This window comes from Pelophylax lessonae (assembly GCF_965119305.1).
Source record: "Pelophylax lessonae genome assembly, chromosome: 8".
Lineage (NCBI taxonomy): Eukaryota > Metazoa > Chordata > Amphibia > Anura > Ranidae > Pelophylax > Pelophylax lessonae.
Window position 1 is genome coordinate 7,213,421 of NC_138775.1, and position 72,089 is coordinate 7,285,509.

General features: G+C 45.8%; 1 protein-coding gene across 1 annotated transcript; it reads right to left on the reverse strand.

Moving 5' to 3' along the window:
- Positions 1 to 25,370: 25,370 nt before the first annotated feature.
- LOC309562105 (galectin-1-like) lies at positions 25,371 to 34,538 on the reverse strand (the record flags this gene model as incomplete). The annotated part of the gene is made up of 4 exons (XM_082266237.1): positions 25,371 to 25,514; positions 27,781 to 27,952; positions 30,637 to 30,716; positions 34,527 to 34,538. The coding sequence occupies 4 exons, from the start codon at positions 34,536 to 34,538 to the stop codon at positions 25,371 to 25,373; spliced, it is 408 nt and encodes a 135-aa protein (XP_082122363.1).
- Positions 34,539 to 72,089: the final 37,551 nt, after the last annotated feature.

Consider the following 72,089-nt stretch of genomic DNA (forward strand, 5'->3'; position numbering starts at 1 on the left):
GGTGTGGGAAGTGGTTGGTTTGGTGGTGCAGTGAGTGGGGAGTATAGGGTTGCTGGGTGTGGGAAGTGGTTGGTTTGGTGGTGCAGTGAGTGGGGAGTATAGGGTTGCTGGGTGTGGGAAGTGGTTGGTTTGGTGGTGCAGTGAGTGGGGAGTATAGGGTTGCTGGGTGTGGGAAGTGGTTGGTTTGGTGGTGCAGTGAGTGGGGAGTATAGGGTTGCTGGGTGTGGGAAGTGGTTGGTTTGGTGGTGCAGTGAGTGGGGAGTATAGGGTTGCTGGGTGTGGGAAGTGGTTGGTTTGGTGGTGCAGTGAGTGGGGAGTATAGGGTTGCTGGGTGTGGGAAGTGGTTGGTTTGGTGGTGCAGTGAGTGGGGAGTATAGGGTTGCTGGGTGTGGGAAGTGGTTGGTTTGGTGGTGCAGTGAGTGGGGAGTATAGGGTTGCTGGGTGTGGGAAGTGGTTGGTTTGGTGGTGCAGTGAGTGGGGAGTATAGGGTTGCTGAGTGTGGGAAGTGGTTGGTTTGGTGGTGCAGTGAGTGGGGAGTATAGAGTTGCTGGGTGTGGGAAGTGGTTGGTTTGGGGGTGCAGTGAGTGGGGAGTATAGGGTTGCTGGGTGTGGGAAGTGGTTGGTTTGGTGGTGCAGTGAGTGGGGAGTATAGGGTTGCTGGGTGTGGGAAGTGGTTGGTTTGGTGGTGCAGTGAGTGGGGAGTATAGGGTTGCTGGGTGTGGGAAGTGGTTGGTTTGGTGGTGCAGTGAGTGGGGAGTATAGGGTTGCTGGGTGTGGGAAGTGGTTGGTTTGGTGGTGCAGTGAGTGGGGAGTATAGGGTTGCTGGGTGTGGGAAGTGGTTGGTTTGGTGGTGCAGTGAGTGGGGAGTATAGGGTTGCTGGGTGTGGGAAGTGGTTGGTTTGGTGGTGCAGTGAGTGGGGAGTATAGGGTTGCTGGGTGTGGGAAGTGGTTGGTTTGGTGGTGCAGTGAGTGGGGGAGTATAGGGTTGCTGGGTGTGGGAAGTGGTTGGTTTGGTGGTGCAGTGAGTGGGGGAGTATAGGGTTGCTGGGTGTGGGAAGTGGTTGGTTTGGTGGTGCAGTGAGTGGAGAGTATAGGGTTGCTGGGTGTGGGAAGTGGTTGGTTTGGTGGTGCAGTGAGTGGGGAGTATAGGGTTGCTGGGTGTGGGAAGTGGTTGGTTTGGGGGTGCAGTGAGTGGGGAGTATAGGGTTGCTGGGTGTGGGAAGTGGTTGGTTTGGTGGTGCAGTCAGTGGGGAGTATAGGGTTGCTGGGTGTGGGAAGTGGTTGGTTTGGTGGTGCAGTGAGTGGGGAGTATAGGGTTGCTGAGTGTGGGAAGTGGTTGGTTTGGTGGTGCAGTGAGTGGGCAGTATAGGGTTGCTGGGTGTGGGAAGTGGTTGGTTTGGTGGTGCAGTGAGTGGGGAGTATAGGGTTGCCGGGTGTGGGAAGTGGTTGGTTTGGTGGTGCAGTGAGTGGGCAGTATAGGGTTGCTGGGTGTGGGAAGTGGTTGGTTTGGTGGTGCAGTGAGTGGAGAGTATAGGGTTGCCGGGTGTGGGAAGTGGTTGGTTTGGTGGTGCAGTGAGTAGGGAGTATAGGGTTGCTGGGTGTGGGAAGTGGTGTGTATGGTGCTGTTGGGTTGCCACCTCATCCCTTTAAACCAGGACACATTACATGGGTTCTGAGGCTGATATAAGGCACTCAGTGATTTTAATTACCACCTTAATCAGCCACAGAACCTGTATAATTGTGTCCTGGTTTAAAGGGATGAGGTGGTGTTGGCATGGTTGGTGTTGGCATGGTTGGTGTTGGCATGGTTGGTGTTGGGTGAGGCTGTTAATGTATAGGATTGGTGGCTGAGGGCAGTGGTGCATATAGTGCTGCTGGGTGTGGACAGTGGTGTGTATGTATATTGTTGCTTTGTGTGTGCAGTGGTGGGTATATTGTTGCAGGATGTTGGCATAGAGATTTGTAGGGTTGCTGGATGTATGTCATTTTTTTGTTCATATTAGAGGGTGATGAATGCATTTTGATATCCTGGCACAGAGCTGGGTCTCCCTTCCTGGGTGTTCTTAGTATACGGTATATACTGGTATAGCTCAGACCCTTCTCTCCTCCACACTTGCACTTATTAACCCCCCCTTTTTTTTTTTTTTTTTTCCTTTTTCCCAAGTCTCCCCTTTTTATAGATTTGTGACTTGTATTAACCATTCGCTGTGTGGTTTTATAAATGGTCCTAGTCTGAGATGTGACATTTCCAGTCCATCTGGGTTATTCCATTCTGCCAGATCATTACCTCTTTCCATGCAGGATGGAAGGGGGGTGGGGGGGGATACTCCAGATAGTTCAGATATTTGGTGTACACAGGATGGCAGACTAATAACCTGCTGACCAGAAATCAAATCCTACAGTAGCGCAATCCCACGGACACAGGGACTGGACGCAGAGACACCTGCACTTGTTATATTAGATAACTGTGTGCTGGTAACCAGGGGAGCCCGCAGAGTCAATATTCAGCAGTCCCTGCGGGGGCAGGGCAACACTAAGTACATCATTTATTACTAAACATGAATGCTGGGCAGGCCTTGTGTCGGTCAGTAATTGGCCCCGTCTGGCTGTCTGTAGATAGGACAATAACTTATATAAAGGTCTGGGCAGACAGCATACATGACATGAACATTAGAAGAGAAAATGTATATATTGTCAGTCATTGATCTGTCATTGGAAGACATTTGTGATCTGCTGGGGATGTCTGTGATGTCTGAGCTCCCTCCCCTCCCCCACACAAAGGATCCAACAAAGTGCTGCGATCCGAGAAAATCCCAAATTTATCCTGAGTACAGAAACTGCAATCATGAGACGTCTCTTCTGTCTGTATACAGGGTGTATTACGCAGGGTGTAATTCTCTCCTCTCTCCAATACAGACTCTTCTTATAAATAACTTCGTCTTCAAACCCGGTCACAGTGTGGAGGTGGAGGGCTTCATTCCGAAGGACTGTAAAAGGTAGGTGATGTTAGCCAAGTTTTCTCATTACACGATTGTAACACCCTACAGGTAGGTGCTAGGTAAATGTATATTGGGCCTTGTCTGCCTAACAGCAGGGCTGTGATTTGTTTAGTCAGGGTGTCATGGTTTCCAGATGTGCCTGCTGAGGGGAGAAGTATCCCCATTGGCTCCTGTGAGAGGATTTTCATAGGGCAGTGTGGGAAGCCCAATCAGGGGACACATCCCAGCTTGTAAATGCCCCAGAAGGCAGATTATGCTGCAAAGGATTCTGGGAGTGGGTATAAGTATGGAGGGAAGCATGTGGCACGGTGTCTTTGTCGGAAGGAGAGTGCGGCTGTCTCTCCTATCTGAGGAAGGTGGGTGTCTCGGGGTGTCGCCTGAGTGTCCAGAGAGCTGAGGGCAGGGGCAGACTGGCAACTTTCGGCCCAGGGGGCAAGTACAAATGAGGCCCATGGTGCAGCGACTCTGCCCCTTCCCACTTTCCCTCACTCCCCCCCCCCCCCCCCCACTCTCCCAATCCTCCTCCTGACCCCCATTCCAAGCTGAAGGCCTGCTCCAGATATTCTCTACTTACCGGCTGAATCCGGGTTTCCGACCTGGCCAGCAGGGGGAGGTTGGGGCTGGCTGGTGCAGAACAGTTTCCAGTGGGGCATGGAACTGGCCTCTGCTCAGACAGTTTACACCATCCATGCTGGGGGGGGGGGGGGCTTCGCTCTGTCCCTGTCTTCATCCCGCATTCAGTAGGTCAGCAGTGGGGACTTTTTACTTCTCTTCATCAGGAATCCTTTAGGCATGTCTGTGGCAGAAGCGGTGCAGCCTTTTACGGGCATCAGAGCGGCCCAGGGGGCAATTACTCCCCTGGCTGAGGGGATCCGGTGTGCCGAGAGCCTGCGGAATGAGAGGGGTCCAGTCCCAGGGAAGCCTTCACAGGTCGTGAGTACTGAGGATTGCCCCTGGGGGTCTGCCTGAAGTTGGAGGGGACCACTCCGGGAGAGGTTCTGGGACCCAGTGTCAGCTAGCTGTAAAGGGGGTACATAGTCAGTGGACCCTGAAGAGTTCAAGGTTAAAGGGGGCGCCTGTAGTTGGGCCCTGAAGTGTACAGAGTGTCAGTTAAAGCTACAGCCATACAGGACATACATCATACGACCTCAAGCCAGACAGGGTGGAGGAAAGTAGTATTCATTGACTTGCAGTGCCAGAGGTTCTACAGGTCTCAGTCCTGGATCTTCCGGACTACAAGTCGAGGATTCAGCACTTTTATTGTTCTACAGAGTGTTCTCAGAGTTGGTGAGCATTGGCTGGTGTCAAAGTGCCAACGGGCATTTTTCCAGAAGCAAAGTCCCAAGTTTAATTAGTTGGAGCCTAAAGGAGTATCCCACTCGTTCCCTTCTCCCACTCGTTCCCTTCTCCCACTCGTTCCCTTCTCCCACTCGTTCCCTTCTCCCACTCGTTCCCTTCTCCCACTCGTTCCCTTCTCCCACTCGTTCCCTTCTCCCACTCGTTCCCTTCTCCCACTCGTTCCCTTCTCCCACTCGTTCCCTTCTCCCACTCGTTCCCTTCTCCCACTCGTTCCCTTCTCCCACTCGTTCCCTTCTCCTCAATAAAAACCACAAACCAAGATGCTGGAGTTGTCGCTGCTTCAGTTCTCACACCCAGGATCACAGCTCACATGGGCTGGAGAGGATTCCGGTACTGATGGCAGACCCACATCAGGCCATAGGCCTGGAAAACTTGCTACACAATATACGTCTGCTCTCTGTATAATGCAATCATTTACCAAAAGTAGAAAAGCGTTCTCTGTGTACAATACATCCTGACTCCTCACTGGGAATTTGGGGTGTGGGGTCCCTCGAATAATACCGGACATCAGATTGTTTTGCTCAGAGCAAATTTTATCTCCAACATTTGTGCTTCTACATTGTGACAATGTCATCCTGGATAAAACTTGTCTGACTTATCAGCCATCATCTGAAATATGACAACTGACATTGTCTTCTCTCTCCTAATGGACCCCACTAACCTGTATAGCTGCATGCACTGTGGAGTAATTCTTCTTCATTTCTGGTAGAAAGCTCTTCACCACTACTCCTACCTAGTTATAGGTCCAACACCCCTGGAATGGGGAACAGGGAGTGAAGGGGGCAAAAATGAGTGACTGCTCAGCTCCTCCATCTCCCAGCAGTAACTCAACAGCTCGGCTCACCTTCCCAGCTTTGAAGGAGAAGTTCCTTACTCCAATAATAAATGCACATCCTTTTTTGCAGGTAAAATTTGTTTTGTTGCCTGGAAAACATTGCAGCCACAATCAGCAGATCCTGGGTACTATGCAGGGCTCTTGCAGACTGGGCGGTTTGTCTCTACATTGTACGCCCAAGCAGTTACATACTAGAAGGAAACATCAATGAACTACAACAGCACCATGATGGTTCATTGAGATCTACAAGCCAGCAGCCACAAAGGTTTAGACCTTGTAGTTTCCTGATTCACAGAACATTGTGAATGGATGATGAAGGTGGAGCCCCGCATGGCTGCGTCTTCTACAGATTGTGGCACTTGACAGGAGGGAGAAGATCACCCTCACCCCCCCCCCCTGCTAGTCATCAATATTGGGGTTCAGGGGCAGCTGGTGCATCTAACATGCTACAAAAGGTGAACTTATCCATTAACCCAGGGCCGGTGCAAGGATTTTTGCAGCAGTAGGCAAAATAAAAATTGCCGCCCCCCCCCCCCCATATGCTCTCCCACTCCCCATCCCAAGTTGCTGAAGGGGTTAAAACCCCTTCAGTGACTTACCTCAGCACTGGGTTAGGCTCCAACTACTCTCCTCCCCGTCTGTCAGCCGGCGTGGAAGACCTAATGCGCATGCGCAGCAATGGCTTCGCATGCGTATTAGACCTTTCCATAGAAAAGCAATATTCAGTGCTTGCCTATGGGGATTTTGGTGATGCTAGAGATCCTCACATAGCGTGGCTTGCTGTAGCGCTCATGCGGCACAGCATGAGGAGTGCTGTACCGGCCAGTGGCTGGTCCATTACTGATTCTGGGTGCAGGATGCCGGTGCGCCCCTGCTAAGTTGCGCCCTAGGCGGCTGCCTAGGTCTCCTTACAGGTAGCGCCGGCCCTGCATTAACCTGTTCAGCTCCTCCTCCTAGTGATTCCCTAGTCCAGTTCCCTTCTCACCCAGAGCAGTGAATTGGCGCTGGTTCACATATGTGCGATTAGACCTCTCGTGATTTGCAGCGCACTGCTCTGCAAATCGCATCTGATTTCTTTGCGATGCAAATTCAGCCATACAGATTGTATGGCGGAATTCCCATTGCATTCAGACACCACTCGCACAGGACCCTTTTTTGGGTCCACACCAGAATTGGATCGCATGGGTGTTCAAACCTATGCGATCCAATTCATGTCTGAGCTGACTGTTTGCACTGCGGTATGTGAACTGATCTGGGGGTGTCTAACTTTGTATTGACACCCCCAGCGATTTGTATATGGCAGTGTGAACTGCCTGCAAGTTGAATGCGATGTGGGAGCCCGCAGTGGATTCAAAGGTGTGAACCGGGACTTCGTCTCAACAGCAGCTCAGCTCCCACTCCTTCCAGCAGTTGATGGCTCCCCCTGCTTTTTACCATCAAGAAGTCTGTAGCTCAGATCTCCCTCTCACACTAGTTGGATGGGAGCGCAGAGAGCTGGGACCAGACTTTAATGACTTATGGTTTTTTTTTTTTTTTTTTTTGAACCTTGGAACTTTCAGAATGAATTGTTCCATAGTGGCTGTGGGATTTTCTTAAAGCTTACTGCTTAAGAATGTATTTAATGATGTAAATCGTATATCCATATCCAGGCTTACAGGCTCACTTTGGTATATTTGGTTTGGGGACGTGTATTACCAGGAAAATATTGAAAGACTATCAGCGCAAAATTGTGATAATAAAATACCATAAATCCTTATATCCTAAAAATACTATGTGCCAAAAAATTAGTGATTGGTATCCGGCTGCTCACACCAAAATTGTGCTCACTCTTCACAATCAAAACAAAGTATAAACATAAATCAGAAGTCTTTAGAACAGGGGTGTCCAACTTAATTTATTAGCGGGCCGCTTCAGCATTATGGTTGCCCCCAAAGGGCCGGTTATATCTGTAGGATTAGATGTCAAGAGCACCCCTTGCATGAGATGTCAAGAGCTCCCCTCCATCATAGGTCAAGAGTCACTCACCCTTCCTTACATCACAATGCACCCCTTACCTTGTGCTACCTCCAGGAAGAAGATGCGGGTGGATCTGGGAAGAAAGTGCAAGGTCTGGAGGAGGACCAAAGAAGGGCTGGAGTCAGCTTACAGAGTCTGCTGGATGCTGAGGGCAGAGACGAGGTGTTATGGCTGCACAGGGAGATGCAGTATCTGTAGGAGTTCTGCCCTCCTCTCTGCTGCAGACTGCTGATAAGGGGGGGGGCAAAGATAAGCCTTTCTGCTCAGAAGAACAAGATCTGGCAAAGGAGTTCTGTCCTCTCTGCTGCCGACTACTGAGACAAGGAGGGGGCAGAGACGAGGGGGGTGCTGCAGGAGAGGTGTGAGGGCCACATGAAATGGCCTGGGGGGGGCCGCTTTCGGCCCGCGGGCCTTGTGTTTGACACCTGTGCTTTAGAAGGTGCAAATCATATAATGTGCGAATGAAGTGACAAGGAGACAGTCCATTAAACAAATCCCATAATCCAACTGATATAACACCTCCGTGATCAAGTCAGGGTCCCTTTCACCATCTAGAGTGGCCTCTCACCTCACTTTGACCCGAAAAACACCCCGGGTCTAAGATGGCTTTTTTCCTCACTGAGGAGTTAAGATGTTAATCCACACAGGGGAATATTTCCAGGGTCCCAACTCGGCTCTCGTATGGCTCGGTGTATATAAGGGGGTAAACAGAATAAATCTAGTGCTCTCTGCTTGAATAGTAGGATAATATAGTGTAGCACTAAAACTATAAATAAGTGAAAAATATTGATCCACAAATAATATTAAACGGTTAGTGTCCAGGATAAATTATAGTGAAAGTCCCAGAGAAAAAAACAAATCCAAGTGTAAAAATATTGTGAAGAATGTTCCTTCCAGTGACACTCAGGGAAAGTGTAGGATGGGGACACCACAGTGCACTAATGATCAAAGCAGCTTACCAGAGCGCCACGGCTACTCAAATGAATGAGAGAGCCTCTCCCAGCATGTAGATAAGCAACCATACACCAGTACATCCAAGAAGGTGGGTGATACCTCTTGATCTCTCTTAACCACTTGCCTACTGTGCACTTAAACACCCTTCCCATCCAGACCAATTTTTAGCTTTCAGCGCTCACACTTTGAATGACAATTGCGCGGTCATGCTAAACTGTACCCATATGAAATTTTTATCTTTTTTTTTTTTTTTCCACACAAATAGAGCTTTCTTTTGGTGGTATTTAATCACCTCAGGAGTTTTTATTTACAAAAAGACAGAATTTTGAGAAATTTTTTCTTATTTTCTGTGAGTAAATTTTGAAAATACATTTTTTTTTTCTCCTTCACTGATGTGCGCTGATGAGGCTGCACTGATGAGGAGGTACTAATATGCCCCACTGATGAGCACTGAGAGGTGGCACTGCTGGGCACAGAGGTGGCACTGCTGGGCACTGACGGGCGGCACTGATGGGCACACTCTCAGTACGACCCGATCACGTGGTAAATGGCCGCTGTGATTGGCCATTTGCCACGATCTGTGATTGGCTGTGTCCAAGGGACACGGCCAACACAGATTTTCCCCGATGCGAGCGCGCGGGGAGCCTGTGAAAATGTGGGTCCGCGCTGCAGCCGTCTTTCGGCTATAGCGCTGACCGGAAGTAGTTAATCACTCCGTTTTGTCAGACAAACATATGGAGGGAAATGGAGACAAAGGACCATAGTGTAATCCCGTAAACACCATCAAATATATTTAACTACTCACAATATGAAATACAATTGCAGGCACATAAAGAAAAGGCTGTAGGGTCCAATCGCAGCGTCCCACATGTGTCCAAACAGCATTAAAACAGTAAAAAGGATGCCGGCTCCGTAAGGGGGTGTGTGGACGTTACGTCTGGGTCGCCAACGTTTCGTCATCAAAAGACGTCGACTTAATAGGATAAATATATTGAAAGCAGCTGCACTTGCATTAATCACTTAGCAGTGCGTGGATGTGATCGGTTCCGCATAATCTCAGAAAGAGATGTGATGTCTGATATGCAGGCTCTGCCCCCTATACGCGTTACGTCAGCGCTCTCTCAGCTTTCGATTTCCTCGGTAGGGGTCAACTACAATTCAAGCAGAGAGCACTAGATCTATTCTGTGTTTACCCCCTTATATACACTGAGCCATACAAGATCAGAGTTGGGACCCTGGAAATATTCCCCTGTGTGGATTAATATCTTAACTCCTCAGTGAGGAAAAAAGCTGTCTTAGACCCGGGGTGGTTTTCGGGTCAGAGTGAGGCGAGAGGCCACTCTAGATGGTGAAAGGGACCCTGACACGATCACGGGAGGTGTTACTATAGGAGTTGGATTATGGGATTTGTTTAATGGACTTTCTCCTTGTCACTTCATTCGCACATTATGATTTGCACCTTCTAAAGACTTTTTCTCTGATTCAGAGATTTTTTATTTTTTTTTCACCTACATATATTTATGTATGTATGCGCACTTAATTTTTCTGGAGTAACACTTTTTATGTTTGATACGTGTATTACCAGGACTCCACTTAAGCATTTTTTATTTTTTTTTTTTTCCCCCAAGCAAACCATTGTTTGAAGTCTCCAAAAATATTAGCTAATTTATATACAATTTGCCATTATGAATATTCATTAAATGTGGTGGGAGTACCACTGGCTAATGACTCAAGTACGATATCCAACAATATCAGCTGAAGAGAATTTCTGTTTTCTGTCTTTCTAGGTTTGCCATAAACTTTGGAAAAGATGAAATGAATTTGGTGTTTCACTTTGACGCTCGGTTTGATAGCTTTGGAGACAAGCACAAGATCATCTTAAACTCGAGGGTGGACGGTGTCTGGGGAGAGGAGCAGAGGGAAAGCTTCTTCCCCTTCCAGGAGGAGTCGGACACCACGGTAGGTCTATGCTGGGAGGGGCAGGACAAATGTTGGCTGGGACAACGTGGCATCACTGTTAGACACATAATATCCATCTCCGACAGGTGCAGTAGGCGGTCAGTGATGGCGAACCTTGGCACCCCAGATTTGTTTGAAATTTCCCATGATGCTCATGCACTCTGCAGTGTAGTTGAGCATCATGGGATATGTGGTTTCAAAACATCTGGGGTGCCAAGGTTCGCTATCACTGGCTTAGGTGAAGGGTAGATGGGCTTTGCTATGATGGTCAACCCTTCAGTTCATTCCATGAAGGATGAGAACCTCCCACGTAGGAAGATCCAGTGGATTCCATCATGCTTTCATTGTGTGCTATGATATACCGCCTAGCGAGTGGTTGCTGTTATTCAGATCACTGATTTGCTAGAATTACGGGCTTACAAAATTTTCCATGTAAAATTGAATTCCTATTGTGTATGCATGTGGTGTTAGGTTAGTGAGATGATTATTATAGGAAGAGGGAATAGGTAATCAGAAAATCCCGGACATGGAATGTCACTATACAGTCCCCTGTAAAGGCTCAATCTGGGGAGTAGTGGGGGGGGCTGGTTGGCAACTGAAGCTCACCAGCATAGGGGATAGGTGGCTTGTGGTGTCCTCCATGCCTAATCCTATTTGGTCACCAAGTAAGGGTCACATGAGGCCTACACCAAGGTAGGCTTCTTCTGGGCTACTCTAGGCACTGATAACAGAATGAGGTTTACACATGGGGTACTTTTTTCGCTCTTGTGGCATTTTCCTCAATGCCCTAGGACACAGCTGAGGCTGTTGTGGGGGAATACTAAGCCTTAAAGTGGGCCTCTGCTTTTTAGAGATGAATGTACACTTGCACCATAACTGTTCTCTAGTTATCATTTGGGTCCCTATGACAATGTGTACCCGTTTTCTGCATTTAGGAGGGACACACTGAACTTTGTCCACATCCTGCCCTCCAGCATATCGCTGGCACCTCACTCCCAGTAACCATATGAGGTCCTGCTATTCACCTAGTATGGGACTCCCAAGCATGCATTTCACTTAACCTTTTGTACCTATACAGGCTGGGGACCACCGCAGTGTCCAAGTTGCTATGGGAGATGGACAGGGCCGGCCTTAGGTTTTCAGGAGCCCTGTGCGAGCTAATCTTGTGGCGACTCCTCACCCCTCACCTCCTTGTGCCTCGCCGATCGCACGGGTGAGCCGGTAGAAGCACCAGAGGGTGGTGGGAAGGGGGGGGGGGGGAGACGTCCCCTCCCGGGGGGGGGGGAGACGTCCCCTCCCGCCACCTGTAAAAAGAATCAAGCAGCTGAACTGCTGCTATGATTGTTCTTATGGTGAAGGGAATCGGAAAATATCTGAATGATGCCTTAGGCTGCTGGCATTCAGATATCACCACTCAAAGCCCAGGACGATGCAGGGGCTGTGGGCATGGTGCGGGGGCTGCAGGCATAGTACAGGAGATGCAGGGGTTGCGGGCATGGTTCAGGAGATGCACAGGCTGCGGGCATGATGCAGGGGCTGCGGGTATAGTGCAGGAGATGCAAGTGCTGCAGGCATGGGGCAGCGTCTGCTATGACTTGTCGGATGAGTCTCATCCTGTGAGTAACTGACTGTGGGCTGTGATGGCCGCACGGCACCCCTGTTGCTAATGGCGCCCTGTGCGGCCGCACAGCTCGCAAACTCCAAAGGCTGGCCCTGGAGACGGGACTACTCATGGAGAGTGCCGATCACTCCCTCCTGCAAGAGGTTATCCACCCTATCTCAGACACACACCCAACGACAGGCTGCTTTTAACTTCCCTTACCCTAGGCAACCCTTGTGTCTTCACGCCGTATTACTTTCATACCCCAATTCCCTTAGTGACCTGAACCATGGGATGGTGCTGGGTATTTGCATTACACCCCTTTAGGAACTTCAGACCAGATGGGAACAAGGTTTCAAAACTTTACCTATACCTAAACAGTGTAACCACCTACAAAGTCCATATGCAAGAACCGTAGTTCTTCCTACATCCCCAACCATAATTCAGGCTATGTGCTGCCCCAGCATACATGCAAAGGAAGTTCATCTAAAATAGACCCCATCAGTGGCACTCTCTCTAGGAGCTGGTCTTTGGGACAACATTCTTCTGCTCCTGAGTGCTGTCCTCCATTTCTCTCCCTCTCTCCCTTATGGGCACTGAGCTTCTGTGGGTAAACTCTGAGCTCTAACCAGTCCTTCCTGGTCTTTTTTTTTTTTTTTTTTTTTTTTTTTTTTTCTGGCCTAATGAGCCCTGGACCTCTCTCCTCTGCACCACTGTCCCTCTTATAGCCCTAGATCAGACCCAGAGAAAAACCCACACTGGCAAAATATTAACTTTCTTCCCATCTGGGACAGCACCAGAATGGCCATTTCCAACCCACTTACAAGTGGGCTTGTTATGATTATGGAGAGACCAATGTGAGTGCTGGGGAAGAGATGCCAATGTGTTTGAGTGGGTACAAAGAATGGATATTAATGCTGATGAATGCTCTTCATCTAAAGTCATCTCTAGGGGCAGAGTTCCTCAACTAAGTGACGAGGCTTAATTCTATATGGGGTAGAAGAAAGGAGGGACCCAGAAAAATTTAACATTTTTAGTGTAGATGCTATGTAGCTGGCTTGGTATACAGCAGCCTCTGTCTTTTACCCTGGAGGAACCCTTGGAAAAAAATGTTCAGGTCTCGGGGAACCCTGCTAAAACTAATTGGTAGTCGGTAGAAAAAATGCCCCTTACATTGGTGGCCTGCGGTGAGAATTCCCCGCATACAGTGGTGGTCAAAATTCCACTTCCAGGCAGTGAAAAAGATCATTGGTGTCATGAAGCTGGCCCCACTAAGTGGTGTTTGCCCCGAAAGTAAGCAGACACCATCAAGTGGGAGTTTAATCAGCCACAGCTCAAGGAACTCTAGGGTTCTGTGAAACCCTGGGTGATGACTGGCATACAGGGACCCCAAACTGGCCAATAGCTATCGTTCTCCTGAAGGCTTCAGTCATTGTTCTAGGCGACGGATACACCATCCAAAGACCCTGTTGATAAAAACCTTGCAGAACAAAAGCCCATCCCATTTTTTTTTTTTTTTTCCCCTGCCATTAACTGTTTTCTGTAACACATAATACGTACAATAAGCTACATGCACGAATCTTATGCAAAGATTTTTGTTGAAATGAATGGTTTGGTGGTGGTCTGTCTGTCTATGGTCAACACTCACTGACTTTTTATAATCCAGCAAACTGACACTTTGCCATCTTTTCTTACAGGTTTGCTTCCAGTTTGAGCAAGAGAAGATCACCATACAATTACCTCATCTACAGCCGCTCTCATTTTCAGCCCGCTCTCCCATAGAGGAGATCTCATTCGTGGCTGTGATAAACCTCCAGGCGAAGTCCATCACACTAAAATGAAGAATCCTGCTATAGAGGAGCTACGTGTCCATATCCAGGCTCTGTGAAACGGCCATAGTTATGGAGGAAGAAAATATTCTTTAATCCTGTTTTGTAACACCCCCCCCCCCCCCCCGCCTCCTCCAATCTGTATCCTTGCTGCTCATTTAGACATGCATTGTGCTTTGCTCAGTTCATTTACTAGAAATGTTGTTCACATTTCAAATAAAATTTTCTAATGAGCTCCATTGTGTCAGATCATACCAATCTATTTATTTTTATTATTGGTGCTAAACTGACTTTGCATTGATTGCTGTAGTCGCTGACCAATCCCTGCCTGCTGCATAGCGCCCTCCTGCTGGAGGTTTGTTGCATTACTTTTAAATGACACACAGTAACCAACAGAGGGTGCTAATGCTACATTTTCTGCCTGCGTAGTCTGATTGTCTGGTAACATTTTCTGCCTGCATTAGTCTCTGGTTAAAAGCTTTCTGATCTTTTCTTTGGATCGCTTTCTGTCTACAGACTGAAAGCTGTATACATGTTGCCACCTCCAAGCCAAACCTGAACATTTTGGCAGCGTGCTCAATTGTTTTGTAGCATACAATCCAAATGAGAAACAAAACTTAGGAAAAACTGTAATTTTTTTTTTTTTTTTGATGCACCTACATGCATATTTTGTTACTATGTGGCTTGCTGCCGGTGAATTAACACAAAAGCAAGGGGCATGGTAGTGCCATTAAGACCTAAAGGGTTGTGTTTTTGTGCATAGCAGGAATGCACACATTTCTCAACCCAAAAAATGTCGTCCTAGAACAGGGGAAATTGATATTCAAGGAGGTCCAATTGCTAAAAAAAAGTTTCCAGCGGAGTTCTAAATTGCTCTCTAACGTCACATAAAAGTAGGCCAAACCCATCCATGTAAAAGAAAATGGAACCAGGTTACAAAAGGAGTCCCTCCCTATCTGGTGTCCTCCTTGCATCTGATACCCCCCCCCTTTACATCAGGTGTGCCCTCCAGAGCTCCCCCCCTTTTTTCCTCTGTAATGACTGCAAAGAAGTTCCTCATGTGTCCACTTCATTCCTTGGCAGTGCAGATGAGACAGGTTTTAGTCTCTGCCGGCTCTCTATCGCCCCATACAGGCTGGAGGTATGAGATCACCTAATCCTCTCTCCAGGTGTGAGCCATGGTCCGGTCTGAATGTTTTCAGGCAGGCTGAAAACCGGACACATGTTTTAAAACCCGGACTGTCCAGGTGAATCCTATACAGGTGGCAACCCCTAATACAGAGTTATTCCAAGCTTTAACATTTACAGGCTGAAAAAAATGCAATTTCACAAGGTCCAAACTTCTCATGCAGAAAGCGCAGCTGTAGTTGATTTGCCCAGTACAGGCAGTATGGGCAGTAGTTGTGGCAGTGAATGGACATGGGCTGTGCTGGGGGTAGGAGTTACTGGAGCAGCTTTAGTATCAGTCTAAGGGTAGTAGATTAAGGGTAGGAATAAAAACCAGTGGCGGCTGGTCAATAGGGGGTGCAGGGGTGCTGCCCCCCCCCCCCCCCCAAGGCTAGTCACTGTGTAAAATCAGCATAAAAAAGTGTACCTTTTTAATATGGCAGCGGGGTGCCGGACAAATTGCTGGCTATGGGAGGGGTGGGGCTTTGGCATCACATGCCTCTTTACTTGTAAGGTGATTGGCGGCCTTTTAGAGTGTCCTCGGGGCGCAGAGATGCGCCCAGAACACTCCCACTCTCCGTCTGCCGTCTTGTGATTGGTCCAGCCTGGCAGCATAGCACCAGGCTGGACCGTGAAATGCTGCATCCAGTAGTGTGTAGCCTGCAGGTAGGTTCAAATTTAGCAGATAGTGAGGCTTGTCAGCCGCTCACTGTGTGACATTGTCATGTAATGTAACTGCTTGCAGGGAGAAAGACCCTCTGTCAAAACTCAGCGGACCATAAAGACATGGATGAGTGAGTTTGGGGTGGAGGAACTTGACTGGCCTGCACAGAGTCCTGACCTCAACCCGATTAGAACACCTTTGGGATGAATTGGAGCGAAGACTTGCGAGCCAGGCCTTCTTGTCCAACATCAAGTGCCTGACCTTACTAATATGCTTCTGGAAGAATGGTCAAACATTCCCATAGACACGCTCCTAAACCTTGTGGATAGCCTTCCCAGAAGAGTTGAAGCTGTTATAGCTGCAAAGGGTGGAGCCAACTCAATATTGAACCCTACGGACTAAGACTGGGATGCCATCAACGTTTATGTGCGTGTAAAGGCAGGTGTCCCAATACCTTTAGTAATAGTGTGTGTGTGTGTATATACACACAAGCATGTGTGTTTGAGCTTTGGGGTGCACACCCTAATGAAATAGGCTGTGCATGCCTATGACATTAACCCAATACTGTGTTTATGCCTCGTGGCTCTTCTATGTACTATAGAACATGAGGTGTAATTCAGCACTTTTTGTTCTTTTTAACAGATTTTCAGTCTTTCATTTATTCTGTTGCTGATGGCTTTTGTTTGTGTACATACATGTCAAGATCAGAGCAATATACAAAGAGATATGAAGACATTTTGCTTCAGGTCACTGAGGACTAGAGATGGCCTTGCGGTTCGCGGCGAATTTTGCTTGTTCGCTACCTGCCAATTTTGTGGACACATGGCGTTGTTTGTGGTGGCCATATTAGTTTTACATTGGGGAGAACTTTGACCCATAACACAGCCGTCGGGTGGAATGGGACAGCCAATTGAAACATTTCAGCACATGGACAGTCCCCCTACCTTATAAATAGACCAGAGCAGGCGGCCATTTCACATTCTGCTTTTTGCTAGTGTAGGGAAAGGTCTGCTGTGTTCATGAGGGAGAGATTGCCAGACACAAATAGCTCTGTTAAGATCCATAAAAGTTCTTTTCAGGGCTGGTATTTCGGTATAGGTCTACTACAGTCTCTTTTGAGTTTAGGGACAGGTATCAAGTCTGTGCTTTAGGGACAGTTAGAGATCGGTAGTGACACAAATCGCTCTGTTAATGTCCACAAGTCATTTAAAGGGCTGCAATTTTTTTGGTATTGGTGTGCAGTGCACTATATAGGGGTGTAATCCACGGTATAATATACTTTGTATTATAGAAAGCATGTTATAGTGGATTTGTATTGTGCACTGTGCAGCATTGTGATTGGTGTGGTGACTGCAGCAATACTACAAACAGTGACAAAAGCACTTTTAATGTATTATAACTGGTGTGATAGACCAGTGGCCCCCCAATACCACATATTGAAGTGGGGTGTTATTTGAATATACTTTTACAAGTGTATTTGTGTCCTGCAATAATATTGCCTCTTTTGCTGTGTTAACACTGCTACACACAGTGCCAAACTCCCTGGCCAATATTTTGAACAACTGGTGTGATAGACCAGTGGCCCCCCAATACCACATATTGAAGTGGGGTGTTATTTAACAGTATACTTTTCTAAGAGTGTATTTTAGTCCTGCAAAAATTTGGCCTCTTGCTGTGTTAACTGTGCTACACACAGTGACAACAGTTACTGGCCAATTATTTGTAGAAATGGTGTGATAGACCAGTGGCCCCCCAATACAACAGATTGAAGCGGGGTGTTCTATACCTTGTTTCACATATACTGCGCTTCTCTAGAGACTTTTGTCACAGGGTCATTTAAAAACATGACAGGAAGAGGCAGACACTTACGCAGTGGTGGTAGGGCAGGAGCAGTAGGCCGGAACCAAAGTGTGAAGTTTCAGAAGGTGTGTTCGATTACGTCAAAGGACGCACCAGAATTGGTTGAGTGGCTCACTCAGCCTTCCTCTTCTCCACCCTCCTCATCCTCTCTATCTGCACCCTCTTCACTCTCTGCTGTGTGCACCCCCAAAGACACCACCACATACCCTCCGCTTGAGTCACTGGAATTATTTTCCAAACATCACAAGACTTTTGCGATGCGCAGCCATTGTTGGCATCGGATCAGGAAGAGGAGGTAGCAACAGCCGCCACTCAGCAGTCTGACGACAGTACCCATATCAGCCCAAGGAGGTTGGTACCTGCTATTGCTGCCTACTCTGAGATCTCGAATGTTAGTGGTGGGAAAGTTGACGTGGATGATGACGTGTCTATGGACGTCACGTGGGTGGCCACAATAGAGGAAGAGCAGGGGAGTTCAGAGGGAGAGATGGACCGGCAGATAGGGAGGAGAGGCAGGCAGAACTTGCATTGCACAAGAGGTACAAAGCAGACTGCAAATGTATCAGGAGCGAGCCATCAACCATGTACAGTCACATCTGGTGCTCCCAGGATGTCGGCACATGGCTTCGCAGTGTGGGCTTCGCAGTGTTGCCATCTGCAGCCTTTGCAGTCAACGCATAAGTCGCGGTAAGCCCAACACTCACCTAGGGACAACCGCCTTAAGAAGGCACCTGAACTCCCATCACTGAGCCCAGTGGGAGCAACACCATCAGGACCCACAAAGCCACACTCCAGGCTCTCACCGTCCAGCCTCTTCTTCTCCTTTCTCCTCACATTTGTCCTCCACTCCACCTTCCATGATGCCGTCGTCACGTTGTTCTGGAAAAAGGCAGGCTTCTGTGGTCCAAATGTTGGAGCGGAAAAAAATGATGACGCCGGATAACCCTCTTGCCCAACGTTTGACTGCTGGCTTGTCGGAACTGATAGCCCGCCAACTACTGCCATATCAACTGGTGGACTCTGAGGCCTTTTGGAAATTTGTGGCCATTGGAACACCACAATGGAAGGTCCAAGGCAGGAAATATTTCTCGCAAAAGGGCATTCCAGAGCTGTATGGCCATGTTCAGCGGCAAGTGAATATATCTCTGGCACAGTGTTGATGCCAAGATACATCTGACCACAGACACATGGTCTAGCAAACACTTTCAGGGAAGGTATATCACTTTTACTGCCCACTGGGTGAACCTTCTGATGGCCGTCAAGCATGTAACCCGTGGCACCCATGTAGATTTGGTTGTACCACCACGGATTGCATGCAGGCCTGCCTCTTCTTCTCCTCCTCCTCCATCTCCTCCTCGGCTGACTCCTCCTTTTCTGCTGCTACCGTCTCTTCCGCTTCGCCACCCAAGATCCCCAGAACCTATTCCACATGCCAGGTGAGACGTTGCCATGCTGTGCTGTGTCTGTTGTGCCTGGAAGCCAAGAGCAACACTGGTCCTGCACTCCTTTCAGCTTTACGTTCACAGGCAGATCAGTGGCTGACACCGCTGAATTTGACAGTTGGTTAAGTGGTGTGCGACAACGGTGCCAATCTGCTGAGCGTGCTGAAACAGGGCAAAATAACACACGTGCGATGCATGGCACACGTCCTGAACTTGGTCGTGCAGCGATTCCTTGGCAAATACCCTGGGGTCCAGGACGTCTTGCGGCAGGCCAGGAAAATCTCGGGCCATTTCAGAAGATCTTACACAGCCATGGCTTGCCTTGCTGACATTCAGCGGCCACACAACCTGCCCCTCAGGCGTCTCATTTGTGACTGCCCGACGCAATGAAACTCAACGTTGCATATGCTTGATAGGCTGCTTCAGCAGAAACGTGCAGTTAACGACTACCTGTACGAACTCTGCGGCAGGACAGGTTCTGGGGAGCTTGGGTTTTTTTTCACGTCGCCAGTGGCTGCTCATGCGCGACGCATACAGACTTCTGCAGCCATTCGATGAGATCACCAAACTGGTCAGTCACGGCCAGGGCGCCATCAGTGACATCGTACCTTACGCCTTCTTTCTGGAGTATGCATTGCGTCGTGTCATTGATCAAGCCGTCTTGGAGCAGGAGCAGGAGCAGGAAGATGAGGAAGTCGCAATGTTGGATGAATTCCCAGTGGGTGCTACTCCATCTGAGACAAGTCAACAACAGGAGTCTGAAGAGGAGTCAGAGAAGGATGGTGGCGGGGCAGATGAGGAGCAGCAAGAAGAGCATGCTTTATCCGTGGATGGGGGGAGGAGAACGAGGATGACATTATCCTGAATGATGAGCTGGAAGCAGGCCACTACACCGCTTCCAGTTTAGTGTGAATGGGGGCCTTCATGCTCCAGTGTTTTAAGGGGGACCCCCGTATGAAAAGCATAAAGGCCAAGGACCAGTACTGGGTGGCAACGTACTTAGACCCTCGGTACAAACAAAAAATGGCAGAAATGTTACTACAATTACAGAGGGCGGTCAGAATGCAGTACTTCCGGGCCTTGCTGCGGGAAATGCTGCATTCTGCTTTTGCGTGCGCTGGCACAGGAATTTCCAGTCACAGAGAGACAGTTGCGGGTAGCAATCCAACAGCGCCTGCAAGAAGAGGGCGGTTGGAAGATGTCTTGGTCACTTCAGATATGAGATCCTTTTTTCACCTGAACCATCGACAGCTGTACTCCGGATCCAGCATCAGGGAACACCTAGACCGACAGGTGTCTGACTACATCAGGTTAACGGCCGATGTGGACGCTCTGAGGAGTGATGAACCCCTGGACTACTGGGTGGGCAGGCTTGACCTCTGGCCAGAGCTTGCACAATTTGCAATGGAAATGTTGGCTTGCCCCCTGTCCAGTGTCCTGTCCAAAAGGACATTCAGCGCAGCAGGGAGGATCATGACCGATTAGCGCACTCGCCTAGCTCATGACAGTGTTGACTACCTCACATTTATAAAAATGAATGAGGCATGGATCTCTGAGGAATTTAACACATGTGACCAGTAGACCATGTTTGATTAAAATTCCTCATGACAGGCCACAAATATCCGCCACCATCCATAACAATTCATGGTCCTTGTCTTCGGTAAATACAGTGGCATAAAAGGCATTTAATGTCCATTGAATGCCTAATTTTTGGGGCCTATACAGGCCGACACTTACTTCTGTATCCTGTGTGAATGCCTAATGAACCTTCAGCCACAAAATACTACGTTCTTAGCTTTCAGGTAAACCCATGTGGGCTAATTTTTGGATCCTGTACTGACCGACACTTACTTCTTTATCCTGTGAATGCCAAATTTTTCAGACTGGAATTGAAAATCAATGGGTCTGTAAACATTCTGCCAAATTGTGGAATGGATGGGGACCCATTTTACAGATGTGTGAATGGACCCTATATGTATTTGACATGTATTTACCGGCTGCTGTCAGTTCTGGCTGATTTAGGAAAAAAAAAATAAAACATTTTAGGGCAACTTTTCCAATTGCAATACTTCTGTTATGACATTATCCATGTGCTGGGACTATTTGTGCACAGATAGTAAGTATTTTGTGGCTGCAAATATGACCTAAATGTTTTTAAAGTTCGCCTCCCATTAAAGTCAATGGGGCCCGCCGCGAAATTGCGGTTCGCGGACATTTGAGAAAATTCGCAGCTAACATTCGTGAATAGTCAGGAAGAGAAATTTTTCCTTGACAAGGTGCTTTGGGGTGAGGGGACAGAGCCCCCCCCTGCCCCAAAGCACCCCCCTCATGGTGAGAGCATGTGGCCTAGTATGGGTCAGAAAGGGGGCACTCGCTTGTTCTCTCCCCCCCTTTCCTGACCTGCCCTTCTGCATGCCTAGCTCAGGTATGGCTTACGCTTATTAATTTTTGGCGTGGGGTTCCCCTTTGAATCTATACCAGACCCGAAGGGTCTTTTTTTATTCAGCATCATCGGGGAAACGCATTGACAGCTGATGAGGGTGTTTGGCAGGGTGAACACCCTGCAAATTCGGATGTTCGGTGAGTAGGAAACAGGCAAGTGCTCGGGCCCGAAATGTTCACCCAACACTATTATAATGTAGGAAATACCATGGGAATCAGAATCTTCCTTCTTAACCACTTAAGCCCCAGAAGATTTTACCCCCTTCCTGACCAGGCCCTATTTTTCGATTCGGCACTGCGTTACTTTAACGGACAATTGCGCGGTTGTGCGACGCTGTACTCAAATGAAATTGACGTCCTTTTTTTCCGACAAACAGAGCTTTCTTTTGGTGGTATTTGATCACCTGTGCGATTTTTTGATCATGCGCTATAAACAAAAAAAGAGCGACAATTATGCAAAAATAACAATAAAAAAATGAAAAATCTGATTTTTTTTAACATTTTAGGCCAATTTGTTTTCTGCTACATATGTTTGGTAAAAAAAAATTGCAAAAAGCGTATTTTGATTGGTTTGCGCAAAAGTTATTGCGTTTACTAAGGGAAAGATTGTCATTTTTATTGTTTTTTTTTTTTTTTCAACGAGTAATGGCGGCGATCTGCGATTTTTTTTTTTGCGGGACTGCTACATTGCGGCGGACAGATCAGACCCCTGACTGACATTTTTTACACTTTGGGGGTACCAGTGACATTACTACAGTAATCGGTGCTATACATATGCACTGTTACTGTAAAAATGACACTGGCAGGGAAGGGGTTAACTTTATTGGAGAAGGAGGGGTTAAGTGTGTCCCTAGGGGCGTGATTCTAACTGTAAAGGGATGTGGCTGTGTGTGTAACTACAGAGCTATGCGATCCTACATAGCAGGACCATTTGATCTCTGCACTTACACCAGGGAGAATGACAGGCGGCTTTGTTTACATCAGCCGCCTGCCTTTCTCCCTCTGTACCAAACGATCGCGAGTGACCGGCAGACATCGGGCCCGCCGGTCACACGCGCGGGGAATCACAGTGAACGAGCTGGGGCGGCGCTCGCTCACCCCCTATTGGCTTGCAGGCGAGTGACGTACCCATACGTCACTTTGCCTGCATGGAGCTGACCGCCGCAGTATATGTACTTGCGGCGGTCGGCAAGTGGTTAAGGTATACTAAAACTATTACAAAGTTTCCACTCCCACAAACCGATCACATTGTTTTAGTTACAAGTTTTCTTTTTTTTTTTGCCTTCTGCAGCCTTTATTCAGTACAAGCTGTGTTCCAGCGCCCCCTATGGGTGCCATCTCAATAAGATTTCATGTGTTCGAAAGGAGAAGATTTTTCTCCTTTGGTGTTAAAGCAGAGTTCCGGCCACAAAATCGACATAATCGATTTTGGGCCATCCGCTTGCTCTTGGTCACCTGAAAACCAAATGGATAGTTACGATTTTTTTGCTTACTTACCTTGTAATTGAAGAAAAATATACTCCCCTTTCTTCCTCCCTCTGCGGCCGCGCGCCGTCACTTCCTCTTTGCATTGATTCCTGGGAGCTGAACGTCATCGCTCCCAGGAGTCAATGCGCCTGCACCGGCCCCGCTCGTCACTTCCGGTGCGGCACCTCATTCCCAGAAGCTGTGCAGGGATGACGCACCCGCACCGGAAGTGACGAGCGGGGCCGCTGCACGCGCATTCTGGGAGAAGAGGACGCGCTGGCTTCAGCTGCTCACACCTGAGATGGCAGCGCTGGAGAAGAAATTTTCAAGGTAAGTATTTCTTCTAAAAGGTAAGTGCAACCCAGGACAGTACAGAGGCTATCCATTGTGGAATGTACTAACCCTGACTGTCCCGGGGGTATTGTTAGCTAAATTTCACCCCCGTGGCCGGAACTCCGCTTTAAGTAGAGTTCCACCTAGAAGTGAAACTTCCGCTCATCTGTTTCCTCCCCCTCCAGTGCCACATTTGGCACCTTTTGGAGGGGGGGGGGGGGGGATAGGTACCCTTCCACACTCCGGGACACAGCACCGCCCCTCAGGAAGACGGCCCTTTCCTCTGCTGCCAGGCCAATTAGAAAGCGCAGAGCGCTTTGCACATGCTCTTTTCATCATACAATTATTTTTTAGATGCATGTTATATGTTTTGAATCTCAGGATTTATATTAGGTCATTCTAAATATTGTTTCATTATAGCGCCGCTCCATACTCCTTTATTAATTTATGCGGTGACACTACAAGGATTGGCTGCTATATCCCGTTCTTTATACACAGTTCATATTTTTTTAGTGATTGCCTCTTGGTAGCGCATGTTTTTTTTTTTTTATATATATATATATATATATATATATATATATATATATGGTCATCCCAGCCACAAACTCCTGACACTACCCATACTATGCGGCTACTACTAGTCTCCTACCACCACATCTGCTGGTGTAACTACTACCCCTACCCTTGCTAGGTTAAAACTACTATTCCCATTTTTACAAGTACCTCTACCCTTTCCATGCTGCTACACCGACTACAACTTCCCCTACCTTACCTCTGCCCTTCCTATGCTACTACTACTCCTACTATTGTATTACAACACCAAATGTTACAGGTAATACCACTTTGACTGTTTTACCACACATATACACAATGCTGCTGCTGCTACTACTTTACCACTACTACGTCTAATCTATTGCCCTCTTTTCTGCTGCCCTTACACAGAGATTAACCACTTCTGGACAGGAAGGTTTTACCCCCCCCCCCCCTTAATGACCAGGCCATTTTTTGCACGGTCGTGCAATGCTGTACCCAAATAAAATTGATGTGCTTTATTTCCCACAAAGAGCTCTTTCGGTGGTATTTTATTACCTGTGCGATTTTTATTTTTTGCGCTATAAACAAAAAAAATACATTTTCCATTCTGCTATAAATAAAAATCAAATTTTTTTCATAATTTTAGGCTAATATGTCTGCTACATATTTTTGGTAAAAAAAAAATCCCAGTAAGTATAATGATTGGTTTGCGCAAAAGTGATCACATCTACAAAACTAAAGATTTATTTATTTATTTATTTTTTTATTAGTAATGGCGATCCGCGATTTTTAGTGGGACTACACATTGCAGCGGACAAATCAGACCCCCGACCGGTGGGGGGGTTGGTTGGAGACCAGTGACACTATTACAGTAATCAGTGCTAAAAATATGCACTATTAGTGTACTAATGACTCTGGCAGGGAAGGTGTTTAACACCAGGGGCGGTCAAAGGGTTAAATGTGTCCCTAGGGGGTGCCAACTGTGTGGGGGATGGGCTTGCTAAACGAACATGGAGACCTGTATTCCAAAAAAATAAGAGAAACAGGACAGAATCCCAGTGTTCATTACTGACAGACGGCCATTCTTTCTCCACTGGGAATGATCGCGGGTGCCCAGTGGACATTGTGGCCTCCCTCACTAGCAGCCCCCTGAAAGGACATACAGGTATGTTTTTCATGGTAAGGCACCAACCTGCCACATAAGTACAGCGGCTGTTCAGCAAGAGGTTAAAGCTGCTCCAGCAACTCCTAGCACAGCCCCTGCCCATACTGGGGGTACTACTACATTCACTGCCGCAACTACTACCCATACCCCACCACTGCCCTTTTGCTCCATTATTTTACATAGAGTTTCGGCCTTCTGAAATTGCATTTTCCAGCATGCAATTGGTGTTGAAAAGTTTATGGTTAAAGCTTGAATTGCTATCTGTATACAGCTTTCAGTCTGGAGCCAGAAACGTTTTAAAGATATAAAAGATCAGAAAGATTTCTATTGTTTTACTATCAAAGAAATCAGACTATGCTGGCAGAAAATGTAGCATTAGCACCCTCTGCTGGTTACTGTGTGCTTATTAAGAGTAATGCAACAAACCTCCAGCAAGAGGGCGCTATGTGGTAGGCAGTGATTTGTCATCGACTACAGCAATCAATCCAAAGTCAGTTTAGCACTAAATAATACAATGATTGGTACGATCACACAATAGAGCTCATTAGATTTTATTTGAAATGTGGATGAAAGTAATTTCTAGTAAATGAACTGAGCAAAGCACAATGTATGGCTACATGAGCAGCAAGGAGGGATGGAGTTACAAAAACAGGATACAAGGATTTTCTCTTTCATCCACTATGGCCATTTCCCAGAGCCTGGATATGGACACGTGGGACAGGCAGCTCCTCCATTGTGGGATACTTCAGTTTAGTTTGACGGACTTGAGCTGGAGGTCTACCAAGGACAAGTATGAGATCTCCTCTATGGGAAAACGGAGTGGAAATGAGAGAGGATTGCCGGAAGGTAATTGTATGATGAACTTGTCTTCCTCAAACTTGAAGCAAACCTGTAAGAAGAGGTGGCACAGTGTTAGCTTTCTGGACTATAAAAAGTCAAGATAAGTGTTGGCGGTGGAGACAAAGACCACCAAACTTAATTTCCACAAAAATCTTTCCATAAGATGTGCATGTAGCTTATCTTTTGTATTCTTTATAACTGAAAATTGTTAATGGAAAGGGAAAATGGAAGGGTGCGATTCTTTGTTGCAATGTTTTAGTGACGGGGTCTCTGAGGATGATGTATCTCACCTAGATCAACGACGGGAGCCCTCAGAAGATCAATAGCTGTTGGCCAGTTGGTTTGGAGGACCTCTATTCCAGCCACTCTCCCACGGTTCCTTCAGAGGTTTTAGGGATTCCTTGAGCTGTGGCCGATTAACTTCTTAGTTGATGCACACTTATTTTGGGGGCCCAACACCACTTGTTGGGGCCTGCTTCATGACGCCAATGATTTTTCCCTGCCTGTAATAGTGGCATTTTGACCACCACTACAGGTGGGGCATTCTTACCACCAATGTAAGGTGCATTTTTTCCACTAACTACCAATGAAGGAACTGGTTTTGATAGGGGATCCCCAACACCTGAAAATTTTTTCAAGGGTTCCTCTGTGGCAAGAAGGTTGAGAAAGGCAGCCGTGTGCCAGTAGACAAAGTTCTCAGCGCTACCCTAAATTGTCAGGATGCAAATCCCCAGAAAGAATGTTTATGGAAAAGGTGCTCAGTCCAAATGAATAGTAGGTCCTCAAACTTGAAAAAAGTCAACAATAGTGTCTAAAAGAAAATGTCTAAAAAGTAAAGCTATCTGGTCTCCAGTGGGAGTGAGGCTGCTTGTTCCCGGGTCTGGAAACCCACGCTGTAACAGAAGAGAAAAGGGAGAGAAAGGCGCCAGGCGACCAACAATGTAGCACAGTTTGTGAAGGCACAAAATTAAACAAATGTCTAGTTCCACTCAGAGGGTATCAAAAGTGTGGGGTTGGGGGGGGGGGGGGGTCTAAAACCAGAGAAAGCTCAGATGAATGTCCCAATGAATGTCCCGTCCATTATCGGGCTTGCAATGCTTGACATGGTGGCGGCTCCAGTGGATGGATGAGAGGACACTGGGGAGCGAGCTGTCACAAGCTGAGAACCACTTGTCAACCCCAACCCAAGGAATGGAACAGCCAATCAAAATGCATTTCAGAGGCTAGCCACGCCTCCTTCCTCAGCTGACCATGCCATCTACAGGGTCTACACTACATGCCAGGGCTGCTGTTAGAAATCACGGGGTCCTGTACATCGGGAAAGTATCAAGACAATATTTTCACAAAAAATACACTAAAATCACTCAGCGAACACATCATAACATAAACTTACAAAAATCCTTCCAAATCCAAAAGATAAAATTGTATTAAGTTGATTAATAAAAAAAAAAAAAAAAAAAAAAAAAAGAAGCCCTCTTGGGTCTCTCAGGTCCTAATTGGCAGATGAGTGGATGAACGTGTGCAGCCCCCAAACACTGACTGTTTATTTTGGGTCACTCACCCAAAGCTTCACACCCATCAAATGTAGAATCTGCAGCTGGGTTCATACACCTGCTGCATCCTCCGTAACAGGCATGTAGACCTGTCCTAATAAGGGTCCCATCTGCCACTGTCCCAGCCATGGCTCCAATCCATATATATGTCCTTGGCAGGGGTCCCATCTACTATGACTGACTTAGGGTAAATGAGAATACAATTCTGGGTCAGTTATTTCTTTTCTACCCCATAAAGAATTAAGCCTTGTCAATTGTAGTTTGAGGAATTCTGCCCCAGAGATGAATTTAGATGAACAGAGCATTCACCAGCAGTAGTATCCATTCCCCCCCCCCCCCCCAAAAAAAAAAAAAAAAAAAAAAACCGGTATCCTCCCCCATCTTTTAATTAGTATTCCCTCTGTATACCTCCACCCTGGAACACACACATTGGACCCTTCCCATTATCCTACACCCAGCGCCCACATTGGTCCCTTCACTGCAACCCACCCCCCCCCAGCACACACCTAGGTCCTTCCCTTGTGTCTCTCCTGGCATTTACATTGCTCCCTTCCCTGTATTCACCCCCATCACACACATTGACTCCTCCCTGCATCACGCCCCCCCCCCCCCCGACACACACACTGGTCTCTCCATAACAGTTGTAGCATGATGCTGATGAGCTTCAGTTCACAGAAGGTTATTGTGTCTCCAATATGACCAGTGATGCCACTTTGCCCAATCCAACATTTGTCCCCCCCCCCCCCCCCAGCATAGACATACCGTGGCGTCTGACCCCTCCTTGAAGGGGAAGGAGGATTCCTTTGTTTCCGTTCCATAGACACCGTCCTGCATTGAGTTTAAGATGATCACACGCTTGTCATCTCCAAAGTCAAATCGAGGATTAAAGTGTAGCGCATAATTCTTATCATCTTTTCCCAAGTTTATGGAAGACCTAGAAAAAAAAAAAAAAAAAAAAAAACGCAATTATTCTACTCAGCTGACCTTGTCAGGACTGACTATTTTTGGAAACCTAAAACTAAAACAGTTTTTTTTATATAAATGAGGCCCTGGTAATTCACGTCCCCATACCAAAAAATACCCGAAAGGAACCTGTAGCCTGGATATGGACATACGGTTATTTACAAATTCTTAACATGCAGAAAGTAGGCTTTAAGATAATTCCTCACTGACATTTGTAGTTGCAGCCACTGTGGAAAAATTCATCCTGAAAGTTCACAAAATAAACAGTGAAGTAATTTAAAGTCTGGTCTCTGCTCTCCCATCCTACTAGTGAGAGGGAGGCAGGTGACCTGAGCCGCTGAGTCACTGTTGAACTGATCAACTTCTGGGAAAGGGCGCAGGATGAGTTGAGCTGCAGATATATTGCTGGTAAAAGGAGCAGTGGGCACTGCAGGCATATTGCTGGTAAAAAAAAAAAAGAAGCAGGGGGAGCTGAGCAACTGCTGAGAAAAGGAGCTGAGCTGCTGGGAGAGGGAACACGGTGAGTTGCTGAGTCACTTCCCAGAAAAAGAGCAAGGTAAGCTGAGCTGCTGAGACTGCCAAGTCACTACTGTGGCCAAAGAGGGAACTGGGCTAAGGAGTCACTACTAGAAGGGGGAACTGAACTAGGAACTGAATTAATAAGTTAAGGCTGGGGAGGTGAGCTGAGCTGCAGAGTCACTACTAGGTGATGAGCTAAACTGAGGATTCACTACTACTTTGTGCCCCTTCACTCCCTGTTGCCATTCCAGGGATGTTTGTACCTCTATGTATGTGACAAGTAATGACGTGCTTTCTAATGTAAATATTGAGGATGAATTTCTCCACCGTGCCTATAGCTATACAGGTTAGTATGGGTCCAGGAGAAGAGAAAGACAGAATGCATGTTTAAGCAATTATTTCTATACACAGTGACCTACAAAAATTTTCTGAATGATGTATCTGGTGGAAATAAAGCTAGTTACATAAATGTATTCACTGACAAAGGGATGTTTTTTCATGACTGCTGGCACCTGATGAATGATCCAAGGATACATATTGTATGGATTATGTCCAGGGTCGTTACCCAACAGTCATCTATCTAGTGAGGATTCTAGCCAAACACTTTGGCATTAAATTGAGGCTACTCAATGGTGAGCACATCTGCCTAGCAACAATGGGGTTCTCGCCTCAAGTACTTACTGGCGCACTATCCACATGGAGTTTGCAGGTTTTCCTGCCACACTCTAAAGATGTGCTAGTAGGATATTCTACTGGGATCACCCAAGATATCTGCCCCCAACAGTACATAAAGTGCTTTGAGCAGAGGTGTAACTAGAACCTTCAGGGCCCTGGTGCAAGAAACCATGAAGGGCCCCCCAGACCCCTGGCCTTACCTTCAAGCCTGGGGCTCTTCCCACTGATCCTGGGGCCCTTTACTCTCGTTGCGGGGCCCTTTATTACAGTCCCACAGCAGGACCACTTTACAAATTCTGCAGTGGGCCCCCTTCCTGCCATCTTGGGGCCTCCCCACGGTGGTGGAATGCCAGGGCCCGGTTGTGTGACCTTTGCGATCCTGGAAGTTCACCCACTGGTGTCAGTAGTTTTTATTTTTTGGTATTTTAATTGTATTATTTTTTATCATTTTATTTTATTTTTTTTAAAATGTCACTGACTACGACTGCCCATTCAGAAAAGGAAGGAGCTGGCAAGTTACACATTTACCAACCCCTTCCTGGTTCTCTACTGTGACACATCCCCTGCAGCAGCCGGCAGGAGAGGGGAGGGAGCACAGTGGGAGGGGCAACACAATAGAGGAGGGGGGGGGGGACACCAGGGGAGCACTCAGGGGCCCAGAGACAGCAGAATACAAGTGAACTGGATAGGAGGAGTGGCGGGGCAGCATACAGAGGAACCAATCTCCTCCCATTTTCCTCCTGCAGCTACAGGAGGAAAAAGGAGGACAGTGATTTCTCCAAATGCTGCCCCCACCTCCCCTCCTATCCAGGTGTACAGGGGAGCCGGGCAGACCCCCTGGAGCTTGGGGCCCGGTTGCAATTGCAAGCCCTGCAACCCCTGTATTTACGCCCCTGGCTTTGAGCGAAAAGTGCTAAAGATCAAGAGCCAAGTCATAGTATTTGGAAAAAAAAAAAAAAAAATGATTCTTCTGATTTTAGAGCTGGACATTTTGTTCCCATCACTTCTATATGGTGTCACCATCCTCTGACCGAAAGTCCTGTAAATTCAGCCAACCTGCATGGGGTGTATGTACCATGGCAGAAAAGATGCTGCCGATCAGACTGATGGAGGAATGTAGGACTGGTAGACGAAGAGCGTAGATGGGACTCCATGATTGTCAGTTGTCATATTTCAGATGATGGCTGATAAGTCAGACAAGTTTTATCCAGGACGACATTTTGTCACAATGTAGCAGCACAAATGTTGAAGATAAATTTGCTCTGAGCAAAACAATCTGATGTTTGGTATTATTTGAGGGACCCCACACCCCAAATTCCCAGTGAGGAGGGGTCAGTAGGATGTATTTTACACAGAACGCTTTTCTACTTTTGTAAGTTGTATTTTTGGAAAAGGATTGTATTATACAGAGAGTAGATGTATATTATTTAATAAGTAGCCGAGGCCAGCATCTTCACTTACGTTTTACAGCCCTCCGGAATGAAGACCTCCACATCCACATGGTGACCGGGTTTGAGGCTAAAGTTATACAAGACAACAGCCTGTATGGGAGAACGGAGAGAATTATTACACCCTGTATAATAGAGCGGACTGAGGGTTGATTACTGCACCTTGTATAATAGTGTAGCACCCTCCTAGGTAGGTGCTAGAGTAGCTTTGGATCTTTTCTGCTTACCAGGTAAATCTATATTGTTCTATGCCTACCAGAGAGCAGGATTTGCTAGAGTCTGCTCATTGTGCAGCTCAGTTTGTCTGAAGTGTTTCACACTGGTCCAATAAGGTACCATAGTAGACAGTGGGTGGACAACTGACAAATGAGTACACAGGCATGGAGTACATCCCTGGTAATTGGCAGAGGAAAGTACCTTGGTGCATGCTGGGATACTGTATAAATGTGAAGGGCACATGTGCTCAGGGTCTTTCAGCTGGAGAGCGGGGTCCTGGAGGGAGGGGGCGGTTGCCCCTTCTCTGTAGAAGTTGCCATGTGGCCTCAGGTATTCGACCTGAGGGCCTGAGAGTTAGCGAGGAACCTGGAGGTCCTGCAGAGCTGACTGGGAGACACTGGAAAGAATTGGATTCTGTATACAGCGAGTACAGATCTGTGTCATGGGGCCTGTCCTGAGAGGGACATTCCTTCAGCTAGAAGAGTTAGTAGACGGGTGTCAGTCAAGGGGATGATAGAGTGTCCTGAAGATAATGTAGTCAAGTCTGTTGCTGGAGAGAGAGAGCAAGAAAATGTAACCCTTCCCATACAAGTGGTAGTATGGTTAAAGCAGTGTGACTGCTTCCACAAGTAACCTGGTGAGGCCAAGTGAGAGTTGTCCTCTACTGTGAATAGTTCCAGTTGGAGTATCCCACTATTCCCGTCTCCCATCCAAGTTCCACAATACCAAAAATCAAATCCCCTGGACTGTTTATTGAGTAACGAGCAACTGGGAGGAAGGATGGATGTGTGAACTGTCCCTAAGTGACTGTCTGCAGGTAATCAGAGGAGGCCCAAGACATCATCATACAGCAAGCCCTATGGGGACAATGCTACAATAGAGAGGGGGGTGATTATTACACATTGTATATAGAGAGGAGACGTCTCATGGTTGCAGTTGCTGTACTCAGGATAAATTTGGGATTTTTGTGGGTCGCAGCAGTTTATGGGATCCTTTGTGTGGGAGAGTGGAGGGAGCTCAGACTGATCACAGACATGCCCAGCAGATCACAAATGTCTTCTAATCAGTGGCGGCTGGTGCTCAAAAAGAAAAATGTAATAGGTATTGCTTCGTGTCAAAAAACGCAGTAAAAAACGTGACTTTGAAGTCATGGTACAGGCATGGCACAGGTGATGGTATAGGCATGGCACAGGAGATGGTACATGCCCCCTTTCAATGCAGTGACCAGCGTACGTGCCCCCTTTCAATGCAGTGACCAGCGTACGTGCCCCCTTTCAATGCAACAATGTGCTATGCCCCCTTCAATGCAATAAACACTGTGCTGTGCCCCCACAATGCAGAGTTCAGCGTGCGTGCCCCCTTCAATGCAATGAACACTGTTCCGTGCCCCCATCAATGCAGAGTTCAGCGTGCGTGCCCCCTTCAATGCAATGAACACTGTTCCGTGCCCCCATCAATGCAGAGTTCAGCGTGCGTGCCCCCTTCAATGCAATGAACACTGTTCCGTGCCCCCATCAATGCAGAGTTCAGCTCGCGAGCCCCTTTCAATGCAGAGCGCCACAGCATTGTCCCCAATCACTGCAGAGTGCCCACAGCATTGTACCCCAATGATTGCAGAGTGCCCACAGCATTGTACCCCAATGATTGCAGAGACCAGCGTGCGTGCTCCCTTCAACCCAATGTACTTACCTGGCGGCGGCGGCTTCTCCCCTCCTCGATCCTTCGTCCTCTTCTGCGGCGGCGGGAAGATGAGCGGCTTCTCCCTCGTCCTCTTCTGCGGCGGGAAGTGAGCGGCGGTGATGGTGAGTGACTGACGCACGGGCACCGCCCCCATTCAGCGATCGATGTCCTGGATGATGATGATTGGTCCAGGCTGGAGACTGGACCAATCACAGCCAGGATATCACGAAGGTGGGGGTGGCCAAGCGCCCTTTCCTGCGCCCAGGTTACGCCCCGAGAAGGCAGCCAATCGGCGCCTTTCTGGGTCGTAACCCCCACCCCCCTTTAGCCACCACATAGGCCGGCGAACCATTTTTTTTTTCTATAACGTGTTTTTTTTCCTTTTTTTTTTAAAAGGGGGCGGCGCCCTCTATGCACGGGCCGCCACTGCTTCTAAAGACAGATCAATGACTGACCATATATACATTTTCTATTTCATGCTCTGTATTAGTTATGATGTGCTTGGTGTATACGGTATAAATTGAATTCTGGTCAGCATGTTTTTTTGTTTTCATGTGTATATCAAATATCTGAAATAATCCAAATAACTGGAAGAACTCAAATCTTACCCTACACACAACCTTACATTCACCACTGCCAACACACAACAACCCTATGCCAACATATGCCCACACATGGCAGCCCTATACCAACCACTGCCCATACAGCAACCCTATACCAAACTATGCATACACCAAGAAACCCTATACTCACTATACTGTCAACATACAGCAACACAAAAAACATTGCCTTCACCCAGCATCACTACCCATACCCAGCAACCCTATATTTACCACTTCTCTAACCCACCAACCTTATACCAATCACTGCACTCACCCAGTAACAAATACCAACCACTGGCTTCACCCAGCAAGTCTATGCCCTCTTTCAACAGCATTATATGCACCACTGCCAACACCCATCAACTGTAAGCCAACTTCCCCCTCATCCAGTACTACTATACCAGTGCCCACACAAAATGCACTATATACACACAAACATTCTTCCCACCACTGTCCAAGCTCAGGAACACTATAAGCACCACTGCCCTCAGACATCAACCCTATACATACAAATGCCCTCACCATACCAACCACTGCCCATACCCAACAGCACTATGTGCACCACCACCCACAGCCATTAATCCTAAGCCAACCATTATACCCTCCACTTCCCACACCCAACAGCACTAAATCAACTGCTCCCCACACCCAGCAACACCAAACAAACCACTACCCACACACTTTAACCTTATACACACACACACCACTGCCCACACCCAACAACCCACTAGCAACTACTTCCCTTACCCATCAACTCTAGACCAACCACAGCCCTCACCCAGCAGCCCTATATCCTCCACTGTCCAAACCCAACACTATATGCACAACTGGCCACAACCATCAACCATATGACCACCACTGCCCTTAACCATCAACCCTTTACCAACCAGCAAACTTATATAAACCATTACCCACACCCAACAGCACTATACCCACCACTGCCCACACCCAGCAACACTGTACCCACCACTGCCCACACCCAGCAACACTGTACCCACCACTGCCCACACCCAGCAACACTGTACCCACCACTGCCCACACCCGGCAACACTGTACTCACCACTGCCCACACCCGGCAACACTGTACTCACCACTGCCCACACCTGGCAACACTGTACTCACCACTGCCCACACCCGGCAGCACTGTACTCACCACTGCCCACACCCGGCAACACTGTACTCACCACTGCCCACACCTGGCAACACTGTACTCACCACTGCCCACACCCGGCAGCACTGTACTCACCACTGCCCACACCCGGCAACACTGTACTCACCACTGCCCACACCCAGCAGCACTGTACCCACCACTGCCCACACCCAGCAACACTATACCCACCACTGCCTAATGCACACAGTACCCATTTGCTCAGCTTTTTCAGCTTCCATTGATGCTCACACTTACTTTCTCTGCCATCTTGCTTCCTTATCAGACAAACTTGTGAACAGCTGAGCTTCTACCTCTTCTTATATAGGAGGTCTTCTGAGGGTGGAGCCAGTCAGGAGGGAGGAGTCACCCCAGTCAGGAGGGAGGAGTCACCCTGGACTGAGAATTGTTCCATTTGCGCTGATTACAGAGAATGAATGAAATGTGGATACGGTGTGACTGAGCATGGGGCGTCCATCGTCACTCTGCTGGGATGTCACCACTCACCACAAACAGCAAGGGGGCAAAACATGACAATCCTCAAATCATTTCTACACCACAAAGGGGGAGATTTACTAAAACTGGAGAGTGCAAAATCTGCTGCAGCTGTGCATGGGAGCCAATCAGCTTCTAACTTCAGCTTCTTCAATTAAGCTTTGCCAAAAATCCTGGAAGCTGATTGGTTTCTATGCAGAGCTGCACCACATTCTCTACTCTCCAGTGTTAGTAAACCGACCCCAAAGCAACAATTTCCATTCCCTGCCCCCCCGCACCTCGCACCCCGATACCAACCACTCCACCCCCACCAGCAACACTATACTGATACACATGACATCACATGAGACCAAGTGCTCAATGTTTATTTTACCCCTAAATAATATTGTATTTTTTTCAAAGCAAAATCCATGCAATATCAGCAGTAATGCCTCATACACACATGCAGATTGTCGGCCAAAAAGATTCGGCCGACGACCGATCGGCCGATTGTAGGCTTGTTAGTATGATGCTTCCGACAGCCGACAGCGCACTTTCGGCCGAACAGAATCTGTCGTGCAAGCATTAAAATTTTTGTATGCCGACACCAGAACGGCCGATTGTTCGCCAGTCAGTACAGAATTCGGCCGACAGACAGCAGATTTGCAAGACTGGGCATGCTCAGAAAAGAAAAAACACACGGAAAGTTAACCATCACATGACATCACTTCTGCAGTCGGCTGTTGTTGGCCGACAAAATTCGTGTGCAGTCTTTTGCACTTTTCAACCGACAGGACAGCACCGGACAAAAGACGGCCGATCGTTCGGCCGACGATCGGTACGTGTGTACGAGGCATAAGTGCCGGTTCACACTTGTGCGGTTTGCGAGATCGCATGTAATTCGGAGCGCACTCCTCCTTCATTACATGCGATCGGAGGTGCGGATGCGAGTTCAGCCATACACTTTGTATGGCTGAATTTGCAGCGCATCCACAGCAAACTCGCACATGAGGCTTTTTTTGAGCCGCATCAGAATCGGATCGCACAGTGGTTCACACACACCAGTGCAATAACATTCTGTGCGAACTTGCAGATCGCACTGCCATATGGGATCTCAACTGGGGGTGTCGTTAACTTTTAATTGACACCCCCTGCATATCGCATATGGCAGTGTGATGGTTCACATATATGCGATGCGGGAACCCTGCAAATCCACTACAGGTTCCCGTATCGCATTCAACTCGCAGGCAGTTCACACTGCCATATACAAATCGCTGGGGGGTGTCAATACAAAGTAAACTACACCCCCAGATCAGTTTGCATATCGCAGTGTGAACTGTCAGTTTGGACATGAATCGGATCACACATGCGAATCGATTCTGGTGCTGACCCAAAAAAGGATCCTGTGCGAGTTGTGTACGAATGCGATGCAAATTTAGCCATACAATCTGTATACAATCTGTATGGCTGAATTTGCATTGCACAGACATCGCATGTGATTGCAGAGCAGCGCGCTCCAAATCTCATGCAATGTCTGTCATCGCACATATGTGAACCGGGACTAACAGGGACTTTTCATGGCGCATCTGCATTCTGTTTCCAGTGCTGCTTTATGCATTGACATACTTCAATAGTCCGCCCAGTCTGCCCAGACAGTATAATCACCTGCTGACTTGGCGCCATCCACAGGCAGCTTCATCAATAATTGAATGCGATGCAATTTTAGGAACAGTACAGAGAATGTTTGTCCAGTTGTTTGAAGTGTAAGAAGACAATGACTTCCCTGCTCTCTTCTCTCGGAGAAGAACTAAAACTGACTGAGGGACTATGGTAGAAACAAGGACTGTCTAGCTTGGATTACACTAACTAGCACAAAACAGGAGGGGAGGACACAGGGAGATAGCAAATCACATAAGTAAACAAGTTGTAGTGGCCCTAAACTACCACTAGATGTCAGCATACTACAGAACACTAACCTGATACAGTTTAGTACAACAGAAAAAATAGATATAGGTGAGACAGAACTAAAAACGCACAACACGACGTGATATCAGCATAAATCATTTATTTCAATGGGCCGACATAATGCATGGAAATGTGCAACAATCCATCCTGTCCTGTGTTCTACACTGCAGCGCATAAACATGAAGAAGCCACATGGGGGGGGGATTCATGTTCATGTAGTGGAATGGATCTTCCTGCAGGACGAGTGTGACCGGCCATGAGGAGAGTTGTGGTGATGAAGGAGTTAAGGGATAGAGACTGCAGGAAGGTGATGTACAGTCTGGAGGAAAGAAGGGAAAGGATGGACACCACCAAATCCTTTCTATACATCAGGAGGGGGAATTTGGATCTGGAGGGCGGCATTTTCTATATGAAGCCAAGATGGAGAAGACGGGGAAATGACCTCCAACTCACCGGAGGAAACTTCCAATCCAATCTTAGAAAGGAATATTTTAGTGAAAGAGTAGTTGATGCTTGGAATGGACCTCCAGCAGAGGTGGGGAGTCAGTCAGCAGTAAGTGCTTGGGACACACAGAGATCTATACTCAGACATAGAAGGGACCAACAAATGTTACAAAGTATCAATCTAAATATGGAGCCGACTGGACGGAGCACTGGTTCCTCCGCTGTCACTTATCTTTGTTTTTCTGTTTCTTTTGTGTGTCATGTGATGTAATGTGTATCAGTATAGTGTTGCTGGTGGGGGTGGGGTGGTTGGTATCGGGGTGCGAGGTGCGGGGGGGCAGGGAATGAAAATTGTTACTTTGGGGTCCGTTTACTAAGGCTGGCCATACACTATACAATTTTCTTATTCAATTTCCTTTAGATTTACCTTAAACTACATAGTGCAGGGGCCTGCCTGACTGCATACAAATTGAAAGTGTTTAGGTTTGACCCTATATTACATGGTTTTGGTAAATCTAAAGGAAAGTTGAACAAGAAAATTGTATAGTGTATGGCCAGCCTAACACTGGAGAGTAGAGAATGTGGGGCAGCTCTGCATAGAAACCAATCAGCTTCCAGGATTTTTTTTGGCAAAGCTTAATTGAAGAAGCTGAAGTTAGAAGCTGATTGGCTCCCATGCACAGCTGCAGCAGATTTTGCACTCTCCAGTTTTAGTAAATCTCCCCCTTTGTGGTGTAGAAATGATTTGAGGATTGTCATGTTTTGCCCCCTTGCTGTTTGTGGTGAGTGGTGACATCCCAGCAGAGTGACGATGGACGCCCCATGCTCAGTCACACCGTATCCACATTTCATTCATTCTCTGTAATCAGCGCAAATGGAACAATTCTCAGTCCAGGGTGACTCCTCCCTCCTGACTGGGTGGGGTGACTCCTCCCTCCTGACTGGCTCCACCCTCAGCAGACCTCCTATATAAGAAGAGGTAGAAGCTCAGCTGTTCACAAGTTTGTCTGATGAGGAAGGAAGATGGCAGATCCAGTGAGTATGAGCGCCGATGGAAGCTGCAAATGGTTTCTGTAGGCAGTGATGGGTGTAGAGTTGTTGGGTGGGGGATGTGGTGCGCTTGCTGCTGTTTAATGAGGAGGGCATGGGGGTTGATGGCTGAGGACAGTGGTGGGTATAGGACTGTTGGGTGTGTTTAGTGGTTTCCTTCTGGTTTATGGATGTGGACAGTGGTGCTTATAGTGATGTTGGGACTGCACAGTTGAGGGTAAAAGGTTGCTGGGTGTAGGGCAGGATATTGGTTATTAATTTTCCATTTATTCATATTTTGGGTGTCCTGGATCCTTTTTTGATGGCTGGGTCTTCTTTCCTGGGTGTTCTTAGTATATGGTATATACTGGTATGGCTCAGACCCTCCTTTTGTGATTCATCATTTCATGTCCAGCCCCTCTGGGTTAATCCATTGTTCTAGATCATTACTGCTTTCCATGCAGGAAAGAAGTTGGGGGGTGGGATACTCAACACCTTACAGATATTTGATGTACACGTGACAACACACGAACATGCTGGCCAGAATTCAATCCATTCAGTACATAACTTATTACTAAACATGAACTCCGGGCAGGCCTTGTGCCGGTCAATAATTGGCCCCGTCTGGCATACATGACATGAACATTATAAGACCTAAAACATATTGTCAGTCATTGATCTGTCATGAGAAGATCTATGCTATCTGCTGGGGATGTCTGAGCTCCCTCCACTCTCCCACACAAAGGATCCAACAAAGTGCTGCAGCCCCCTGAAAATCCCAAATTTAGCCTGAGTACAGAAACTGCGACGTCTCTTCTGTCTATATACAATGTGTAGTCCTCCCCCCCCCCCCCCCTGCGTGTCGATTTATAATGGGTGTAGTAATCACCCCTGTCTATTATACTGGTCGTTGTATTCAACCCCCTCTATTATACAAGTTGTAGTAATCCTCAACCCCCATCTATAATACAGGGTGTAGTATTCATTCCCCCCCCCCCCCTCCCCACCTTCTCTATTATGCAGAGTGTAGTAATCATCCTTCTCCATTATACAGGGTGTAGTAATCATTCCTCCCCCCTCTATTATATGGGGGTAGTAATCATCTTCCTCCCCCTCCCCCCCCCCTTCTCTATTGTACAGCGTGTAGTAATCATCCCCTGTGTAAAAGGAGCAGTGCTACTACCCAGATAGCTCACCAACAAACGACCTCCCGGGTGCCCAATCCACAGCCATTTAACTGAGTACATATGTAGGATGATCTGCACACTAGTAGTTGCTCTTAAAAACAATCTTCATCTTTATTCAGAAACCACAGTGTGAACACAACTGCTAAAAAGATCAGTTGATGCGCTACAGCCTATAAGGCCTTAATCATAATTGTTATGACTAAGGACTTTTAGGCTGTAATGCGTCAACTGATCTTTTCAGCAGTTGTGTTCTGCTGTTCCTGAAATGATTTTTTTTAAGAGAAACTACAGGTGTGTGAATCATCTTTCTACATAGTAATCATCCCCCCCCCCCTTTTTTTATTATGGAGGTAGTAATCGTCACTCCACCCTTCTATTATACAGGGTGTAATTTTCATTTTCCCCCATACAGAATTTTTTCTTGTATAACTTCAGCCTCAAACCCGGTCACAGTGTGGAGGTGGAGGGCTTCATTCTGAAGGACTGTAAAAGGTAGGTAACGTTTCTAGCCTTTATTATACAGTACAATGTAATCTGCTTAGAGCAAATTTATCTCAAACATTTGTGCTTCTATGTTGTGACAAATGTGATCTTGGATAAAACTCTTCCCTAACAGCCATCATATGAAATATGACAACTGATCTAAATTGTCTTCTCTCCTCATGGACCCCACTAACCTATGTAGCTGCAGGCACTGTGGAGACATTCATCAAAATTTTACAGTAGAAAAACACTTAATCACATAACTAGTTATAGGTCCTAAACCTATGAATGTGCAACAAGGAGTGAAAATGTCAAAAGTAGCAGTGACTCCTCAGCTCCCGCATCTCCAAGCACTAGCTCAGTTCACTTTCTCAGCTTAACTTAGTTCAGCTTCCCCCCCCCCCTCTACTAGCAGTACTACTTAGCCCAGTTACCCCTTTCCAAAATCCCTGCTGTGGGAGTGAGAAGTGTCTGCTCACCTTGCTCCTTCTCTCAGCTGCAGCCTAACTCTCCCTGCTCCCAGAAGTTGCTCAGGTCACCCTGCTCCCTAAACATTGACTCAGCAGCTCAGATCACCCTTCTCCCTCCAATTAGGATGGGAGAGCTGAGACCCGACTTGAATGGCTTCACTATATAGACAAATTACTGTGTTAGTGGCCCATACCCCTAATAGTATACACCAACCAGGATAGGAAAGATGGGGCTTTCTAGGCCAATTGGGAGGAGGAGGATCATGAACCACACCAATTTATATAAAAATTGGCCTAGAAAGCTCTTTCCTATCCTGGTTTGTGAATGACTTCACTGTTTCTTGTAAATATTCAGGATGAATTGTTCCACAGTGACTGCAACTACAAATCATAAGTGTGCACCGACCTAGTGCATTACCAAAACCTAATTTTATTAAGTGACTACTCTCGATTGTATGTCCTAAAGAGCAGCTCTAAAAAGCTAATGAGATCCACCATAATCTGCCAATGGCAGAGGGACCTCCTAGCATAAAGGAACCATTGACGTGTTTTAAGGTCAATCCCTCTTCCTCAGAGCAAAATGCATTTGTAACTGAATCCCAGCTTAAATACACAAAAAATGTGTTCACAATAATTAGGGTCCCCCTGGGGTGGGGGGGGGGGGGGTGAGGGATGGGAACACTTGAGCATTTTAACCACTTAAGCCCCGGAGGATTTGGCTGCTCAAAGACCAGGCCCTATTTTAGGATTCGGCACTGCGTAACGGACAATTGCACGGTCATGCGACCCTGTACCCCAATGAAATTGATGTTTCCCCCCACAGAGCTTGCTTTTGGTGGTATTTGATCACATGTGTTCTTTGTTTATAGCAAAAAAAAGCGACAATTTTGAAAAATATCTATTTTTCACTTTTTTTTTTATATGAAATTCCCGAAAAAAAAATCAATTTTTTAACGTTTTAGGCGAATTTGTTTTCTGCTACATATTTTTGGTAAAAATCGCAATAAGCGTATTTTGCTTGGTTTGGGCAAAAGTTATTGCGTTTACTAACTACGAGAGATTTTATGTAATTTTTATTGAATGTTCAGCCCTCTGTCTTCCCCTCTGCTGCGGGAGATTGCTAGTGGCCGGCGGACATCGGAGCCGCTGGTCACATGTGCTGGCTCCCCAGGGAATGAGTGGGGGCGGGAGGGCGCTGCTGGCGGCGTGCGCTCGCCACCTACAGGCTTGTGGGCGAGCGACTTAGTACTACGTCACTTTTCCCAATTTCTAATTTTGAGGTGACAACTAGCATGTCACCTCATAAATGTCTCCGGGTTTTAATTGCAAGATGGCGGCACCGCTTCAACCTGGAATGCACGCCGGATGTCAGAAGTGTGGGGGTATGTGAGTTCCACCCTCCACCTCCGGCTGGCAGAAAACCATTTCTGTCTCTATCATCCAGCCACTTCCTGTAGGGAGAACATAATTTCCAGCCCAACCTATTAGTCTTCTCTGGTCCCCCCTAATCATAGAGTTGGATTGGAGGAGTACTGGAGCCAACTGGAATTGAGATTAAGCAAAGCGCCATCTAATGTGGGGGGGGGGGGGTGCTCACATAAGTAAATAAAAAATTACATGTGTATATAGCCTTGAAGGTAAATTGTAACGGCAATAAAAATTAAATGGTTAATAAATATTCCTGGCCCCTCTCCTGCCAAGTGCCCCCAGAGCAAGCAGTTTGTAATGAGGCCACCCAAGCAGGCTCACTGTCGAGCCACGGTTCTGCATGAACATTCTCACCCAGAGCTGTGGCTCCACCCCACCTCCCTCTCCCCCCAATGACTCTCGCTGTGGTCTCTGCCAATGAGGGACCGTCCCCAGAAAGCCTGGACTCTCCTGCCCATCAGTGGATTGAGATGGGAATCTGGTAAGTATTTGGGAGGGCTGCTGCACAGAGGCTTTTAGAACCACTTTAAGGATACCCATTGTCCCTAGAGAACAATACGATGGTCATGCAAGATTAGCCAAGAGGACAGCCTTCCTTTATTTCTGAAGCACCACACCTGAGCACAGAAGGTTATTCTGATACACTAAAGCCCCGTACACACGATCAGATCATCGAACGATCTGTCGTGTTTTTTTTTTTTTTTTTCTTTTGGCATGCTAATCTGATGTGGAAAGTGAAGAGGTTATTTTAATACGAATTTTCCCGTAGGACAGAATTCTACTTCAGAAGTGATGTCATGTGTTGGATTGCTTTCTATGTGTTCTTTCATCTCTGAGCATGCCCAGTCTTGCTCATAAGATTTTTTCCAGTCAATCTGTACTAATGAGACAAAAATCAGACGCTGTGTTGACGGGACAACAAATTTTATAGCCTGCACATCAGGATTTTGTCAGCTGAAAAGTAAGCGTCGGCTGTCGAAAGCACCATACTAACAATCCGAAAATCGGCAGATCGGTCATCGGATGAAATTTCCCTTCAGATTTTCTTATCGTGTGTACAGGCCTTAAAGCGGAGTTCCACCCAGTGAACGTTTTTTTTAATAAAAATACCCCCGGGACAGTCAGGGATAGTACATTCCACAATGGATAGGCTCTGATCTGTCCCGGGTTGCACTTACCTTTTAGAAAATACTTACCTTGAAAATGTATTCTCCAGCACTGCCATCTCAGGTGTGGGCAGCTTGAAGCCAGCGCAATCCTCTTCTGTGTCCTCTTCCGTCTTCTTCAGTCCCACGTTCCGTCTTCTTCAGTCCCATGATGCACTGCACCGGCCCCACCGTCACTTCCGGTGCCTCAGCGTCATCCCTGCACAGCTTCTGGGCATGCCCAGAAGCTGTTTAGCAAGGTATGACGGCGCCTGCACCGGAACCGATGTTGGGGCCGGTGCAGGCGCATTGATTCCTGGGAGTGATGACGTTCAGCTCCCAGGAATCATTGCAAAGCCAGGAAGTGACGAATCGCCGTGGCCACCGAGGGGAGGAAGAGGAAGTAAGGTGAGTATATTTTCTTCTAAACCAGGTAAGTTAAAAAAAAAATTGCGATTATCCATTTGTTTTTCAGGTGACCCGGAGCGAGAAGATGGAGGTAAGTTTAATTTTAGGGTGGAACTCCGCTTTAAGGCTGCAACTACAAATGTCAGTGAGGGATTATCTTAAGGCTTACTTACTGCTTGTTAGGAGTATATAAATGGCCAGGAAGTCCAAATCCAGGCTACAGGTTCTCTTTAGATATTTCTTGCTAGGATCCTGGTTAATGCATATCCCCATATCTGCTTGGACTACAACAGTTTGCTTGAAAAAATGTATGTCTCCAAAATATTAGCGGATTAGATCATTTGCTATTATGAATTATTAAAAGTGGCAAGAGTACCACTGAAACCCATGGGAGTACCACTGGTGAATGACAAGTACTATATAAAGTCAGCTCAGCAGAATTGCTGTTTCTATTTTTTTTTTTTTTTTTTTTTTTTTTTTTTTTTTTTAGGTTTGCCATAAACTTGGGAAAAGATGAAAAGAATTTAGCGCTACACTTTAACCCTCGATTTGAATTCGGAATGGACAAAAGCACAATAGTCTTAAACTCTATGGTGGACGGTGTCTTTGGAGAGGAGCAAAAGGAAAGCTTGTTCCCCTTCCAGGAGGGGGCAGACACCACGGTACGTCTATGTTGGGAGGGGCAGGACAAATGTTGGATGGGGCAAAGTGGCAACACTGTTCACGTTGGAGACCTAATATCCATCTCTGAATGGTGCAGTAGGCAACCAGTGATGGCTTAAGTCAGGAATCCTCAAACTACGACCCTCCAGCTGTTGCAGAACTACACATCCTATGATGCATTGTAAAACTCTGATATTCACAGATATGACTAGGTATGATGGGAATTGTTGTTCCTGAACTGGAGGGCCGTAGTTTGAAGACCTCTGGCTTGGGTGAAGGGTAGATAGGCTCTGCTATGATGGTCTCCCCCTTCAGCTCATTCCATGAAGGATGAGAACCTCCCACATAGGAAGATCCAATGGATTCCATGTTGCAATTGTGTACTATGATACAATTATCAGCTTGCAAAATGTTTTCGTGTAACATTTAATTTCTATTGTGTGTATGCATGTGTTATTAAAAATGTTATGGTTATAGGAAGAGGAGGAAATGGGGATCAGGAAATCTTGGCATAAAGTCCCCTGTAAAGGCTCCATTCTGGGAGTAGTGGGGGGGCTAGCTGGGAGCTCATTCGCATCATGTTTAAATGTTTAATTTTGTGGGGGGGGGGGGGGGGATACAGGGAATGGATATTACTGCTGATGGGATGTATTCTTTTACTCCCCAGTCATAATAGACGGGGACCCCTGTCAAGGACACATATGAATTGGAGCCATGGCTGAGACAGAGGCAGATGGGGCCCTTATCAGGACAGATGTATGTTGGGAGTGGGATCCCTGGAAGGTGGAGATCATTTCAGTTTAGATGCAAGAATTGGATACTTTGCAGACATTGCTTGTTCGTGGTGATTTGCAAATGACAAACAGTATTGAAAATAACTGAGAGGCATAACCTTCCCATTTTTAAACTCTAATCAAATGTTGAGCCCAGTCCCTTTTGACATTAAGCCTTGGATTCCTGGTCAAGTGCCAGAGCCTCGGTGCATAATGGCATCACAGTGCTCTTGCCTTTTTGGCATGTAGAGTAGACTCTATGTAGCTGGCATGGCACACTGCAGCCTTTCTCAACCTTTTCACCCCAGAGGAACTCCTAAAAATTTCCAGCTCTTGGGGAGCCCTGCTTATTGGTAGTCTGTGTGAGAGAAGATGTCCATTGCATTGGTGGTCCATGGTAAATGCCCCACTTGCAGTGGTAGTCAAAATGCTGTTCTTACAGTGAGCAAAAAAGGGCATTGGTGTCACGAAGCTGGCCCCGCTAATTGGTGTTGGGCCCTGAAATAAGCAGGCACCATCAAATGAGAGAATCAGCCCAAGCTCAAGAAACCTCTGAAGGTGAAGAACCCTGGGTGAGAATGGCTGGTGCACAGGGACTCCAAGCTAGGCAACAGCTATTGATCTCCTGATGGTTTTTTTTTAGGTGACAGATGAACCATCCTCAGACCACAAACCACAAAAACTTAGAAGCACATCCTTTCATTTTTTTTCCATTAACAATTTTCTGCAACGTATAAATAAAACAGAAGATAAATGCACATCATATGACGGAAAGATGTTTTTTTTGAAATGACCGGTTTGGGTGGTAGTCTTTGTCTGTGGCCAACACTCATTGACTTTATACAGAGGCGTAACTAGAACCTTCAGGGCCCCGGTGCAAGAAACCATGAAGGGGCCCCCCCCGGACCCCTGGCCGGGGGCCCTTCCCTTCAAACCCCGGGCTCTTCCCACTGATCCTGGGGCCCTTTACTCCGCTTGCGGGGCCCTTTATTGCGGTCCCACAGCGGGTCCCTTTCACAAGTTTTGCAATGGGCCCCCTTCCTGCCATCTTGGGGCCTCCCCACGGTGGTGGAATGCCAGGGCCCGGTTGCAAGTGTGACCTTTGCGATCCTGGAAGTTCACCCACTGGTGTCAGTAGTTTTTATTTTTTGGTATTTTAATTGTATTATTTTTTATCATTTTATTTTTTTACAATGTCACTGACAATGACTCTGTCCATTTAGAGAAGCAAGGAGCTGGTAAATTACATATTTACCGCCCCCTTCCTGGTTCTCTATTGTTACACATCCCCTGCAGCAGCCGGCAGGAAAGGGGAGGGATCACAGTGGGGGGGGGGGACCAGGGGAGCACACAGGGGCCCAGAGACAGCAGAACACAAGTGAACTGGATAGGAGGAGTGGCGGGGGCAGCATACAGAGGATCCAATCTCCTCCATTTTCTTTCTGCAGCTACAGGAGGAAAAAGGAGGACAGTCATTTCTCTACATGCTGACCCCGCCTCCCCTCCTATCCAATTCTGGGCCCCCTGGAGCATTGGGCCCGGTTGCAATCGCAACCCCTGTAGTTACGCCCCTGACTTTATAGTCCAGCAAGCTGACACTGTACCATCTCTTTTCTTACAGGTTTGCTTCCAGTTTGAGGAAGACAAGATCATCATACAATTATCTTCCGGAACCCCGTTCTCATTTCCAGTCCGCTCTCCCATAGAGGAGATCTCCTACTTGTCCTTGGAAAGCCTCCGGCCCAAGTCCATCAGACTAAAATGAAGAATCTGCAATAGGAGCTGCCTGCCCCCACATGTCCATTTCCAGGCTCTGTGAAACTTCATAGTGGGGGGGTTTCCTTTAGTTTTGTAAACCCCTCCCTCCAAACTGCATCCTTGCTGCTCATGTAACCGTACATTGTGATTTGGTCCTTTTACTAGAAATGAAATTTCATCCACATTTCAAATAAAATCCAATGAGCTCTATTGTGTCGGATCATATCAATCATTTTCTTTAGTGCTAGAATATCTTTGGATTGATTGCTGTAGTCTATAGGCAACCTATGCCTGCTGTTTGAGGTTTGTTGCATTACTTTTAAAAGTTACATAGGGGGAGATTTATTAAACCTGGAGAGTAGAGAATGTGGTGGAGCTCTGCATAGAAACCAATCAGCTTCCAGGTTTTATTGTCAAAGCTTAATTGAAGAAGCTGAAGTTAGAAGCTGATTAGCTCTCCATGCACAGCTGCAGCAGATTCTAAAAGTCCTCCAGTTTTACTGAATCTCCCCCTTAGTAAACAAAAGGGTGCTAATGCTTCATTTTCTGCCTGCATAGTCTCATTTCTTGGATTTCCAGTAAAACCGTGAACCTTTTTTTAAATATTTTCTGTGTCCAGACTTAAGGCCCGTACACACGTACCGATCGTCGGCATACAAACGTCGGTGGACGAAGGATCTGCCGATTGTACGCGTGTTAGTATGGTGCCTCCGACAGATGTCTGCGCACAATCCGCGGACAAAAGTCTTTCTTGCAAACATGAAAATATTTGTATGCCGACACCAGAACGGACGATTGTTCGCCTGTCAGTACGCAATTCTGCCGACACACAGCTACAAATCCCAACACGCATGATCAAACCAAATGAGTTCCCGGAAGAATTTTCTCTAGTAAACTCAACATTTTATTCAGAAAGAACTTTCGGCTCGCGGAAGTCCAAGAAATAGGTGAAATGCGGAGCACATGCTCATCTTGATAAATGTGAGAAGAAGGAAGATGCTGCTCATAATGCCATACTTTTCTAATAAAAAGGCATGTGTTCTGTTATGATGAAGATAATGTTTGTCTATTCTATCTGTTCTATCAAATTTTAGAATTAAATAATTTGAACTCTTCACCATTATTTTTGTATTTTCACACCAAAGATCTAACTATTGATATGACCCTTTATTCTTTTATGAATTAATGTCTAAAACATATTTTTCAGGTTATGCACAATATTAAACATGTTAACAAATTCAGATAGGCCATTTTTTATTTTCAATTTTCTTTATTTTTTGGATCTCAGCAAAAAAAAAAAAAAGCAAACATCAATACTTTCCGTATAATAAACTAAACATAAAAAAGGTCCATTTGGACAAAATTAAACTAGAAACTGGCAAACAGGGGTAAAGTAAATAATAGGGGGTTACAAAAATTAAAGTTGGTGATAGCTATAATCAGGTTGCCATGAGGGCAGGTTTGGATCCTGCTGGCCATATTGCCACTGGCCATGTGGCATTTGGCGAGGTGGTGGGTGTTGTGGAGGTGGAGGTGGAGGTGGAGGTGGAGGGCACGGGTGCTCCTGGCATGCATGGCTGTGCTCATTAAGTATGCCGTTTTCAGCGTTTTGCAGCACATCCAGAATAATTTTTCTGGCATACTGACACTGCCTGAGGTCCACCTTATCCAGGATTTTGGCAGTCATATTCCCGAAGGACTCATTTGCCTCCGGTTTCCTACGGAGGGCTATGGTGGCCTCCTGTATGAATTCATCTGTGATGTCGTCTATGTGTTTCCTCTTTTGCCTCCGTTTGGCAGGAGGAGGTGGTGGTGGAAAGAGTTCCGCAGGCTCCTCAGGCTCCACAGGCTCCCCAGGCTCCTGGCTGCAACCTGGCTCCTCCTCAGTGACACTTCCCTGTTGATGAAATGAACAATTGATTAGAATGTTATAGTGTATATAAAAAGTCATGTTTGTTATATTATTGTGAACAAATAGCAGACTTTACATACAGTGGCATATCTAGGGTCTCCAGTGCCCTTGTTGAGGAGCTGTATTTGGCAACAACCCCCCCCCCCCCAAGATCAATGGAAAACTGTAACCCACCCCCCCAAAAAAAAATTAAAGGGCATTAAAAGTTTCTAATTTGCCCCTTGTTTGCCCAGTGTAGAGCTCTCTAGTGGGCAATCATTGTCTCAGGTGTGAAAAAGAAAGAGAGGGTTGAGAGATAGAGAGAGGGAGAGAAAGAGGGGGTGTGAGAGAGAGAGGAGGGGGTTGCAGAGAGAGAGGGGCCTGAACTTGCAGAGGGCTTGATGTAGGGCATTGAGGGTGAAGCAGTGCAGGGAAACATGAATAAGGAAGCCACCTGCCTTGCTGACCCAGAGTGAGAGACCAGAGACATGGAAGCAAGGATGGATGTATCATTTGCAGGAGCTGTTAGTTTTGTATTAAAAAAGGTTGAGCCAGAGGAATGCTGAGGCTACAGCAGTGTTTCTAAGGATCAGAGGTGTGCTGGGGATGCAGCAGTGTTTGTAAGACCGGAGGGGTGCTGGGGATGCAGTGAGAGGCAGTCTCAGTCTCCTGGTCTTTTGGCTCAGCTGCTCTCAATGTTTTACACCTGCATGAAGCAGCTCTCAATGTTTTACACCTGCATGAAGCAGCTCTCAATGTTTTACACCTGCATGAATCCGCCTGCAAACTGGGGGTTCTGGGGTGTGCAGGCTGAGTGGATTGTTAAAATAAACAATAAAACAATGCCAATGTTTTTGTGACCCACCCCCCTTGGCCTGCGCCCCTGGCGGTTGCCTGTCATGCCAACCCCTTGCTATGCCCGTTTACCTAAAGGGTCAATTATGGTTTAGCTTATAATTTTGTTACATGATTACATTTTAGCAGACAATATATTGTGAAATGCCATACCTGAGTAAAACTCTCCTCCAGGAAATCCTCATCCTGGCTTGGATCTACCGACACTGAGCCCTCTGCCGATGTAGAAGGCAGTGTAGAAATTGACGGCCTGGATTCCAAGGTGTCTGCCAGGAACCGCATGTTATCATAGTACCACAGCCGTGGTACATGTACATTCCGTGCCCCTGCTCCAGACTGGGTGGACTCCTCTATTTTTTTTAACTCCCGCCTGTAGGCAGTACGAATACTGTTTATTTTTTTGCGTATATACTCAAAATTTGCCCCAGGATAGACGGGCTTGTAGAAGGCCACCAAATGTTCCATGGCCTGTTTTCGGAGTTTTCGATTTTTATAATCCGCGGACTTCACTTGCCACAAACACGGCAGTTGCCTGAACTCATCAATAAAACTTATTAAAAAGTTGTGGGTGGTGAAATTGTCCACCATATTGCAGGACAGTATATGCCTGCAAGACACAAAACAACACAAAACATATTAAAATAGCATGTATTTTGGCACATAATAAAGATATTCCTAATAAAAGCTGTATAGGGCCCAAAACACACACTTTCTATTAAAAGAGTCGTACCTTTGTTTGTGGGGAAAAGTCGTGATTCGCCGCTCGATCGTGCTCCAACTCTCGATATGTCCGCTAGCGAATCGTCGGCCGAACGATCTGGCGTCCTTTAAATACAGCGCAGGCGTCAACTCCTCCTCCAGTGGCGGGCTTGTGCAGGGGTGTGTACGTGCCGAAGATCAGGCCTACATGCGACACTCACACCTGAGGCAGTGGAATAATAATTGTTTAATTAGGAACCATGTCTCAACAATCTGGGAGCTCAATTAGTGGGGGCCGAAGTGATTGGGCCACCCGAAAATCAAGGGCTACACCCATGTCAAAGCCAGAAATGGTGGAGATGGTCTCCATTTTAGAAAAAATGGATTACGATGGAAAGTTGGCAAATTACGAGCGGCCCAATGCCAGGAAAGATGGCATCATGGACAAGGTGGTGGCCTGTTTGGTCAGAAAATTCGGTGTCGAGCGATCGAAAGATCAGATTAGGAAACGATGGTCTGACCTCAAACACCGTGAGCAGGATCAGCTTTCCCAAATCCATCGGATTTTGAAAAAAAGTAAGTTTTATTTTTTCTTTATTTTTTTAATCATGCAATATGTTTTTTATAATTTTGTGTATGTTGTATTAACATGTCTAGATTATAATGTCTATGTAAAAAGTTAGATTACTCATTTTAGTTGTCATGTCGTGATTTGATCGATCTATTGTTGATGTTTTAGTATATGACATTAAAAGTCAGGAAGCCATAGTGAAAAATATATGTATTGTGTTGCAACGAACGTTCTTTCCCGCACGAATCTTCTCAGCAAACATTCCTATTAATCACAGATTATTATTCAAACCTTTAAATAGGAGAAAAACGTAAACTCCGTGCCAAACAGTGGGAAAGGAGGAGGAGAGGTTTGGCAGCTCCATCTGCAGTGGAGGAAGAAGAGGAGGACATGGGCACAGAAGGTGGCACAGATTCCACTAAAGGTAATTGGTTCCTATGCACTGTCAAACATTAATGTACCATATTTTTCGTAGATAACCATGTACATGTCTTCATATTTGTTACTAAAAGAGCTATCAAGCAGGGCACCATGTCCTAACAAATGTACCTCTTGTGACTTTTATGATATGGCCAATGTTTTGTATTATGTAGATGAAGACATTATGCCGGAAATAATCCTGGTGGAGCCTACAAGTGACCAGACACCAGAGCAACAAGAAGGTTGGTAGTCACAGATTTTTGTGTAGTGGGATCATAGAAATATGTGTATTTGCAATGATTGTTTAACCTTATATTCTTGTATTCCCTTACAAATTTACATTGCAGATGTTGCATCATGCCAGGATGTGGCATCCCCAGCCAGGTCAGAAGCCCGATCTCCTGGCAACGTGCCAAGCAGCATGGAAGCCAGTTCAGAAACTGTGGAGGAACCAGGACCAAGTGTCCAAGAGCCAATTGTGTGCCCACGTAGGTTTTTTCAGAATGATTTTTATCAGTGTTATTTTTAGCCTCCAATTTACAACACTAGTTCCCTATGGGAGCCTCTTTATTTGAATGGAAGTCGCACCGTAAGTCGGATCAGGATGCTCTGACTTGCGGGGCCACTTGCGTTGTGAAGATTTTTGAGGGGGAACTACACCAAAAAATTGAAGAACCCACCGTGGGTGTCCCCCCAAGTTCACAACCAGGCCTTTTGTGTGTGGTATTGAGTTTGAGGGTATGCCCACAACAAAAAGACAGCGTGGGTTACCCCCAAAACCCCTACCAGACCCTTATACAAGCATGCAGCTTGTCAGGCCAGGAAAGAGAACGAGCAAGCGGACCAAACACCCCCTGGACCACAGCAGGACACATGCCCTCAACATGGGGGGGTTTTGTTGCTTTGGGCCAGGGGGCCTCTGCACCGCACACCCAAAAGCACCTTACTCCCATGTAGAGGAGGACAAGAGCCTCATCCCCACAACCCTGTCTGGTGGTTTTGGGGGGTCATGCGGCCAGGGGGTTCCTAGGACTTTGGAAGCAACCTTTAACAAAGGGTGGCCCCCAGATCCCAGACCCCAATCACTATGTGAATGGGTATGGGGTACATAGTACCCCTACACATTAACCACATAAATGGAAGTGTATGTGAATAACGACAGGAGACGTTTATGAAATGTTCTTAAAGATCTTCATCCGGTCTTCTCCACTCTGCTCTTTGGATCTTCTCCTCTCCAGTCTTCTGCTGTCCAATCTTCTGCTCTTATGTTGTCTGCTCTTTTGCCCTAGGCTCTTCTTCTTCCTCCTGTCCTCCTCCAATGCTGTTGCCGTGCATTCTGCCCGTCTCTGGTCTCTGCATCTTAATATATATACATTACAACCATGCCCTCACAATGACGTCATCATGCGTTCACACCCCTAATGAATATATAGTAAGCTCAGGAGACCGGCAGAATCATCAGCAACAGCATTGGAAGAGGTCAGGAGGAAGATGAAGAGCCTAGGGCAAAAGAGCATAAGAACAGGGTAGGTATTAACTCGAGAGGAATTTAAAGATTACCTGCACACCAAATGTTTCTATATTATGACCTCATGTAGGTGATTCACATTGACTCCGTTGTATTTTATTTTCCAGATCATGTATTACACACTTGCACATTGGCCAAATTGACCCGTGAGGCTCTTCAATGCTGCTCAGACCTCGAGCAAATAAAAGAGACTGCAACGGCATTGCAAGGAAAGATGCGTGATTTTGTGGACATGCTTGCCAAATTTTAAAAATAATTATTATAAAATTTTTTACAGTTTGTATTGGGATGTTCCCATTTTTATATAATATTTTAGGCCAGTTTTATGACACTCAGATGTTAAAGAGTGTACCCAAGTTTGGGAAAAGCACTTTCCAACACCCTAACCCTAACCCTAACCCTAACCCTAACCCTAACCCTAACCCTAACCCTAACCCTAACCCTGTGAATGTTTGATACTAAAACATTTTTACATTCAACAATGTGTGTTCAATTCTTTATTAGACTTTCGTTGGGGGGTCGAGGTCTAAAGCTGTGTAAAGAAGCACTAAATGTATGATGGCTGTCCTATTCACATACTTACATGTTAATGAAAGCATTTTGGACACTGCCATATGCAAGTTGCTGGAGGTGTCAATGAAATGTTAAAGATACCCCCAGTTTTAACGCATATCACAGTGCGATCTGACATTTCACACAGGATCGGAGCACACAAGTTTGAACGACTGTGCGATCCTATCCTGATGCGGCTGAATAAATGCATCATGTGCGACTTTTGTGCGAGTGCAGTGCGAATTGAGCCATACAAACTGTATAGCTGATTTTCGCATGAACATCTGATCGCATGTAATAAAGGAGCAGTGCGCTACGATATTACATGCCATCAGATGTGCAGTGTGAATTGAGACATACACTTTGTATGGCTACATTCGCACTGAACACGCATACAAGTCGCACATGACCCTTTATTTCTGATGTATCTGGATTGGATCGCACAGTGCTTAACACTTGTGGAATACAATCCTGTGGAAAAAGTAAGTGGCGGGTCACCCTTATGCAATGCTGGAAGGCTGCAAAGTCGCAGACTTCCCGCATCGCATAAGTGTGACTCAACACTCAAGGTACTAGCAGTCCTAGGATTCAATATGGCATTGATATTGCCAGTAGCAATCAGTGTAGGGAGATCAGTGTAATCTATAGTGTATTGCTTGTTCGTTGCTCTAGTTCACTTTCCATTACCTGTATATATATAACACTTTGAGATGAACAATGATCAAGTTTCACATAACACTGACATATCCTAACATTGGTGGGCAGTGAGAAGGATGTCATAAATGAACACAACATAACAGGTGTAGGTACTTTGTTAATACCCTAATGTATTATCTGAAATATATAGTATGGGCAACTTCTGGACAATGAACACCAATATAAGGTGACATTAGATGAACCTTGGGTGTGACCTAGTTCTCAATGTGACAGGGTTTGTGTACATTTTGTGGGGTGCAGAAGGCCCTTGTATTTACACCACTGGCTAAAAAATAACACATGGCCATCATCACTTTGGATCAGCTGGTGAGAGACTACAGTCAAGAAACACACTGATGAATGTATTAACCCTTCCAAAGTCACACATATATAACACATGATTAACCCAAATAATTGTGTTTGGCATATGTGCCCAAATGATTATAATCCACAATACAGAATCATTGCAATTTTTGTTTAATGTGTTGAAAAATAATATATCTCTGACATTTATCTTGTGTGTCCAATCTTTAACAAGATTAATGTGTTTGTGACAGTGATTGCTGCCAGGACACAGCTCCTCTCCCCACGAAATAGTCCAGATATTCCTGGCGGATCTGACGGGCCCTGTGTGATGCCAATGCTGACCGTCCAACTTCCATTGACGTCATGGACTCCACTTGGTTAGAAGGTTGGGCCTCTCCACTTGTACCTGGCATAGCAGGGTCAGTATCCAGTTGCTGCAAGACATAATTTTGTGCATTCCTGCGTAGGAAGTTGTGCAAAATGCAGCAACACAAGACCACATTATCCACTTTGTACAGTGCCAGGTTTATGGACGTCAGGAATATCCGGAACCGGTTGGCCATTATCCCGAAGGCATTCTCCACAACTCTGCGAGCTCTGGACAACCGGTAGTTGTAAATCCTTTGGTCTGGGGTGAGGTTCCTCTGAGGGTAGGGCTTCATGAGATGCTCCCCAAGCGCAAAAGCCTCATCTGCGATAAACACAAAGCTCATACCCTCAACAGTTTGCTCCCTGGATGGCAGGTTCAGAGTGCCGTTCTTTAGACGACGAGCGAACTCCGTCTGATCAATAACTCCCCCATCCGAATTGCGGCCATTTTTGCCAATATCCAAAAAAATAAACTCATAGTTTGCATTAACTATGGCTAGCATGACTATACTAAAAAAACCTTTATAATTATAATAAAATGTGCCGGAATTCGGAGGGGGGACAATGCGGACGTGCTTCCCATCAATAGCACCCCCACAATTGGGAAAATTCCACTTCTCCAGAAATTGATCAGAAATCTCCAGCCATTGCTCTGCGTTTGAAGGAAACTGTGGGGAAAAAATAAAAAAAAAAAAAAAAAAATTAGTGCTTGAGCACATCACATTATTAATTACACACACAGTTGTCTGTTAAATGCTTATGCAACTTGCTAAAAAAATATACAACAGGAAGGCAAAGGTTTGGATATGGGGATGTAACATCTACATACATTTATTTTCAACCTCCTATTGTTCTTATATTGTAAAGGGCCATACACACTAGAAGATTCTCTGAAGACTTTTTCGTGCAGATTTAACTTTTCTATGTAGTGCAAGGGCCTACCAGATTGCATAGGATTTGAAAGTGTTTGTTGGACCTCATATTATTTGGTTTTGGTAAATCGGAAGGATAAATTGTTCTGACAATCTTCTAGTGTGTATGGCCCATTATACTCACCAGCTAGAGCTGAGATTTACAAACTACGGCCCTCCAGCTGTTGCAGAACTACACATCCCATGAGGCCTTGTAATTCTCTCACATTCACAGACATGACTAGGCATGATGGAAATTGAAGTTCGTGAACAACTGGTGGGCCATAGTTTGAAGACCTCTGAACTTGAGCTTTGGTATATGCTGACTTTGAGATTTAGCATGTGGGTGGGGGGATGGGTAAGTAAAACTGGGCATTTATACATCAATTAGGGCTTGTGGTCAGTGAAGGTTTTAACATCATTACATAAACATACAGAATCATAGGTGGGAATGGATGGACTGATGTATTTTAGATAAATCATTAACTAGGTACTAAAACATTGGCCAAGGAATAATTGTTTGAGGGAAAGCAATAAAATGACCCAAATTCAAAATACTGTTAACAGGCAATGCGTTTAGGGACACATAGGAGAGAATGGTGGGGTGGTTAGTGGGTAATTTTACAAATGGTTAAAGATAATCTACATCTTTACTACTATGTGCATGCGGACAGAGGGTAGTTTACAAATAATGGCCTGTGTCAATTGCTGTACATCCAAAAACATCATAATTCAGGTGAAACTAGTAATACATGTAATGTAAAAAATAAAACATACCTTGATATAGTCCTTCTGCAAGACCTTGATGATGGCAGAGCAGGTCTCAGGGATGATGACTCCAAGTGCTTGGGGGGAGATGCCTGTGGTGAACTTCAGATCCTGCAGGCTTCTCCCTGTTGCAAGATACCTCAACGTCGCAATTAACCTTTGCTCAGGAGTAATTGCAAGCCGCATACAAGTATCCTGCTTCAGAATATAGGGGGACACCAGGGCAAGAAGACGGTAAAAGATGGGATCCGTCATCCTCAAATAATTCCTGAAGTCATCAGGATTATTTTCCTGGAGCTCCCTCAGCAAGGACATATGAGAAAATTGATCACGGTTAAGCAACCAATTTTTCGTCCAGGAGGTCCGCTTCTTCTTCCTATTGCTCGTACGTCGTCTCAGAGCCAAAACTCCAACACTAACGACAGCAACGGACGAATTCACGGTCGCCATAATAAATTCTCGAACGATGTCTCGGAAAATAGCGAAATGTCGTCAACCAAACAAATGCTACCGAAATCAGCGCGAGATGCCCAGAAGGGTCACGGCCAAACACTCACTTCCTCTTTTGTAGCGGCGAACGTGCGTGGAACGTACTGACGTCATTTTCTGTCGGAAGACAAATGTCCTGGGCAAGTTTGGAGCACTTTTCAACAGACAAACAACAAACACACCAGCCGCGAACATTTGTAGGACGTTCCGTCGGCCGACGATCGGTACGTGTGTACGGGGCTTTAAGCTGCATACAAAAAGTTATTCCAAGCTTTAACCATATAATTTCAACAATAACATGCTAAAAAGTGCAATTTCACACGGACAAAACTCTTTATATATATATATATATTAAAACAGTAGCTGCAGTGGATTTGCCCAGTACAAGCAGGGGTAGGGTATGGGTAGTAGTTGTGGCAGTAAATGTAGTAGTACCCTGGTATGGACAGGGGCTGTGCTGGGGGGTAAGAGTTACTGAGCAGTTTAGTCTCAGTGTCAGGGTAGTAGATTAGAGGGCAATAGATTAGGGGTAGTACTAAAAACATAGTAAGAATGGTGGTAAAGTGGGGGTAGAAGTAACACTGCATAATATATACTGTGTATGTGGTTATACCGTCTGTGTAGCTTTGGTTGTAAACCTTTTGGTGTTACAACACAAACTCCTGCAGACGGTCAGTATAAGCGGTCGAATATGTCCATAGGAGTAGGCAGTTACACACTGACAGGAAGAGACAATGCACTACTTGGGGTGCTCAACAGTACCTTGGTAGTTGAGAATTGCAAAGGCAGTCTGTAATTGTAGTTCTACCATTCACAGTACAGCCATGGTCAAAAGTTTTGAATTTCAGTTTGCTGCTTCAGTGTTTTTTAGGTCTTTTGTCAGATGTTACTGAAGTGTAAAATGCAAGCATTCCATAAGTGTCAAAGGCCACAATTCCAAGTTTATACAATGTCACCATTTGCAGTGTTGACCCTTTTTCAATTACTCTGCATTTCCCCCTGGCATGCTGTCAACTTCTGGGCCGCATCCTGACTGAAGACAGCCCAATTTTGCATAACCAATGCTTGGAGTTTGTCAGATTGGATTTTTTTTTTTTCGCCCACTTTCTTGATTGATGGATCTGCTGGGAGGTGGCCATGGCTTGTGGGTCCTGCTGGCCACTGGTCTGTAGGTTCTGCTGGGTGCTGCCCATGGCCTTTGGGTCCTGCTGGCCTGTAGGTTCTGCTGGGAGTTGGCCATAACCTGTGGGCCACAGGCCATGACCAGCTCCTAGCAGGACCCACAAGCCGTGGCCAGCAGGACCCCACAGGCCATGACCAGTTTCTAGCAGGACTCCGCAGGCCGTGGCCAGCAGGACCCACAGTGTTGAGGGCTATTTTGAGGTTGCTGGGTGGGCTATTTTGAGGTTGCTGGGTGGGCTGTGGGCTTTTTTGAGGTTGCTGGGTGGGCAGGATAAACAGGGGTTATGTAGATGGGATGTGGGTGTCAGGGTCTCACCTCAAAAATGGCAGCTGCCAACTCAGCAAGTCCCTGCATGGCCTCCTCCAGTCCTGGGGGTGGTGGATGCGCCTGTCCTGGGGTTAAGTAAAATTACCAGTGCTCAGCCCCACAGCCTCAATCAATTCAAATGTGTCCTCCCTAGCGCGCCCTGCCTCAAAGATCTGGGAGTTGTAGTTTCCTGTCTGGCTGCGCTGCTCTCAAGTCTCCACCCACCGGGAGATTGAGCATGGCCGTGGACTACAACTCCCAGAATGCATCCGCACTGTCAGCTAGTTAGCGGCCGGACGCTGCAGAAGCCAAAAGAAGAAAAAATAATTGTGAAGGCAGGAGACTGTCCGCGGCCAGTGGGCCGCATTGCCTGCGACTCCGGGCCGCAGGTTGGACATGCCTGGGCTATATTATCATCGGATTGGATAGTACACACGCCTTTGTATTATTGCATCTGGTAAGGGGCTCATTCATTCATGGTAGAGGTCTTCGCTGTACTCACCCATTACATTTGAAGTTTTTCACTTTGGAGATATATCACAAGCACTGTGGATTTGAAAGGACTTTATTCATTCAAGGACTCACTGTTGTGTTTTACCATTGATTGTGCTATTTGGTTGAGCACATAGGTTTACCACTGAGATTTTGCAATATTGATTTAGAGGACTTTGTCCTCTCTGATTATATATATATATATATATATATATATATATATTCATTTAATTATTGTTTAATCACCATTTTGCTTTTAGACATTACCAATTTATTGATTTGTCCCTATATATTTTTACTATATAATAAGACACATCATTGAACAGTTTAGCGCACCTGATACACCTTTTTCACTCAACACTTTTCTGACGCAAGCCAACGCTCACTGACTCTCAGAACACACACTGTAACTGAATAGAAGTGCTGAATCCTCGACTTGGGGTCCAGAAGATCCAGGACTGAATATTGTAGAATTGCTGCACTGCAAAGTCACTGAATGCTCTCTCAGGCCGAACACTGGCTTGAGGTAGTATTTTGTAGATTCCTGTATGACTGCAGCTCTCAACTGAACACTGTACAATTCAGGGCCCAAACTGCAGGCACCCTCTTTAACCTTAAACTCTTCAGGGTCCAATGACTATGTACCCCCTCTGTCACTTCAAAGTCCTCAACCTAGGTACCCCCTTTCACCACTAGTTGGCATTGGATCACCGAACCTCTTCCGGAGTGGTCCCCTCTAACTTCAGGCAGACCCCAAGGGGCAATCCTCAGTACTCACGACCTGTGTAGGCTTTCTTGGGACTGGACCCCTTTGACTCTCCGCAGGTTCTCGGCACACCATATCACCTCAGCTTAGCTCAGCACTTTCTGGATCTGCAGGAAACACCCCGAGATCCTCTTCCTCAGACAGGAGGAGAGACAGCGGTTCTCTCCCTCCTGGGACTCTGCTCCCGCCAAAGACATTGTGTCATGTGCCTCCCCCAAACTTATACACACTCCCGGAATCCTTTGCAGCATAATCTGCCTTCTGGGGTAGTTACAAGCCTGGATGTGTCCCCTGATTGGGTTTCCTCCACTGCCCTATGAGAAGCCTCTCACAGGAGCCATTGAGGAGACTCCCCCCTTCAGCAGGCACACCTGTAAACCATGACATCCTGTCTAAGCAAATCACAGCCCTGCTGTTAGGCAGACAAGGCCCACTATACATTTACCGAGCACCTACCGGTAGGGTGCTACATAACCATAACTTACAAAGCCATTCATAGCTTGGCACCCAGCTACATTACTAAACCGGTTTTAAAATACCAACCGACTTGTTCTCTTTGTTCCTCCCAGAACCTCCTGCTCTCAAGCTCCCTTGTAACCTCTTCCCATGTCCACTTCCAGGACTTCTCCCATCCTCCCAATCTGTCCGACTATCTCCCACTTTGTCCTCTTTTAGACGATCCCTGAGAACAAATCTCTTCAGAGAAGCCTATCTGGCAACCACCTAACAATTGTACTTTTATTTTTCTCCATCAGCCCATACCCCATAGTTATTACCTCTTGACCCTCCCTCTTAGAGTGTAAGCTCTAACGAGCAGGCCCCTCTGATTTCTACTTTATTAAAGTGTATTTGTACTGTCTACCCTCAAGTTGTAGAGCGCTGCGTAAACTGCCAGCGCTTTATAATAATGTTACATCTAATACTATATAAATACAGTGCTGCAACCTCCACTTCTTTACCATTACTCTAGGTTTTTACTCCTAACCTTACACTGATACTAAAGCTGCTCCAGAAACTTCTACCCCCAGCACAGCCCCTGTCCATACTGGGGTACTACTACATTCACTGCCACAACTACTGCCCATACCCTCTTACTGGGCAAATCCACTGCAGCTGGCCTTTCTGTATTTGAGAAGTTTGGACCTTGTGAAATTGCAGTTTTTTTTAAGCATGTAAATGTTAAACGCGTGGAATAACTCTTTATTGGGGTTGCCACCTGTATAGGATTCACCTGGACAGTCCGGGTTTTGAAACATATGTCCGCCTGAAAACTGGACACATTCAAACCGAATCATGGCTCACAGCTGGAGAGAGGATTAGGTGATCTCATACCTCCAGCCTGTAGGGGGCGATAGAGTCGGCACAGACTGAAACCTGTCTCAGCGGCACTGCCAAGGAAGAGTTAACTGTGTGGAGACATGAGGAACTTCTTTGCAGGTATTAATCAGTGATTACGGAGGAAAAGGGGGGAGCTCTGGTGGGCACACTCGATGAAAAGGGGGGGTGCTCTGGTGGGCACACTCGATGTAAAGGGGGGGTGCTCTGGTGGGGACATCAGATGCAAGGGGGGGACACCAGATAAGGACTCCTTATGTAGCCTGGCTCTATTTTCTTTTACATGAAATATGGATGGGTTTGGCCTACTTTTATGTGATGTTAGAGAGCAATTTGGACCTCCGCTGGAAAAAAAGTTTAGCAATTGGACCTCCTTGAATTTCAGTTTATTGCCCCTGTTCTAGGAGGAGGTTTGTGTTGAGAAATGTGTGCATTCCGGCTATGCACAAAAACACAGCTCTTTTGCAGGTGTGCCACTTAAGCCCCGGAAGATTTTTCCCCCTTCCTGACCAGGGGGTATTTTGCGATTCGGCACTGCATGACTTTAACGGACAATTGCGTGGTCGTGCGACGCTGTACCTAAACGAATTTGGCGTCCTTTTTTTTCCCACAAACGGAGCTCTCTTTTGGTGGTATTTGATCACCTGTGCGATTTTTTGATCATGCGCTATAAACAAAAAAAGAGAGTAAATTTTGCAAAAATAGCAATATTTTTCACATTTTTTTATATGAAATTCCCCCCCAAAAAAATGTAAAAATCTAAATTTTTTAACATTTTCAGCCAATTTGTTTTATGCTACATATGTTTGGTAAAAAAAAAAATCACAAAAAGCATATTTTGATTGGTTTGCGCAAAAGTTATTGCGTTTACTAACAAAGGGAAAGATTTTTGTCATTTTTGTTGTTTTTTTTTTAACGCGTAATGGCGGCGATCTGCGATTTTTTTTTTGCGGTACTGCGACATTGCGGCGGACAGATCGGACCCTTGACTGACCTTTTTGACACTTTTGGGGTTACCAGTGACATTTCTACAGTAATCAGTGCTATACATATGCACTGTTACTGTAAAAATACACTGGCAGTGAAGGGGTTAACTTTTTTTAAAGGGCGGGACTATGTGTGTCCCTAGGGGGGCGTGCTTTCTACTGTGATTGGCTGTGGCTACTAGTGTATGACCAGTGATCAACGGTTCTACATAGTAGAACCGTATGATCATCTGTCATACACAGGGGAGAATGACAAGCAGCTTGTTTACACAAGCTGCCTGCCTTTCTCCCTCTCCCCCGACGATCGCCGAGTGACCGGCGGACATCGGGTCCGCCGGTCACACGCGCGGGGGGGTTTGTGACCGCGCGGGAGCGCGCCTCCAGGGGCATGCGCTCGCTCCCTAAACCCTCACAGGCTAGCGACGTAGACCTACGTCACTTTGCCTGTGAGGGGCTGACTGCTGACGTAGATCGGCGTTAGGCAGTCGGCAAGTGGTTAAGCCCCAGGCCTGTTTTTCACACTCCGTGTTTACAAGTTAAAATCATTTTTTTTTTTTTGCTAGAAAACTAAAACCCCCAAACATTATATATTTTTTTCAGAGACCCTAGAGAATAAAATGGAGATTATTGCAATATTTTTTATCACACCGTATTTGCGCAGCGGTCTTCCAAACGCAATTTTTTTGGAAAAAAAATCACTTTTTTGAATTAAAAAATATGAATCCAGTAAAGTTAGCCCAATTTTTTTTCCATAATATGAAAGTTAATGTTACGCTGAGTAAATAGATACCCAACATGTCATGCTTCAAAATTGTGCACGCTCACGGAATGGCAACAAACTTTGGTACTTAAAAATCCCATAGGCGACACTTTAACCACTTGCCGACCACTCACTGAGCTGGTACTGCGGCAAAGTGGCTCGATACCGTCCAGCGACGAAGACCTACGTTGGCAGAGAACCGATCAGTCACCAGATACAGACCAATGATTTTTGGTCTGGATCTGGTGATCGGTTCCAGCCAATGGCATCATGTCCCCTGCCTGTGTAATGTAAACACAGGCAGGGGAAGTGATCTATCTGTCCCTCCTGGAGCCCTCTCGGTTTCAGGAGAAGACAGAGAGACATCAAAGACAGAGAGACATCAAAAACGTGAGTTCCACCAAACAGCACACTAACACAAACACACATAGGCACATTTAACCCCTTGATCACCCCTGATCACCCCCAAACCCCTCACAGTGAACACTATATTCAGTGGTATACAGGTCTTTTACTGATCACTGTATAAGTGTCACTTGTGACCCTAATTTGCGCTTGCATTAGGCCCAAATAGGGTTAGGGCACCCGCCATCTATCCCCTAATAAAGTTTTAACCCCTTGATCACCCCCAGTTAACCCCTTCACTCCCTATCACTCTGTGCACTAAATACAGTATATAGGTAAATACTGATCACTGTATTTAGTGTCACTTGTGACCCTAATTTGCGCTTGCGCTAAGCCCAAATAGGTTTAGGCCACCCGCCGTCTATCACCTTATAAACTTTTAACCCCTTGATCTCCCCCAGTTAACCCCTTCACTCCCTATCACACAGTGCACTAATATATACTACTGATCACTGTATTAGTGTCACTTGTGACCCTAATTTTCACTTGCGCTAAGCCCAAATAGGTTTAGGCCACCCGCCATCTATCCCCTATAAAGGTTTAACCCCTTGATCTCCCCTAGTTAACCCCTTCACTGCCCTGTCACAGTGTTCATTATATACAGTGATTACCGATCACTGTATTAGTGTCACAGGTGACGCTACTTAGGCTAGTTAGCGTCAGGGTCCCACCACACCACCGTTATTTAGCGTCAGTTAGAGTCAAGTACACTAACACACACACACACCTCCATTACTAGTATAGTGTTTGAACAGATCAATATCTGATCTGATCAGAACTATATTAGCGTCCTCATAGTTTAGTGTTCCCAAAACGCAGTGTTTGCACAAACAGCACTGATTCCTGCCAGCACCTGCGTTTAGGCCCCTCCGCCCAGCCCACCCTACCCAGGCAAGTGTAGTAATCAATAGATTACTGTCACTTCCAAAAAACACAAATCACACAAAACCGTTGCGTTAGCAGAGTCAGGCCTGATCTCTGCTAGCACTAGCAGTTTTTTTGTAGCGACCAAATAGTCCTTGACAACCAGGAGCTTTTTTACCTGTTAGTCACACTACTGTACCGGTAAATTTAGTTACTAAAATGACCAAACGTTGGTACAGTAGTGCAGAGGCTTACAGTATACTGACCATGTCAGATGAGAGCGATGGGGAAGTCTCACTGGCAGAATCAGGGTCAGTATACGAACTTGATGACAGCAGTGGCTCCCTGACAGATAGCTCCGGGGACAGAGGGGTCCCGGCTAAGGTCAGGCGTACCCGACTCCATTCTGGAGTTGCTGAGATGCAAGAACTGGATGTTTCTCGTATGCAGCAGAGTGCCAGTACTAGTGCCGCTCACACTTCTCGTGATCTGGCAAGCACGAGCGGCCTAGTACACCCTGGACCTAGTACAACCAGAACTGCAGTAACACTTGGTGACGTGGCGAGTCCCATAAGTGCAGTTGAAGCTGGTGCGGTGGCTAGCACGAGTAGTGGCCCGCAGCCACCGCGTATTCGAAGACAGGCCCGTAGAGCCCATAGTGCCCTCCCTGAAGCGCTGGCATATCCTAATTGGCAGCCCACAGATTCCACAGCGCCAGTACTTCCCCCATTCACTGCCCAACCCGGAATCCAAGTGGAAACAGCTGGTTTTAATCCCATTAAGTTTTTTGAGCTGTTTTTCACTGAAGATCTTTTCAGATCTATTGTGGATCAATCAAATTTATACGCACAACAATTCATCGCCGCCAACCCAAATTCACCCCTTGCCAGACCATTCGCCTGGAATCCTATAACGATTCCCGATTTTAAAATCTTTCTGGGCCTATCCTTCAACACGGGCATTACAAAAAAGAATGAATTGCGGTTATATTGGTCCACTGACCCAATTCATCAAATGCACGTGTTCTCTGCTGCTATGTGCAGGGCTCGATACGAACAAATAATTTGGTTCATGCATTTCAGCGACAATGAACTCTGTCGTCCTCGGGGAGACCCTGAATATGATCGGCTCCACAAAATTCGGCCCCTCGTAGACCACTTCAATCAGCTGTTTGCAGCCTTGTTTACCCCCCAACAAGATGTCTGCGTTGACGAGTCCCTGATTAAGTTTACTGGCCGCCTTGCCATGAAACAGTATCTCCCCAGCAAGCGTGCCAGATACGGGGTCAAACTGTACAAGCTGTGTGACAGGGCCACAGGCTATACAGTTAGTTTCTGTGTCTATGAGGGAAAAGATAGCTATGTGGAGCCCCCCGACTGCCCAGACTACATAGGGAGCAGCGGCAAGATAGTTTGGGACTTGGTGTCACCCTTATTCGGAAAGGGGTACCACTTGTACATGGACAATTTTTATTCAAGCGTGCCACTTTTTAGACACTTCTTTCAATTGCAAATTGGCGCTTGTGGCACCGTGCAATCTAATCGCCGGGGCTTCCCCCAACGGCTAGTAAATGCCCCACTGAGTCTGGGGGAGAGAGCCTGCTTGAGGTGCGATGAATTGCTTGCAGTGAAGTGGAGGGACAAACGGAATGTTTTCGTTCTGTCCTCCATTCACCCAGACACGGCAGTCGAAATTACTATGGTCACTGGTGTTGTTGTTGAGAAGCTCCTTTGTGTCCACGACTATAACCGTAAAATGGGAGGGGTGGACTTCAACGACCAAATGATGGGAGTGTACTTAATTGCCCGTAAGGCCAGACGCTGGTACAAAAAAGTGTCTGTATACCTATTTCAATTGGCTATTTACAAAGCTTTTGTCTTATACAAAGCGTCTGCCGGAACATTATCTTTCTTTCAATTCCAAGAAGAGATAATCAGAGCCCTTCTGTATCCAGCTGGTGCCCCTGCCCAAATTCCCCAACCAGGTGCAGTGAGCCGGCTGCATGAGGGGCATTTTCCGGAATTCCTCCCGAGTACCCCTACCCAAAGATACCCCCAAAAAAGATGAAGTGTCTGCAGCAAGCGCGGATTTAGGCGTGACACCCGAAATTATTGTCTCGACTGTCCTGACCGACCTGGTCTTTGCCACGGTGACTGTTTCCGTCGCTACCACACACTAGTGGATTATTAGCGTAGGGTACAGCACGGCGGCACAGTTTAGGGCACATTTACACAGGGTTTTAAAAGATGTTCGATGGCTATCGTCATTTTGAGAGACCCTAACCTGGAACCTGGAACTCTAACGTTGAAGAAAAAAAAAATACATAAAAACATAAAATAAAAAAGCCAAAAATAGTTGTCGTCTAAGTTATTTTTATGTTCTTCTACACTTCCTACTGTACTTTTACTGTACTTTGTTTTTCATTCTTTTGTTAACCTGTTTCTCTTGCAGGTACCCGTCGGCTGCCACACTGATTTTATATATTCTGACACAAACAGCGTTTGCGCTCAGCATATACAGTATGGATACCTCTGATGGCAGCAGCTGTGGTAGGCTGATTTCAACACGCAGTTAAAATACCTTTAGGTATACCTGGAATATTGTCGTGTATACCCGTCATTAAATTCAGTGTGTGGATGTTTGGGCGGTTAATAATGGGTAATACTACACATTATTCCTGTGGTGATTTCTGTTAGGTTCTCTTTTTTTTTTTGTTCAGCCCACAGGCTGCATGAAAAAAAAAAAAAAAAACCTACACTATATGCCAAACAAGGACCAGCAATGTACTGGTACGTTGCTGGACTTTGAGTGGTTATACCAGGATGATGCCTGCAGATTTAGGCATCACCTTGGTATTGTTTTTTACAGCCAGCGGTCGGCTTACATGTAAAAGCAATCCTAGCGGATAGTTGGCCGCTAGACTGCTTTTACATGCAGTGGGAGGGGACCCCCCCCCCCCCTTCCTGCCGCCTTCCACTGTTTTTCTCGGGCTCTCCTGTCCCAGCGGTTAACCCGAGAGTGCAGCCGGTGGTTCAGTTATCTAACCATAGAGCTGATTGGAGATGAGAATGGCTCCAATCATCTCTATGCCCTAAGATACCGGAAGCTACGAGCATTTAATGAATTCTGTTTCGTCAGAAATAAACAGCGCCATTGGTAAATTGGGAAAGTATTTTATCACACCAATTTTGGTGTGGTCAGATGCGTTAAGGTCAGAGGAGAGATCTAGAGTCTAAAAGACCCCAATTTTTTAAAAAAAAGAGTACCTGTCACTACAGATTGCTATCATAGGGGATATTTAAATTCACTGTGATAACAATAAAAATGATTAAAAAAAAAAATGAAAGGAAAGGTGTCAAAATAATATAAAAAAGCAAAATAAAAAAAAATAAAAAATTAAGCCCTCCTGTCCCCCCGTGCTTGAGAGCAAAGGCGCACGCAAGCGTTGGTCTAGTGTCATATTTAAACTGCAATTGCAGCATGCATGTGAGGTATTGCCGCGAACGCCAGGTCGAGTGCAGTAATTCTTGCAGTAGACCTGCTCTGTAAGTCTAAAGTGGTAACCTGCAAAGACTTTTAAAGGCTTTTAAAAATGTACGAAGTTTGTTGCTGCTGCACAGGCGTGCGCAATTTTTAAAGCAGGTCATGTTTGGTATCTATGTACTCGGCATAATATCATCTTTTACATTTTACCAAACAATTTGGAATTATATAGTGTATTTGTGCAATAAATTTAAAAACAATTTATTTTTTTTCGCAAAAATTGCGTTTGGAAAATCTGTGACAAAAAAATATGCAACATCCACAATTTTGTTCTATAGGGCCTCTGCTTTAAAGAAATATATAATGTTTGGGGGTTCAAAGTAATTTTCTAGTAAAAAAAAAATATTTTTTCATGTAAACAAAAAGTCACAGAAAAGGCTTGGTTTTCAAGTGGTTAGAAGAGTGGGTGATGTGTGGCTAAAATTGAGCATAAAATGCTGAGACAGTTCAAACACCCCCTAAATGACCCCTTTTTGAAAAGTAGACACCCAAAGCTATTTGCTGAGAGGCATATTGAGTCCATGGAGAATTTTATATTTTGCCCTAAGTTTCGGGAAGATGACAATTTGTTTTTTTTTTTTTTTTTTTGTTTTTACGGAAAGTTGTCACTAAATGATATATTGCTCACGCATGCCATGGGTATATGTGAAATGACACCCCAAAATACATTCTGTTGCTTCTCCTAAATACAGGGATACCACATGTGTGAGGCTTTTTGGGAGCCTAACTGTTTACGGGACCCTGAAAACCAATCCCCATCTTTAAGTTTTCTAATGGCGTAAATTGCTGATTTTACCTCTGCACTACCTGTCACAGTTTCAGAGGTCCTGAAATTTCAAGATAGCACAAAACCCCCCCAAATGACCCCATTTTGCAAAGTAGACACTCTAAGCTATTTGCTGAGAGGCATGGTGAGTCCATTGAATATTTTATATTTTGCCAGAAGTTTCGGGAATATTATTATTTCTTTTTATTTATTTTTTGTTTTTTTACACAAGGTTATCACTAAATGATATATACTCACACATGACATGGGTATATGTGAAATGACACCCCAAAATACATTCTGCTGCTTCTCCTGAGTACAGGGATACCACATGTGTGAGACTTTGTGGGAGCCTAGCTGTGTACGGGACCCCGAAAACCAATCCCCATTTTCAGGTTTTCCAATGGCGTAAATTGCTTATTTTACCTCTGCACTACCTGTCACAGTTTCAGAGGCCCTGAAATTTCAATATAGCACAAAACCCCCCCCAAATGACCCCATTTTGCAAAGTAGACACTCTAAGCTATTTGCTGAGAGGCATGGTGAGTCCATGGAATAGTTTATATTTTGCCACAAGTTTTGGGAAAATTATTATTTATTTATTTTTTGTTTTTTTTACACAAAGTGGTCAGTAAATGATATAATGCTCACATATGCCATGGGTAAATGTGAAATGACACCCCAAAATAAATTTTGCTGCTTCACCTTCTGGCTTTCTAAGGGCGTAAATTGTTGATCTCACTCCTTACTACCTATCACACTTTTGAAGGCCATGAAATGCCAAGATGGCACAAACCCTCCCCCCCCCCCAAATGACCCCATTTTGCAAAGTAGACACTCCAATCTATTTGCTGAGAGGCATGGTGAGTATTTTGCAGCTCTCATATTTTTTGGAAAATGAAGAAAAAACAGGAAAATCCATTTTTTTCCTCTTTTTTCAATTTCCAAATCTTTGTGACAAAAAGTGAGATCTGCAAAACGCTCAACATGCCTCTCTGGCTTAGCTTAGGGTGTCTAATTTCCGAAAAGGGGTCATTTGGGGGGGGGGGTTGGGGGTTGTGCTGTCTTGGCATTTCATGGCCTCCAAAACTGTGATAGGTAGTCAGGAGTGAAATCAACAATTTACGCCCTTGGAAAGCCTGAAAGTGGGGATTGGCTTTCGGGGGCCTGTACGCGGCTAGACTGCAAAAAAGTCTCACACATGGGGTATCCCTGTACTCAGGAGAAGCAGCAAAATGTATTTTGGGGTGTCATTTCACATATACCCATGGCATGTGTGAGCAATATATCATTTAGTGACAACTTTGTGTAAAAAAAAAATATATATATATATATATATATATATATATATATTTCCTAGAACTTGTGGCAAAATGTAAAATATTCCATGGACTCACCATGCCTCTCAGCAAATAGCTTGGGGTGTCTACTTTCCAAAATGGGGTCATTTGGGGGGGAGTTTGTGCTATCTTGGAATTTTAGGGCCTCCGAAACAATGACAGGTAGTGCAGAGGTGAAATGCACAATTTACGCCATTAGAAAACCTGAGAGTGTTGATTGGTTTTCGCGGTCCCGTACACAGCTAGGCTCCCAAAAAGTCTCACACATGTGGTATCCCTGTACTCAGGGGAAGCAGTAGAATGTATTTTGGGGTGTCATTCCACATATACCAATGGAATGAGTGAGCAATTTATCATTTAGTGACAACTTTGTGTTAAAAAAAAAATGTAATTTTCCCAAAACTTGTAGCAAAATATAAAATATTCCATGGCCTCACTCATTATGCCTCTCAGCAAATAGCTTGGGGTGTCTACTTTCCAAAATGGGGTCATTTGGGGGGGTTTTGTGCTATCTTGAAATTTCAGGGACTCCGAAACTGTGATGGGTAGTGAGGAGTAAAATCAAAAATTTACGCCATTAGAAAACCTGAAGATAGTGATTGATTTTCGGGATCCCGTACATAGCTAGGCTCCCAAAAAGTCTCACACATGGGGTATCTCCATACTCAGGAGAAGTGGCAGAATGGATTTTGGGGTGTCATTCCACATATACCCATGTCATGTGTGAGAAATGTATCTTTAAGTGACAACTTTGTGTTAAAAAAAATAAAAAAAAAATTGTAATATTCCCAAAACTTGTGGCAAAATATAAAATATTCCATGGACTCACCATGCCTCTCAGCAAACAGCTTGTGGTGTCTACTTTCCCAAATGGGGTCATTTGGGGGGGTTTGTGGTATCTTGACATTTCAGGGCCTCCTAAACCGTTATAGGTTGTGAGAAAATGCAATTAAAAATTTATGCCCTTTGAAATTCTGATGGTGGGGATTGGTTTTCGGGGTCCTGTACAAAGCTAGGCTCCCAAAAAGTCTCACATATGTGGTATCCCTGTACTCAGGAGAAGCAGCAGAATATATTTAGGGGTGTAATTACACATATACCCATGGCATGTGTGAGCAATATATAATTTCAATGACAACTTTGTGTAATAAAAAAAAAAAACATTTTTTTTTTTAGTCATTTTTCAAACACCTGTGACAAAAGGGGTAATTTGGGGGGGGGGGGAGGTTTACACTGCCCTACAATTTTAGCACTTAATGAAATGAGATAGGCAGTCAGAAATTAAAGCTGCGTAAATTTCAGTATTTACACCATAGTTTGTAGACACTATAACTTTTGCGCAAACCAATAAAAATACGCTCATTAAGATTTTTTTTGTCAAAGACATGTAGCTAAATACATTTTGGTCAAAATATATGACATAAATTGAGTATATTGGATATTTTTTAAAAGACAAAGTTGAAAATGTCATTTTTTCTCAAAATTTTCGCTTTTTTTTAATAAATATCGCAAAAAAAAAAAAAAAAAATCCCAGAAGTGATCAACTGCCACCAAAAGAAAGCTCTGTTTGTGAGGGAAAAAAGGACGTAAATTTTGTTTAGGTACAGCATTGCATGACCGCGCAATTGTCAGTTAAAGTTATAAAGTGCCAAGTTGAAAAAAGACCTCTGGTCTTTGAGAAGCCAAATCCTCCGGGGCTTAAGTGGTTAAACGTGCACTAATGCATTGAAATATACTGCATTAAATATGCAGTACTGCACTGAAATATACTGTGTTAAAGATGCAGTAATGTATTGAATTACACTGCGTTAAACATGCAGTAACGCACTGAAATAGGTTGCATTAAACGTGCAGTAACGTTCTGAAATAGGTTGCATTAAAGGTGCAGTAATGCACTGAAATGTACTGAGTTAAACGTGCACTAATGCACAGAAATATACTGCAGGAAACCTGCCCTGAAAAAAATAAACTGACACTAAAGAAAAAACAACATGTCCCACGCTGCCCATAGCCAGGTGCGCAGATATCCCAAGATGCCCATAGACAGTTGCACAGATGTCCCAAGTTACTCATAGCCAAGTACACAGATGTTGCAACTAGGGTTGCCCCCTCATCCCTTTAAACCAGGACACATATGAATTACACAGGTTCTGAGGCTAATTTAATTCACATAAGGCCCAATTGAGTTTAAAACCACCTTAATCAGCCACAGAACCTGCGTAATTAACCAATTCCGGAATGCCTGCTGCAGTTTTACTTTGACGTTAAATACCAGGTTTATGGCAGCAGAGAGCTGCCATATTTTTTTACACGGCCGGCGGTCCTCTTTCACATAAAAGTGGTCCCGGTGGCGGATTTGCCACGGGATCACTTTTATGGGCCGCGGGAGAGGTCCCCCCCCCCCCCGCCACTTCCCAGTCGTTTTCCCCGCTTACCGGAGCTGTCAGTAGTGGGGAAAACGATCCGGTCCTTTCCCCTCCTAGGCAGGAAGTCGAGTGAGAGCAAGCTGGCCCCCACTCCACTCTATGGCCTCAAAGGATGTCACTTCCTCTCAACGGCCTTAAAGGGCCCATTTTTTTCATGATGAAAATGTTTTTTTTTTTTTTTTCTTTAGTGTAAATGTGAGATGTGATCCCAGATCTCACATTAAAGAGGACGTGTCCTGCCTATTTCTATTACAAGGGATGTTTATATTCCTTGTAATAGGAATAAAAGTGATCAATAAAAAATGTGTACAGTGTAAAAATAAAAAATAAAAGGTAAAATAAATAAGAAAAAAAAAGTAAAAATGTA